The sequence below is a fragment of the Cryptomeria japonica genome, chromosome 2 (assembly GCF_030272615.1).
Source record: "Cryptomeria japonica chromosome 2, Sugi_1.0, whole genome shotgun sequence".
Taxonomy (NCBI): Eukaryota; Viridiplantae; Streptophyta; class Pinopsida; order Cupressales; family Cupressaceae; genus Cryptomeria; species Cryptomeria japonica.
Window position 1 is genome coordinate 637,653,837 of NC_081406.1, and position 60,948 is coordinate 637,714,784.

Genomic DNA, 60,948 nt, shown 5'->3' on the forward strand with positions numbered 1-60,948 from the left:
GCACTACTCTATGAAAACACAGAAGCGCTAATTCGGACAACAACGCCTAAGTAATTACAAAAGCGTAAAAATAACTAGCAAAATCGCTAAAATATGAACAAAAGCGCTAAACTATGAACAAAAGCACTGTTTAAAACAATTTCGACAGAATTCAAGGATTGACATAGCGTGAAAGCACTAGATTATTACAAAAGTGCTAATTAATAAACAAAAGTGCTACAACTATAGCAAAAGCACTAAAACTGCGGTGAAAACGCTAAAAAAGCAAGCAAAAGCACTAAAACTCTTCTATCGATAGCGCCAAACCACGAGACAAAAGCACTAAAGCACAACCTGTGTGTGAAAAGTATAAGAAAATCACAAAAAAGTTAGATTGGAAATCAATCAGAAGGTTGCGTGTTCGATTCATGTCGGGTTCACCAAATTATGCACGCTAAAAAGGAAGCATAAGACACAAGTTCAAACATTAATATTTTAGTGACAAAAATGAAATACAAATAAACCTATGATCCTAAACATGCATATCAAGAGAGATATAAAGCAGACAATAAGAAACATACAAAAAATGGAAAAGGGAAAGAAAACTCCCCAAGATGCTCCTCACAATGCTCATAGTTGCTCCTCCCTTGTTCCTCTCCTCTCTAAGTTCCACATGAGTGTAGCCCTCAGCTTTTTGCACTATTCATGGATGTCTTATGAAGATTAAATATTATGAAAATAAGAACAAAATGACTATGCAAGTGTAAACAAACTACTATGAGAAAGCACCTAATGATTCTATGTTAATTTTAGCAAAATAACAAAGCAAATGCTTCTAAATGTTCTCTCAAAATAACTATAAGTTTGATGCACAAAGACTTTTGGATTTTGAAAATGAAGGAATGGGCTCTATTTATAGGAAAAATAGAGCAATGGGTGGCCAAGATTGAGTAATCTTAGCAAGGGTCAGGATTGCCATTTAATCAATCCATATGAGGGCTTTCAACCCAATCCCATGATGACAAATGTCAACATGAGATGGGATGAGAGGAGAGGGAAGAAGCATTTAAATGCTTGATATGATATGAAGGTTACCTTGGGAGGGTTTGGTTAGGCTTGAGTTAGTAAATAAAGCTTTTGTCCAATGAATAATGCCTTTATCCAATGGGTAAACTCTTGTGCAAGAGTTAATGGGATAACCATGGTCAAAGCAATGAATTCTTGAAGAGACACGTGAGTTAAATGAGGGATGAGTTAGAGGGAAAGCCTCTAACCATGTGGGTGAGTTGAGTTTAACCATGTGGGTGAGTTGAGTTGAGTTATGTAAGAACCACAAATGGTTTGGAAGACTTTGGGGGTTAACTTGTTGGAGAATAAAAAGCTTTAAATGATTTTCAAAGACTTTGGAGGCTTTGGGTAGTGACTTCTCTTTGCTTCAGAATATGACAATAATTAGGGAGGGTGATTAAGCTAATTTGGAATGGATTAGAAGAATCTAGAAGAGGTTTAAGATGCAAGTGGGTTTGGTGGGTGAGAGAAAATAGGATTTTAATTAAAATAAAATTTATTTATTACAACTAAAATTGTGCAACTTGCATTTGTAGGAGAATGCAAGTGGGGGGGTTTAGAGTTTTAAATAAATATTTATTTAAATGAGGAAAGGGGTTTTAATTAAATAAATATGCTTTATTCATTTAATTAATTATTTAAAGTATGTTTTAATTAATTAATTTAAATAAATTGAATAATTTATTTAATTATTAGGAGAAGAGGTTCAATATGAATTAATTAAATATTGATTTAATTAAATGTTAACTGATGGTTTAAATAATCAAATACATACTAAATATTCATTTAATTAAGTGGACAGGTTTATGTGTCTACAATAGTAATGGTAGGTAGGTGGGAACACACCCTAAGTCATTATTTTGGCATCCAAATACATTTTTTTGAAAACATGCACTTTATTAGGTCAGGTCCTCATGGGTGTTTAGTTTTGAAAGAAACTTGAAAACTAGAACCAAACTTGGAAAATTTCACTTGAAGGTTGAAATATCTATCAAGATTGTTCAATAATTAACTTAGAACTTGGAACATGATACCAAATAGCAAGCACCAAGCTTGGATGAGAACTTGGAAACTCAAACTTGCAAGATACTAGTGGATGGTGGGGGTGAGGAAGGAATTGTAACTTGAATCAAGAGGATGCAAGAGTTTAGACTTTGGGGGAAATATAAACTTTGAACCTTAGGTTCCATGTTTAGAGTAGAGTCCAAGGTTCAGTGTGTATTATTAGGATTAGGGGTAGAGAGGAAGTTGGAACTAGAACTTAAGGTTTTGGGTTCCAACAATGGTCTAGGATCCAAGAGATAAAGTTGGGTTAATTGTTATACTTTGGGAGAAGCTAAGGAACTAGAATCAAGAGGTTCAAAGTTAATGTTAGGAATTAGGGTTCAGTGGGAAAAGGAAGGGGCTCGACACTTGTAGGGAATAGACCTCTAGAGGAAAAAGGGAATTAAAACCTATAGGTTTCAAGTTGCTATTAAGGTCTAAGTTCCAACTTCCTATAAAGGTCTAAGTTCCAATGGGTAATTGAAGGTTTGATCCACAATTAGGGATCAAACCTTGGGAAGAAATAAAGAATTAGAACATAAAGTTGCAAGTTCTTTTGGGGTTCATTGTTTGATGGGAAATTGAGAGAAGACTTTAATGGGGGGAAGCATGTCACAAGAGGTAGAAATCGTTGTTGGATAGGAACCAAAGATCCAATTCTATGTACTCATTGGGATTTGAAGTCTGGCATGTAACATAGAACATTGGTGGGAGGTAGACATTGAGAGGAATGTGGAGCACCTAAGATTCTAGATTCATATTGGGGCCCAAGATACAAGAAGAATAAGAATGCTTATAAATATTAAAGGTTAGGATGTGAGGTGATAACTTCCACACAAAAAATTGAAATTTTTTAAGCAAAATCATGTTGCTCATTTATGTTGGTTGTCATGGTTCATAGTTAATTTTATACAATTCAAAGTTGCATAAAAATTACTTATGATTTTCTAGCACAATGATTTTGTATTTTCTTTCATGTATGTGTTAAGGTCTAGACTTGATAAAATTAAGCTCTATTTATTAGTTTTCATTGTTCACATCATATGCTATTAGCATTTTGTCTCTTTGTATTTGAGGATGGAAGAAATTGTCTCTTAAGAACTTGAAATTCTTTTGATCTTAGATGAGAACAAATTGTGACTATAGAATATGAAGGATTTTATTTGGTAAATATTTAAGAGCTAATTATTTGGAAGATACTATATTGTATACAAATATAACCAAATTATGCATGAAACTTGTAAAGGGTGGAAAACATAAGGTTAGAGTTAAATTAAGATAATAAAACCACTAAATAACCTAATTCATCATTACATTGGGAACGAGAGGGAATCTAATAGATTTAGCCTAAAAAAACTAGGATTCTAATTAGATTCTATGCTCCTTTGGTAGGGGATTTCTCTATTGGCCATTTGGAGGAATTGATTATGTGTCGAACTGATGTTTTGTCATTGATGCCAACACTAGTTGTTTGGATGCTTTATCGGCACCCTTCTGGTCCCGGTAGGTTGAGCAGCTTCTGGTTGGTTTGGATCCGGCATGATCCGATAGGCTCCGGTATGATTTGGTTATAGAATTGGCTTATTCATGATACTCATGATCATATTTAGTCATTTGGTTTTGGTCTGGTGATCAGATACTATCCTATTTTCTTGGAAGATTGGCTTTTGGTTTCGGCGAGGGTTTCACCAGCAGAACTTTTGATGAAGATCTTTGATGAATTACATAAGTGGTGTTGGTGTAGCTTTTGGTGGAGATTCAAGATGTTGTTGGTAATCATGTTAAAGACTTGGCAGATGGAGATCATTTATTTAGTGTGTGGACCTATGTTCAGTCCCGGTTGATCTAGGTTATGAATCGACTTCATGTAACGTGTGGATTGGACGTCTCAATGTGTTTCCAGTATGTCTTATGTGTTGGATATTATTTGTTTGTTCTACGGCCGACATGTTTTGTAATTATGTAATTGGTTTATTGTCTGGTGGTCGACTTGATTTTTTATGGTTGAGGATTTGTATATATGATGTAAGATCTCATTGTAAATCATTATGGTAAGGGATATGGATATGTAATGTGTGGATAATGTAATATCATTTAGGCAGAAGATTTGGTTGATCATTGGAGATTAAATTGGGTTTATTAAGAGGATTTAGTCCTCCAGTATTGAGCTTAACCGGAACTATACTCAGGCATAGGATATGTTATCTTTGCAGTTCAAACACTTCTCCGGATTGTAGTCTGGATTTCTATGTAGCCAGTGAGACTCCTTTTGTGATGAGCAGTGCACTCTAGGTTGTTGGCCTTCCTGTAGGTACAAACCCCTCAATTGTAATTCACATACTTACTGCAAAAGTATTATCTGACTATGGGTAGACTTCCCATCATGTTTTTTCCCTTTACCGGGTTTTCCATGTATAAATATTGGTGTCATGTGGATGGTGTTTATTCAGTGATTATTGCTTATGCTTAATTGGTTTAACTGCTATTCTGATATTTGATTTAAGCATTCTGGTATAATGTTTTGGGTTCCGGTATTAAAGTTTTAATTGCTAAATATTCTGGTAATCTGTGACAACTAATTCACCCCCCTCTCAGTTGTCTTCCAGTTATTTGAATTGTCTAACAATTGGTATTAGAGCTTTGGTCTTCTCTGTAGAAAGCTTAACCGCTTGAGGAAGATCCTATGGCATCTAACAATTCAAGTTCATCCAGTTCATCTGGAGCTATCTTTCAGAGAGATATTCCTAGGCTTGATGGAACAAATTACACAGTATGGAAGATTCAGATGGAGACTCATATGAGATGTATTGGCAAGGAGATTTGGGAGATCACACAGAATGGTGTCACACCTCATAATCTAGCATCTGGGAATCCTCTTCTGGCAAAATTGGATAAGGAGCTTGAGAATGATTGTAGAGCGAGAGAAGCCCTCTTGTGTGCACTTTCTGATCAGCAAATAATGGGATTGACTGATAAATCATCTAGAAAGGCTATATGGGATAAGTTGGAGACTCTTAATGAAGGTGACCCTATAGTGAAGATTGCAAAACTTGATAATTACCGAGTGAGATATGAAAACCTAAAGATGGAAGAAGATGAAAGGATTACTGCATTCATGGAAAGGGTAAATGAGATTGTTATGGGAATTCAATGTTGTAGTGGAACTCTTAGTGAAGATGAAATTGTTTCTAAAATTTTGAGAGCCCTACCACCGACTTATAAGATGAAGGATACTGCTATTAATGAGCTGATAACAATGGATAATACATTTGTTAACAAAGATATTTTGGTTGGGAAACTATCTACTTTTGAGCTTGAAGAATTTGGACCTTCTGGAGCTGTGAAGACTGAACCTGCTTTTCGTGCATCTACATCTGCAATTGGTAAGCAAGATTGGAAAGCTTTATATGCAAAGGAATTGGAAGAGATGAAAAGAGAAGATGATGAGTTCGAGCAACTTGAAGCACTATTTGCTAGAAGAGTACCTAAAGGACCGGTAGGAAGTAATTACGAAGAAAAAACACCTTTTAAATGTTTTGCATCTAAGAAGATTGGTCATTTTGCATCTAGATGTCCTGAAAGGAATTCAAGATTTGAAGAAAGAGTTAGAAGATCTTTTAAGCCTAACCCTAGATATTAGAACAAGTATAAGTATAGGAAAAATAGAGACAAGTCATGCTACATAGCGGATAAGGAAGGCATTACTGATTCTAATGATGAATTGGTAGAAGACTCTGTTAGTGGTTCCAACAATGGGAAGGAATGGGTGTTCCTGGCTATCAAGGAAGATGTTCCGACACTGGAAGAGATTGTACCTGAAGAGAAGGCACTTGCTGCTAAAATTGATGACAAGGATGGATGGGTAATTGACAATGGTTGTTCAAATCATATGACTGGAGATAAAGGGAATTTTTTATCTTTGCAAGAATTTGATGGCAGTCTAGTTAGATTTGGAGATGACAAAGCATGTATGATCAAAGGAAAAGGAACTATATCATTGGATGGTAAGAATAATACTAACAATGTTTATTATGTTGAAGGTTTAAGGCATAATCTTTTGAGTGTAGGAAAATTGGTGGACAAGGGATTTCAATTACAGTTCAAGGATGGAAAATGCATTAATAGATTTGGTTTGGAGATTGCAACCGGTACACAGACAAAAGGTGATATATTTCATTTGAACTCCAGTGAGAAGACATGTTTGATTACATATATTGATGAGAGTTGGCTATGACATAAAAGGTTGTGTCATGTGAATTTTGATTGCATTGTGAAGATCAGCTCAACTAAGGTAGTTAGAGATATACCTAAGATTGTGAAGCCCTATAATTTGGTATGTAAAGAATGTCAAATGGGTAAACAAGTCAGAACCTCTTTTAGGAGTATACAAGATAAATCTAATGATGTTCTTGATCTTATTTCTATTGATTTGTGTGGCCCTGCTAGAGTTAAAAACTTTCAAGGTGATAGATATTTCATGCTAATCATTGATGATTATTCTAGAATGATGTGGGTTACTTTTCTAAAAGAAAAATTTGAAGCATTTGAAAAGTTTAAAATCTTGAAGGCTAAAGTAGAAACTGAGACAGGATTGAAGATTAAATGTTTAAGATCTGATCATGGTGGAGAATTCACATCCGGTGAGTTTAATAACTTTTGTGAGAAGAATGGTATAAGAAGACAATTTTCTGCTGCCCGAACACCTCACCAGAATGGAGTTATGGAAAGGAAGAACATAACTATCTTGGATGTTGCTACAATAATGATGATGGAAGCTAGTCTACCTCATATCTACTAGAGAGAAACAATGAGCACAATGGTTTATACATTCAATAGAGTACATATCAAAGGAGAAACCAGTAAGACGCCTTATGAATTATGGTTTGGCAATACACCTACAATTAAGTATTTTAGAATATTTGGTAGTAAATGTTATATCACGAGAGATGATATCATTGGCAAATTTGATCCTAGATGTGATGAAGGTATATTTCTTGGTTATTCTAATGAAAGCAAGGCATATAGATGTTATAACAAAAGATTACAGAGAATTGTGGAGAGTGCTAATGTCAAAGTGGATGAGCTGAATACAGGTCAAATCAGAGTTTATGAGAAGAAACTAGCAATGGAAATGATTATATATGAACTGGTAGTACCTTTACCGGAAAAGAGTGTTGAACCAGTTACTCCGGTAGTATCAGAAAGTTCTACAGTAATTGAAGAGTAGGGAAGAGGAATAGAGAGTTAGAGGACTCCTAGGTATATGAGATTGAATCACTGAGAAGATCAAATCATTGGAGACAAAAGCAATGGAGTGATGACAAGAAGAAGACTGACAACTAATGAGGTATGTTTAATTTCACAAGTTGAACTGGTATCAGTAATTGAGGATTGTAAAAATGAATATTGGTTGAAAGCTATGGAAAAAGAATTAGATCAAATTGAGAAAAATAACACATGAACTTTGGATCCCCGACCTAAAAATAAGAATGTTATTGGAACTAGAAGGTTTTTTATGAATAAATTGAATGAAGATGGTCAAGTTACAAGGAATAAGGCTAGATTGGTTTGTAAAGGATATTCTCATAAGGGAAGGAATTGATTATGGAGAGACTTTTACACCTGTAACTAGGATTGAAGCTGTAAGAGTATTTCTTTCCTATGTTGATCATAAAAACTACAAGGTTTATCAAATGGATGTTAAGTTTGCATTTTTGAATGGGGATCTTGATGAGGAAGTTTATATTGAGAAACCTGATGGTTTTTCACTATTAGATGATACAAACATGGTTTGTAGGTCTTGGTATGCAAATTTGGATAAATATCTTTTGAAGCTTGGTTTCACTAAGGGTAATGCTGACAATAATTTATATTATAAGATCACTGATGATGATATACTGATTATTGAAGTATTTGTTGATGACATTATTTTTGGAGGTGAAGATAAGTTATGTAAGGAATTTGCTAACAATATGAAGAATGAATTTGAAATGTCTATTATTGGGGAAATGAAATTTTTCTTAGGTTTGCAGATTACTCAGACTAACAAAGGTATTTTCATTTGTCAAACTAAGTATGCTAAGGAATTGTTGAAGAAATTTGGTATGGGATATTCTAAACTGGTATGTACTCCTATGGTTACAAGTGAGAAATTGACAAGAAAAGATGTTTCTGCACCAGTAAATCCTACTAGATACAAATCTATGATTGGAGGTCTGCTTTATTTAACTCAGACTAGGCCTGACATAATGAATGTTGTTTGTATTGTATCAAGATTTCGGAGTGATCCTAGAGAAAATCATGAGAGTGTGGTGAAAAGAATTTTTAGATACTTACAAGGTACATCAGAATATGGTTTGTGGTACCCTAAGGATGATGACTTTACTTTATGTGCATATACAAATGCTGATTGGGCTAGAGATGTTGATGACCAGAAAAGTACTTCTAGTGGAGCTTTATTTCTTGGAAAGAAGTTGGTTTCATGGATCAATAAGAAATAATGATGTACTTCTTTATCTACTGCTGAAGTTGAGTATGTTGTTGCTTCTACTAACTGTACACAAGTTTTAGGGATGAAGCAAATATTGAAGGATATAAAGGTGGATTGTGATGCACTGGTAGTTATTCACTGTGATAACTATGTTGCTATTGATATATCAAAGAATCCAGTATTTCAGTCCAAGACAAAGCACATATCTATCAAGTATAACTTTTTGAAGGAAAAGGTGGAAGCAAATAAAGTCAGATTGGTTTATGTGAACACTAAAGAGAAGATTGCAGATATTATCACTAAACCTTTGCCTAAAGAATCATTTGAGTACCTATGAGACAAATTAGGGGTTTTTACCCCTCTGGTATAGACTTGATTGATGTCATTTGGCACCAGTCCGCTATGCATTATCAGAGATATTTTTCATTTCGGCACTAATGTGGGGATGCTACTACTCAGGGGGAGTAGTTAGCTTTGTGATTCAGTGGTTTATGTTTTTTTTGCTTTGATATTTCTATCAGATTTTTGGCATTGATGTCAAAGGGGGAGAGATATTTATGTGAAAAAGAAACTTAAGGAGTTGGTTGTATACATCAAGGAGAGATATATGTATATTTCAGAGCTTTACAGATATATCATTCATAGGGGGAGTTTGGTCTTTGTTTCAGAACTTTAATGATATATCTTTAAGTGGGAGATTGTTGGTTGTCTTCCATTAGGGGAGATTTGTTTGAAATTTCTTGGTACTTAGATGTTTTTCACATCTAGTATTGCCATCAATGTCAAAGGGGGAAATTGTTGACCATTTGGAGGAATTGATTATGTGTTGCATTGATGTTTTGTCATTGATGCCAACACTAGATGTTTGGATACTTTACCGGCACCCTTCTGGTCCTAGTAGGTTGAGCAGTTTCTGGTTGGTTTGGATCTGGTAGGCTCCGATATGATTTGGTTATGGAATTGGCTTATGAATGATACTCATGATTTCTTGCTCACTTGAATTTGCTAAAGTGTAATTGAGATATTGAATGAGGTTAGGTTTAAAATGAGAGGGACATACCTCCTTTTATACATGTCTACCCAAATATCAAATTAATTTTCTGGAGTAGGCTGACATAATATTTAAGTCCTTCACCAAATTAGGTGACTATTATGAGGCTCCAAATTGGGCCCTTTTTTATAATACCATAACGCTAGGAACCATGGTCCTGATTTAGGGTCAAGGTGCCCAATGCCATAGTCATTGAAATTAGGGCTCAAAGTTTGGGGGAGAATGTAAAGGTAGTGAAAAATCAAGTTTGATAGGTGGTGTGAGCAAAATCGACACTTCAATAGGCCTCAAAAGCCAAAGCGCCAAAGTGATGTCCAAGTGAGGACAAAATTGTAGGTGAGTACAATTTAGGACCCTACATTTATTCCCCACTTTAGCTGGAGTATGAGACTTAGCATTCTCACGATAAAGTACAAAGGTTTGCATTGAAAACTTTCATCAAGATATCAAAGAGACAAGAAACGCTAAGCCCCCAAGAACTTTAGGATCTTACTACTCTAATATTAAGATAAAAGGGACACCATAAGAAAGAGGAAAGAGAGAGAGAGAGAGAGAGAGAGAGAGAGAGAGAGAGAGAGAGAGAGCATAACTACTAGCCTAGCAAGATTCACTTACTATGAGTCATGAAAAAAGAAAAGTACAAAATTACAAAGCAAAATGTTCAGTTTGCAAAGTAACTTGAGTATAGAAACATGTCATGGTGTGTGCATAAAGTGTAACATCAAGCGGAGTGTATGTCCCCACGTTAAAGTGATTGGATACGCCTTACCAAGAATAATTGGTTTAAAGTAGCATGTATAAAAAAGATAAGCATGTTACCACAATGAAATGCCCCTAGCTAAGGACAAATCAAAGGATAATGGTCACAAAACATAAATGCACATAAGGGATCCAATATCTTTGGGGTCAATTTATTCTTATGATAAATAATGTATATCATGAATAATTTTATTGGAATTGATCTCATCCACCAAAGGTAGTGGAACTACAAGCACAATGGAAGAAGGGAACATGTGTCTTTTTGAGTCAACATAGAAGAGACCAAAAGAGATCTCAACACTTTGCATCATCCCCAAGTAGACAAAAAAGGGACGACATATAGAGGAAATGAAGCACATTATGAACAAGCAAGAACACAAGAGAGGATCTATAACACAAATGAAGCTAATCAAGCAAATAATTTTCCTCCCAATCTTGTGGAACATTATTTTGGGAAGGTGGACAAAATGAAAGAGGAGCTACTTCAAGCACAGTAGACAGAGCTACCACAAGTTCCAAAAAAGTACCATGCTCTAATGATGAGTCATTTTGTTTGTCACTAGGAGCTAGGGTTAATGCTTTTGAAAAGTGTGAAGATAGATCATGATTAACACCAACAAGCTCATACATATCATCAGAATCATTAGAATTAACATTTTTAGCATAAACAACATTATCATCCATTTCATCATCTAGATTAATAAAAATATGATCTCTAATATATAAAGAGCATGAACCATCATTTTTCTTAAGCATTTTTAATCTTGGTGATTTAGGTTGAACTTCCTCCCTAGGGTTAGGTGAAGGTTGGACAAATGGGATGAAGTCAACATTTGGTGTCTTTGGGGACGAAATGGTTTGGGAAGAAAGTTCATGAGCCTTAGCATGTCATCTTCATCAATGTTCTCTCACATGACAATTCCTTTTAGTTTTAGTAGATGGATGTGAAGGTTAAGGATCAATAGACATAGGCTTCTTTTATTCCTTTAAAGGAGAAGGAATGAAAGAAGCTCTACTAGGTTGAGAAATAGGAGATGCCAAGCGCTTTCCTTTGTAAGATGTAGGAGGTGAAACTGTGGCATATATGGGAGGAATAGAAGGTGTAGGGAGGATACCAAATCCATCATAAGGAGGAGAAATAGGTCTAGGGTCTCTAGGCCTACTCAAAGATATGATCATATCATTCTTCCACTTTTGATAAGATAGAAAAAGGGAATCACTTCAAGGCTTAAGAGGCTCAAGTTTCTTAGGCTAAAAGTAATCAAGGGTGAAATTTACATGCTTCGTTGTGGGTTGTTAAAGGCTATATTTAATTGTTATGATTGTAGACACCTAAAATTGTCTTGTCTAACTAAATAAATATTTTTATTTATTTTATTATTTTATCCTAAGTCTTCTATTAATTAAATAAATCTTTATTTATTTAATTAATTCATTAATCCTCTTCTAATCCTTTCCTCATTTAAATAAATACTTTTATTTATTTAAATTATCCTTTTCCTAAATTAAATAAATATTTTATTTATTTAATTGATCCCACTTCCTCTATTAATTAAATAAATATTTATTTATTTAATTAATTCATTAACCTTTTCTACCCATGACACATGTCATTCATCTCTTAATTATTCGCTTACCTACCCCCTTTATCAATTAATTATTTCCTCTACCTACCCTTTAATCCTAGCTGACCATTTATCTTTACACCTCTTAATCGCATCCCTCCATTTCTTACAGTGTTCTCTATATAAGAGGATTCCCTCTTCCTTTACAACCGTAATAAATGCGTCTAAACACTCATATGCAATCAAGCCTTTTTGCGATCAAGCTATCAACCACAATCCATTCTTTATTGAGCTCTTGTGCACACATAAAATCTGAGAGCAAATACATTAAACAAGACAATGGAGATTGAAACTCTACTTGACATGTGAATGGTAATATTGCTTAATTTTGTGAATTTGCATGATCTTAGGTATCTATATTGGTGTATGATGGATGTTTTATAGTAGGACTTAGATTGTTTGTGGTTGGATCTTATGGTTTTATAATAGGCTTTCATCATCATAGTTTTACTGTATACATTTTGGCACGCCTGGTGGGACCCTTATCCCTTTTATTTTCACATCTTGTTTGCAAATTTCTTGTTTTGAAAAGTTGCAGGTTGGACTTTGTGACGATTCTACTTTATTTCGCATTTGTGACTGGCCTTACCATGTTTCTACTCAATTTTCGTGTCTACGACGATTATAGTTGCATTTTTTTGGTTTGTTTTGTAGATCTTGGATCTAGAAATCGCGTTTGTGATTTTTATTGACACGTCTTTGACCTATAATCGCATTTGGGTTTCATATTATCGCATTTTTGTTCTCTAGGTTTTGCAGGGGTAGGTTTTGTGAGAGTTGAGAAATACAACACCACATGAGCCTAAAGATCTCTGCAAGCTGAATAACCTGTTACAAGGAGAAGCAAGGAAGGAAATAACAAAAAGGCAATACACAGAAAATATGCTCAAAAAGATGAGAGCTCAATATTGACAAAATGTGTAATGTGATAATGATACAAGGAAAAGAAAATTAACCTCTAATAGGTCAAGAAACCCTAAAAGGGAAAACCTAGGCTTGCACATAATAATTAATAAAAGAATTAATTATTATGCACCTAATGTTAGCTTAAGTGTAAAAAGAGATAATAGGGAACTTAAAGAATTAAATAAATGTTTTTAATTAATCAAGTAAAGACCCGATTACTCTAACACCCCCCCTTAAGCTAGACTTAGGGAGAAGCTAAAACCTATAATAGCTACTGAAAGCAGGAAAGATGGGTCCCAGCAACAAGGCTTGATCAGGTACCCAAATACAACCAAATCTCTATGAGCCGAAGAAATAGAGAAAACCACGTGGGAAAAAAACTACTCCAAACAAAGATGGAAAAGGCAAGAAGAAGGACTGAAAAAGCCTCCAAACAAGAATGTTCCAAAAAGATAAGAACAAGAGAAGATCAGAAGAATCACTGAAGCATGAAGAACCTGCAAACACTGTCGAAGAATAACTGTTGATCTGAAGAACCTCCACTGAAAGAGAACATGACCAGGTAGAGAAGACTATAATATGTATGAGTGCCCTCAAATGACACTACTCGAATCAAAAGGCAAACAAAGGCAAACAACTGAACTCAAAGATATAGATGGCATGAGAAACCAAATCCTGAAGAGTTGATCAATCGAACCACGAAATCATTAGAACCAGCAGGACAAACCTCCCCATAATGTTGAAAAGGGAGAGGGACAGGTACACTGAAAAGAAAGGCCAACAATAACTGCACGACGAAGAACCAAGAACATCGAAGGCGCAAAGATAGTATATAGTGTCGTGGAAGGAACACTCACTTGACACATAGCATGAGGCGAATGTCGTGGAAGGAACACTCACTGGACAAAGGTAGGTGGCAAACAAGGCAAACATGAACCCCCTCATGGCACTTTATAAGTAGTGCATGTTCAATAAGGCACAAGATGTGCAAGATCCCAAGTAAACAATGCATGATGGCACTTTATCTTAGTGTGTTTACATAAAATAAGCTACAATGATAATAAGACTGGAAATAGAAAGGAGAACCAAAATCGAGACAACTTACTCAGAGAAGAGATCCCAGGACCTAAAACAACCAATATATCCAAGAAAATATTCCTAGAGTAGAATCTAGAAAGAAAACTCATATGGCTGGAAAGTACATAGGACAAGCTTTCCAACGATATAAAGTTTTTGAAAAATGGAGTTCGAATGCTCATTCTATGGCTCCCAGAGTGCAAAAAAGAGACCCCACTTTGACTGGAAAAAAACATAGTCAAACAACAAACATAGAAAAAAATTCCAACACCACAAGGTCCAGCTCGGAACCAGCTTTCCTACGCCTATTCGTTTCCGAAAAAATGACTCCGTTTGCCCAAGTTATGGCAAAAAAACCAAATCCCCCCCTAAAAGAGGCAAGAGGGAGGTGCAATGGGGGCAGGGTTAGGCGAAGGTGGCTCATGGGCGGCGCTCCGGTGGCGGGCGAGTGCCGTTGTGGTGGTCAGACGGTGGCCAGGGTTGCAGGGATGTTTCTGGCGGTGCGGGCAGTTTTCGGCGGCGGCGAGGGGTCGGCGAGCGGCGCAGGGAGGCCGCGAGAGGCGACGCAACGAGGAGGCGCAACGCAGCGAGGGGGCCGGTGAGCGCAGGGAGGCCATAGCGCTGGCGGCGCTGGAGAGGGCCATAGGTGGGGGCCGGGTAGGTAGACACTAACAGGGCCGGGGGCCAGGAAGGTAGACGTCGGCGGGGCCGGGGGCCAACAGTGTCAGAACCGTTGGCGATGCTAGACTTGCAGCAGGCCAGGGGACCCCACGGTACCCTGCGTACCGTGGGGAAACCCCCCAAAACAAAAGATTTTTTATTTTTTTAAAGAAAACCTTCGCCTATGTGATTTTTTTATTTTTTTAATCAAAAAATCATTCAGCCTGCATGTCGTAAAAAGGCTTTTTTTTTAAAAAAAAATTCTCGAACCGCATGTCAAGGTCATACGACCTGGTACTGGAGAAAAAAAAACTCCTAGAGGCTCAAGAGCAAAAAATGGTCAAGTTTTATATGACTATAGGGGGTTTTGGGGCCTTCTGAGCACGATGGTGATGTCCGTTTAGGCCCAAAGCGCTCAGAAAAAAGGCCTATCCCTAAGTACATAAAAAAACTTCTTGAAACCCCATATTTGCTTCTAATGCAAAAATTCTCAAAACAAGAATAGATAGCTGCAGATCTGAAGCTCTGATACCATGTGAGAGTTAAGAAATACAACACCACAGGAGCCTAAAGATCTTTGCAAGCTGAATAACCTGTTACAAGGAGAAGCAAGGAAGCAAATAATAAAAAGGTAATACACATAAAATATGCTAAAAAAGATGAGAGCTCAATATTCACAAAATGTGTAATGTGATAATGATACAAGGAAAATAAAATTAACCTCTAATATGTAAAGAAACCCTAGAAGGGAAAACCTAGGCTTGCACATAATAATTAATAAAAGAATTAATTATTATGCACCTAATGTTAGCTTAAGTGTAAAAAGAGATAATAGAGAACTTAAAGAATTAAACAAATGTTGTTTAATTAATCAAATAAAGACTCGATTACTCCAACAAGTTTGTCTTTTGAAAATCCTAGATTCCATAAATCATGTTTGTGTCTTATGTTTTAGTGTCTGTATTCGCTTTTCGTGTTTGTGTTCAGTATAGTTGTGTTTATCTTTTTCAATTTTCATTTCGCTTTCATTTTTAAGGTTTTTAGATATTGATGTTGACCTAACCCCTTGCTTGGGCTAACGAAGTGGTGTAGTTGTTAAAAAGAAGAAATAACGTTTGTCAAAGGCCCCCCTTTCACATTTGGATTTGGATTTTTAAAATTTACCTAACTAGTGTGCTTGCAGTTGGGAGTAATCTATCAAAACTACTAATCATTTGTTGCAGGGGTAATCTAGGTGTGTGTCTTTGGATTTTTAGTCTAATTAGGGTCACATCTCTTTTTCATTTGGGGTTAAAAGAACGTTCTTGAAGTGTTTGATGCTCTTTGCACATTTTATGTTTATAACCCTAGGACTTGATAACAAAAGTATCCTGTCCCCTCGTCTTTCATTGGATCTTGGGTGTAAGAGAAATTGTTATCATTTTCTATTTAGGTAGGAGGGTCGACCTCCCAAGTAGACCATAAGGCCAAGTGAGAGGGAATAACCCAAGTGGTAACAAGCTAAAGCCAAGCTCTTCCGAACCACTATAAATAAAAAGTGTTTGTGACGAAAGTTGCAAGAAACGAGTGTTACATGCTTCCATAACAACATTATGACTCCCTTAGTGTCTATGTGACACATAAAACCTTGTGGAGCATAATCTCTACAAGACTATGAGGCCTTCCTTGATGGAGAGTAACACACTACTGATTATGGCCACTCGAACGGATGTCATTACTAAAAATCCCTTGTGTTAGAAGCCAAAAACCTTCTAGTTGTTGGTACAAGAGGTCAGACCTCTGATGTCATCTCACATTCTTACGGTTCTTAGTAGAGATACAAAGTTCACCATGGGGAGTTTTCATGGGGATTGGTGCTTGGCTGCCACAGAGAAGTGAGTGTCGTGGAGTGGAGCCAATGGGGTCAAGCATCTAAGTATCAGCTTTGAATAAGTGTAGTTGGGAAACCAAGTGAGATCCAACAACTATTGTCCTAGGCAGCCTTATGATTTGTGCTTGCATGTTTTTATTTCAAATCAAACAAACACCTTCAGACATTGCGTGTTCATTGTTTGCTGTGTTTTCTTGTCACTAAAAATCAAAACATTGAGATTTAGTCACAATCAACAACTTAACAATTGGACAAAATTTCAAAACATTTTCAAAACCGCATTTGTGTCAAGTTAAATTGTGTCTGTGTTAAAAATATGCGTCTACGCAGGGTAGAAATGCGTCTGGGTATCAAAGAACTATATTGTCACATTTTATCAAAAAATTGTCAACATTTTGAGAAACTGTACCTGATTTATCATAACCTGCATCCGGTATGAAGTTTTGGCTAACTGGATGTCTTAGATAAAGCACTTCTGGATTAAGGAATGTCAGTGTAGTTCAGAATACAATTTTGTTATCATTCTCATTTCTGGTGAAGCAAGTTCTGGTTTTAGTGATCAATGATTATTTGGTTGAGTATATGAAGAAGATTATCATGATAATCCACCCTCTGATGTTAATTCCTATGCTTGTTTAAAGATCTGGTATCCGGTAGAGCAGTAAAGCAAAGTATTCTTCATGTTTGGTGGTGTATCGTGTGTCTGGATTCTTTAAGTTTATTTCAATGATTAGAAATGTGTTTGGGGCGATATGTGAGACCTATACAAAGCATGTGATCTTGTATTTTGGGTTCAGATTATGGTTCGGTAATAGATCTAAGCCGACTTGCAGCTACACATTTCACATTTTGATAGTTGGTGAAGTCGACTTGTGAAAGACTAATTTTTTGTATGTGCAGATATATAAGACCGATTTGGGTGATGCATTTGTTGTGATATATGGTGTGGTAGACTATTTTGAAGAGATTGAGCACAGTTTCACGTGTGCATCTTGATCTTGATTGATCTGGTAAGCAGTTGTAGATCAAAACAAAATAGATAAGCAGATCAGTTGCAACAGATCATTTTGCACTTAACTAGAGCTTATTTTTGGCATAATCAGATGCTATTTTCTAGTTCACTACTTATTGTAATCAATTTGTAATCTCTTGTAAGACAGTGAGCCTTCCTCCGGGGTTGTAGCCCTATTTTTGTAACTTGAGCAGTGAGCTCTAGGCAGTGTGCCTGAATGCAAGTGCATTCCCCTTATGTAATATTATTTTGCTACTGGCCATAGTGGAATAATATTGTGGGTTCAAATCCCACCGTGTTTTTTCTCTTTTGGGTTTCCACATAAAAATATTGGTGTTATGGTTGCATGGTTATTTGTTTTGTGTTGTTGCACTTTACTTTCTTTCTTATGGATTCGGTGGTTAAAATATCATAATTACAAGTTTAAAATGTGTAGAACATTGATTCACCGCCCTCTTAGTGTTCATTGATTCCAACAGTATGTGGGTGGAGTTAGAGAATAAGGAGGTGGAACATTATGATACATGGGTACATAAAATGATTGGGATACAAATGGAAGACTCACGAAAAGAGGGATATAATAATATTGCTTAATAGGATTGCCCCCATGAATAACATGTGTAGGATTAACATTTTGTGTGGAAGTAGTCATGATGGAAGATGTAAATTAGACATGCTATACAATGATAGAGGCATAAGAATGGAATGATTAGCTTGACTAGTGGGTCAAGAGTAACCAAGGACTTTGGCACAACTTTTGATTGGCATGATATTACTGTCAATAATATGAGCAAGGCCACACAATAAATCAACACCAAATTTATCACTTTGCACCATTCTTTTTAATCCTTCAATCAATGGGATTTCCTCACTTTCTGGATACTTTTGACTCATTTATTGTTGAAGATTTTCAAATTAATTGTCAAACTTCTCCAGTTGGTCAACAATAACCCTAGTTAGTGATTCATCCACAACATGAGAATTATGAGGAGAATGAGGATAAATGATATGATTTGTTGGGTTGGAGGAAGCACCAACATTATCATGAAATAAGTTATCCAAATTAGGGTCCATATCCTTAGTAGTTAAACCTTGGGAAGCCTTAATTCTACAACTTCTTTTCACGGAAATATTGTATGTAGGCCTAATGGTAACAAAACTAATGCAAAAGGAGAAAAATTTGAATGTAAATTTGGATATTATGATTAAGAAATGCAATTTGTTGTAACAATGATTAATCAACCAATTAATTAAGTACTTTGAATTGTGAATTGGAATGATAAATGCCTCTAAACCATAGCATAACATATAATAAACCTCTAATTTATGGAGTTAAATTGGAAATAAGATCTATGAGTGTTAATTTGAATTGGAAAATGCATAGACAATAAATCAAAATTATGCAACCTACAAGTTTAATTTTAGAATTATAAATTAGGATTTTTGTGAATTTAACCTTTAAATTTATGTAATTCAATTGAAAATAAAACTTATAAGTACAAGATTGATTTTCAAAATGCATGCAAATTAGATCTAAGATCACAAATAAAAAATTAGGGTGCAAGAAGTTGGGTTCACCAAAATGTAAAGGGTGGAAAAAACATGGTTAGGGTTAAATCAAGAGAATAAAACCACTAAATAACATAATTCACCATTACATTAGGAAGGACATGGAATCCAATAGATCTAGCATCATAAGACTAAGATTCTAATTAGATTCCAAGCTCCTTTTCTAGGGGCTTTCTCCTTCCGAGATTGAATTGATTTGATTTGTTGATGATTAGGGCAAAATAGGTGACAATTGAAGTATTTTTACATAAATAGTAAGCTACAGATGTGCCATGGAGACATTGACCTAGATCTAGGAAAAATAAGCTATTTGGAATCTACTATCAAAATTTTGGACTAATTTTTCGAGACCAAGTAGTATCAATTCGCCATGGTCCTCTGAATTTTTTACCATCAAAAGTTGAATTTGTTCGTCACTATGAACTCTGTCGATCCTCCCAAGTACAACTTTGTACCTATTCCTGCACAGAGAGAGAAATGGAAATTTTTTGGGAATAGGGGTTTGCCTTAGGTCAAACCTGGGTTTCAAAATTAACCGTGAAATTAAATTGATAAATGCAATGGAAGCTTGCAGTAAAATACTTTCCTTTTGAGGGAAAGGCTAAAAATGATTGAAACACTAATAATATACCTCAATGAAGTTTTGTTTGACCTTACAAAGGAATTAGGTTTTCATGTATGTTGTCTTTCATAAAACATGGATCATGGATGTCATCTTCAATGTCTGAAACTTGACTTCACTTCTGTTCCAATGCTCGATAAAGAACTAATTGCTTTCTCACTTGAATTTGCTAGAATGTAATTGAGATCTTCAATTAGGTTAGGTTTAAAATGAGAGGGGGTAGACCTTATTTTATACATGTCTACCCAAAAATCAAAATAATTTTCTAGAGTAGGCAGACACGAGATCTAGGTCCTTGCCCAAATTGTGATCGATATGAGGGTCCAAATTGGGTCCTTTTTGAAAGGACCATGGCGCTGAGTGCCTTGGTCCTAGAAATCAGGGCTCCAGGTTTGGGGAGAGACTGTAGAGGTAGTGAAAAAATAGGTTTGGTAGGTGTTGTCAACATAATGAACACTTCAATAGGCCTCAAAAGCCAAAGCACCAAAGTGAGGTCCAAGTGAGGACAAAATTGTAGGCTAGTACAATTTAGGATGCTAGAAAACCAAGACTAAATCAAACCAATTTATGCAAACATTAGAATGATCAATGTGATGTGTTGTTGGATCAAATGTGGTTGCTCATCAAACTAGTACCATGATTGTATGATTGAAATGATAGATTAATAAATTGATGATATAAGGCTATGATGATAAAAAAAAATCCATTCAAAATGGACAACATAAGGATATGATAATGAAATAATGCTCAAATAGGATTGAAGGTCTCTTATTGATATGATGTTCAGGAGGAAAATTGAGGCGTAGGTGCATTGGTTAAAGGATGGCTAGTATTGATTGAAGTTTAGGGTTTGCATTGAGGTTGAAGTCATGTGACGAGTGTCCAAAAAGGTGTAAAAGCTAGGTTTGAAGAATGGAGGGCTCACAATTGATGAGAACTCCCAAAAAGGGGGATAAGAATTTTTTTGAAAGGAGATTAATTAGAAAATGTTTGTTAGGAGATCAATGATGGAGATCACACATAGGAGAATGTAGATGGATAATATTTGGTGAGATATTTGAAAAAGGTATCTTGGGAGGCAATATTTAATCTCAAAAGTCAAAATTTTCTTTCTAACAGAGGCAAGGTTTATCTTTCTGCACACTCTAGAGGAGGTGGTTGAATTCAAAATTAGGATTTGTTTGAAAAGAGAATCTTGTCACGTGTACGAGATTAGGGATTACTTTGCCTAGATTGATTAATTAGTTAATTTAGTTTAAGTATTATAGGGATAATATTGACTTGATTATAAATTAATTAAGTTTAAAGATAAATGTAAAGATAAATTAAATAAATAAATAGTCTCATTTATTTATTTAATGGTCTATAAAAAGGTGGGATTGGGTGTAAGCTAATTTAGGAGTCTACATTTTGCCCCTCTTTGATATGATAACACGACTATAACGAGTAAAATTGTATCAAATAAGAATAAAATATAGTGGATGGAAACAAATAAGGACTAGTATCCCAATCACTGGGTGGATGAGGAAGGATGATGAGGGTGTTTGGTATGCTCCCTTGAGAGGACATGCAGGTCAAAAGAAAACAAGTGTGCTCTTGAAATGATGGGAGGGTTAGAGGAAAAAGGAGAAAAGGACATGGGACATAATGGATGGAAGGATATGGAATATGGAAGATCATCATGTTGCGATGATATAAGCAACCTTGATTTGATATTGTACTTGACGTTATACTCCAAGGTATAAGGAACAAAAAAGAAAATGTGCCATGTGTGTGATCAAAAGATAAAATGCAAGCATATTCCTTATGACACAATGATATGGAAGACTATGATGCCTCTATTGTAATATGGTGTAATAATCATGATAGATGAAAACAATGATAACACAAACACAAGAAAACAAGCAAACATCCACAACAAATAAAAATAAACCAAGATTATACTATAAGTCAAAGTAAAAAGTGATTGATTGATTGATTTTGATGAGGATACCAAAATCAATTATATGAATAATGTGTACCCCAATGATTGTGTTGTTAATAATAAGAACAACTATGTAGGATTGAGAAGGATACGTCCTTGTGATGATAATTAGATTCAACTGGACAAATGGATTAATAGTTAAATTAGATTTAATTGAGTGGATACTTTAGGATTATGTGCTAAATTATAAGATTAAATTATATGGATTAGGATTGACTATGTTGAATGGAATAGATTAGGTTTCTTATTAGATGGATGGATGGAGGATAAAAGAATTGGATAATTTGGGAATTCATGGATGATATGATGGTTAGGATATAGTAATGAATATGAACCAATAAAAATGGAGAACCGAGGGTTGGTGGAAGATGGAAGGATTAATCAAATAGGAGATTGAGGGATTGGTTGTATGGATGTTGATGGGGGATAAGAGTATATTAGATAAACAGTAGGAAGACAGGTCTCCAAGGACAATGTTTCAAATGAATAAGATTACGCATATGAAAGGAAAATAAAATGCCCTATATGAAGGGGAGAATAAGATGGCCCACATGAAAGGGAGTAACATTGTAGATTGATGATGGGGAAAGATGCATGAGATGGAAGGATGGGGAACAAGGGATTTGGATGGTAGATTAAGGTTTTTGTTACCCAAAGCATACATGTATATTTAATCCCTAGTCTTGATCAAGATAAAGGTGAAAAGGGAGAATGTAGGATAGGATGGGGGGAGGGGATAGAATGAGGGATATGGACTGGGGGATACCAGAGGATGTGGGTAAGATAGGGTAGGAAAGATATCATAAATATTTTTTCCTAGGCTTTTTGTCAAGATCAAAGGTAGGAAGGGAGGATGTACTAAGATGGGATGGTATGAGGGAAATAGGATGAGTAATGTGGGGTGAAGTATATTGGAGGATGTGGATAGGATATGGTTGGTAAGATAACATGGATGAAGATTATCCCCAGGTGTAGAGTGCAAGAGGATGGGGAATCACACATGATGATTGTTTTGCAGGTTTTCTTCATGTTACTTGTTTATGGTGTGATGAGAAGTGGTTTTCACCTTGAACAATTTATTTCTCTTTACTTTATTTATTTATTTTCAACTTTTTGTTTCTTAAATTTTCAAAATAGTATGAATAAAAATGGATGAGGATAATGATGTGGATTGATATATTTAGAAGATAGTGGATAGGTGATAGTGAGATGGAGGAAGGAGTCAAGTGTGCTAACAACAAATAATGGTGATTAGAGGTGTGCTCGTGGACATTGGTAAACTAATAGTAAAGGAGGATGAAATGATTAGGAACATGGAGAATGATAAGGGTCTATGTGTAATGACCACCCCTTTTAGTACCAATTTATTTTTCTTAATTCCTTCGATTGTGCTACTTAGGAATTATGACAAATAGTTGGCATGTGTTTGAAGTTCTAGTTGTCATAAACATCAGGAATGATAACAAATAGTTTGCAGACATGCTTTGGTACCACTGTAGTAACCACCCCTATTTGTACCAATTTTTTCACTTCACTTCTTCAATATTGCTTAAGAATTAAGTCAAATAGTTTCCATACATTCATCATTGTGATATGCAATTTCTTGGTTCTAATTTCTATATATATCAACTTGTCTGGAGTAGTTTGTTGAAATGTTTCAAATTTAAATAACAATGCATTTAACAAGTTACAACCTTAACTATTAATTGAAATGGTATTATTAACAACACCACTTTCTCTGAGTACACAAATAGTTCCAATAGTCAAATGATTCTTTCTTAAATAGATAATTACATTGCATTCAATTTTGACATACCCCTTTCAATGTTGAGTGTAAGACCCTTATCACTATCCAAGTTGAAAATGTTCAGCCACCGACTCATCTTGTGTGCTAGCAAAGATTGGAGTGATGCCTAGCTAGTATGTTGATGTGGTTTTGTACAGCTAACAATACAACGTACAACCCAGAACGTAGGTACAACTCCACAATACAAATATTAGTAGAGAGTATGGCCCATAATGAAGGCACAACTCCAACAATATGACCATCGGGGGTTTAGAATGCCAACCCAACAATAATGCCAATAACAGAAGTAAACTCGACCTCCAAATACAACTATGCCCTTGGTAGTATGACCCAATCACAGACCACCAATTTTAAGTACAAACAGTAGGTGTACTAACAAGAAGAAGGAATCAAGATGGAATGACCAGTACTATGGATTATTCAACAAATATAACCTTGGTTGTCAGTCTCAACAATATTCTCTACTCAATCAATGCTTAGAAAGCTAACATTAAAAACCTCCTTGAATGCAACCAATGCCTGGAAATCAAGCCCAATGTGCTTCCTATAGTTGAAACACCTTTAATCCTCTTGACTGTGTCTTGCAACAACGAGAAGAATGTCATTCATGAGGGATTTCATCCTCACAAACCCTTGAAGATGAACTCTCCAATATTTCTCAAAACATCAAATCAACCAAGCCTGTTGAAAGTGAGTGGTTCAATCTCTTTTATAACGTTCTCACAAGAGCTCTTTCACTCGCTTAACCAATGTAGGATAAAATATTTCTTCATAAATAAGCCCCACAAAAGATATAAAGGCCTCCCTTTTAAAACAACATCATGTGACTAAGCCAATGGGTAGAATTTACTTAAGTCATAAAGTGATAATTGACTTAAGTAACTAAAATGAAAATATATTTCTTTTGAATATGCCCCATCTTCTTTAATTAAATAAAGAACACTTTAAACTTGCACTTTATTTATTTCATTTGGCTTTTTAATAGTCCTCTTATTAATAAATTAAAGTAACAATAAAGTTAAATATTTAATTTAACTTTATAAGTTAATAACTTATTGTTACTTAATCAAATATTCTCGGACTGTACCAACAATTGAAATAATCATCAAAAACAATTTCACTAATAATACTATAAATAGTAACTTGGCCAGCTGATTCTGGCGATACCCAACATAGACTTGCTAAAAATAGTAAGGATTTGAAAACCATACCAAAACATCTTGAAATCGCTTGAAACAGAAATTGTCTAGGCCAAATATTCTCAAGATCCCTCTAATGTCCTGGTTAGCCTACAAGACCATGGAAAAATAGGCTAATGACAACATAAACAACATGTGCTAGAAAAGGGGACATTACACTATGCCAAGGCTTGAATCAAAGAAGAGTGATAAGGAATGAATATTGGATAGTGGATAGGGTGTTGGGAGACTTGTGAGTGATTGGGTAGAGATGTTAAGACCAACATCAACACACAACTTGAAGGGAGGTGGACTTGTGGAAGAGAAGTGGATTTTGAAATTTGAGATTTAGATGAGGGAGTGTATATGGATTTGTGAAATAGAGGCCCAAAATGGATGGAGGAGATGATGGAATCAAGATAGTGTGTTTTGGGACATAGGTTCCCAAAATGGATTTAGAGGATGGAGTCATTTTAGATGGAGGATTAGAGGATTTAGGAGTGTAGTAAGGTTCTAGAGGAGTAGATTTGGATGCCAATTTGGATTGTGATTTGAGATGTATTCTTTCTTTTAATTTCATGGGCCTTTGTGGCCTCTTGGATTTAGCTTGCTTTTCGATTGGATATCCTGGTCTTTTGCATATATTTTGTATAAGACATGTTTATCCTTGTTTTTTATCATATTTGCCTTTATGCATCTTATATTTGGCATCCAATTTTCTTCTAATGAGAGTGTTATGGGTTCATGAAGATGGGTCACTTGGAAAATTTATGAATGGGGTGGTGGAGGAGGATGTTTAAAGGAATTCAAGGATGTGTACCTTTGTTGATATTGATTTTGGATTTGAGGTGATAGATGTATAGGATGAAGGGATTTTGAGATATGAGTGATTAGTGGTGGAATTTAATGACCCAATATGGATGGAAGGGATGGAGGACTTGGTTTTAAGAAATAAGGGCCTAAAATAGAGGTGGAAGATCCTAGATGGTGAGGAATTGTATATTTAGATGGATGGATTTTGAATTTTGGAAGAATACTAATGTCTTGAGTATGTGAAATATATCATAGGCCATAATAATTTTGATTTTATTTGATATGAATCGGTTTATACCTTGTTCACGGAGGCCTAACCCTTTTCCTTAATAATGCATGCTTTAAAAATCTTTTTACCAATTTGATACTTGTTGTTTTGGAAGCAAGATATAATTCCATGTGGAGGATGATATGATGCACAAGGAATAGTAGGTTTTTGAAAGAAATTAGATTGGATGAAAGTGATGGATCCTATGTGATAATTGTCGAGTTCATAGATAGCTTGCATAGGGGTGATGGGATCATGAGAAGGATTGAAATTGTGAGGAGGATTAGGATGGATGTTAGGATCTTGAGATTGGAGGGGATCATGAGATGGAGGGGAGGGGATGGTTTGGTCTTGATATGGAAGGAGATCATGAGATGGAATTGAAGGGGTACTTTGATATTGTTTTGGAAGGTGATCATAAGGGGGATTAAAATGGATGTTTGGATTATGAGGTGAAAGAAGGTCATGAGATAGGATGGATGAGATGTTTTGAGCTTTATTTAGAAGGTAGTCATGAGATGAAATAAAAGGGATGCTTGAATTTTGAGATAGAAAGGAGTCACGAGGGGGAGTAGAAGGGATGATTTGATCTTGAGATGGAAGGGGATCGTGATATAGGATTGAGGGGATGATTGTATCTTGATATGGAGGGGGATAATTGAATTGAATGGAAGGAGTGGTTTGAGCTTGAGATGGAAGTGGACCATGGGATTGGGTGGAAGGGATGATTTGGTCTTGAGATGGAGGGGTAACATGTGATGGAATGGAATGGGTACCTTGAACTTGATTGTTAGGGGATTATATGCCACCATGATTTGGATTAAGGAGTCCACATATATCATTTCGTATGGATGGTGTGGTGGGGAGGAGTGTTGGATAAAATTTTCAAATCGGGTGAAGGATGTGGTACATTATTCATGTTGTTCATAGTATTGGGGTTTATCTTGATCTAGAGGGGGTAGATGCATGACATGGGAAGATTTCTCAAATTTATTTGTGTTGGAGAGATTGATCTTCCTTTTTAATAGTTCTTGGATAAATCTTGTAGTGAAAATTGTAAATGATTAGGATTAGATGGAGGATTGGGATTAGGTGGAGAATCATGATTATGGATTAGAGGATTAGGGTTAGATAGAAAATGAGGATTAGATGGAGGATTAGGATTATATCTTGGATGATTGTAGATAAGGGAGTTAGATTATGACTGGATATGATGGGGGTGGTATATAAATATGGAGATTAAGATATGAACAATGAAGGAAAATAAGTATGGATATTGGGTGAGAAGCATGAAAGGGAGATATGGGTGAGGGATATGATGGATCTCCCTTGTCAAAGTTGGGATAAGCATGACCTTTAATTATGTGTGGGGGTGTAATGGAATAACTTACGTTAGCCATTTATTGTACAAAAAGGTATTTCACCGTTGATGCAGGAGCATCCAAGAGACCACATGAGACCAAGAAGATTAAAAGCATGAATGAAGACCCCAAAGAATCCTTGAAAGTGAATTGGAATGTTTTGAAGCCAATAATGGCCATTTGTAATGACCAATATGATTTTAAAGTAAAAAATCCTAAAGGTCCTGATAAAGGCCTTAGGACCAAAAATGCTATGTAAATGGGCAAATGATGCCTAGGAGTCTAGATAGATTGAATAGGGTTCTAATATGCTTTAATGGTCATATCATGTCAAAATAATTTGATTAGGATAGGTTTTAGTTGATGAAATGCTTTAGAAATAAAGTTAGAAATTCAAATTTTGAATTTTAATGGCTAGTTACAGTTTTGGAGGGAAAGTGGTTTATGAGTTGTTTTGTCACTCTAATCACTCAAACTAATTGGATTTCGGTTTGGGAAGTTAGAGGAAGGATTTATAAAGCTTTGTAATGCCATTTTGGCTAGGTTGGATGTACTGTACGGACATAGTACGGACAGAACAGTAAAATCAATAAAAACTAGTCTTTTCTTGCTTTTCCTTTGATTTTATTGATGGTTTATTGATTGGGAAGTGTTGTATGTTCATGGTGGAGGCTAAAGGAATTTAGGAATCAGTATTAAACATTGTTTTGAATGATTTTATAGAAGGTTTTGATCAGATATTATCATTTTGTGTTGGCTGTCCTAAATTTTCTGAGTGTTTCATTGGCATTGAAGGCCCAAAATGCAATTTGGAGCCCTTCTATGGATGTAAGAATCTGATTCTCATAGGAGAGGCTCTGACTAACATGTATAATACATTTCTAACCCTTATAACATGCTGGAGATGTGAAGTTGCAGGTGTACACCATGGGTTTTGACTGGGAAAATACATGGTTTTGATGCCATAGTTGTAGCAGCAGAAGATCTACCTTAAGGAGGTAGTATTTTTATGTGAAACAGCGTTAGGGGATGGTAAATGCATGGTGAATATTGAAGGAGAAGTTCTGGAAGTGAGTTTTGGGGTTTGAACAAGAAGGCCCTCGTTTTTAAGCCATTTTAAGGAGGGTTTTGGTGTTTGGGTATTTAGGAGTGCAACCAAGACTTAAAACCTTGAAAATCCTTGGATTGGGAGCCCAAATAAAGACTGTACAAAAGGGTTTAATCTGGTTGTGAGTTTGGAGGGTACTTCCTTCACAAAGTGGACCTAATTAGCCCTCTTGGGGAATGAGGACAGCGGTTTTTTGAAGGCTTTGTTCCAAAACAACCATAGGCAATATTTTGGGAGTTGATAGAGGTTTATATTGTGCATATAAATCAGTCATAACATTGGTCCATGTTTTGGGAAATGTGTGTGAAAAGAGCCAAAAACAGCCCAGCAGGCTACTAGGAAACTAGGCCTAGTGAAGGGCTAGATTTGGGTTTTGATATCAATTGAAGGTTTGATGGTTTGAAAACCTTTGGAACATGTTAAGTGAAGTTTTTTGAAGTGTGTGGAGGCATGGGAAACACCTGATTAAGGTGAAGACAAGTTTTGAGCCTATTGAGGCATATTGAGCATTTGAAACACCATAGGAGTGTTGGGGTTTGGGTCCATATTCCACTTTAGTTTACAAGATTTCAACTATATCCTCTAGCCTCTGCATCAACTGTGGATGGGTAAGTGTTAGAAGTCTGGAGAGTTTTTTCTAGTAGTGGTGACATTAATATCCACATGATTCAAGACTAAGCTCATCATCATTATAGGGGATTTATGGTGCTTGGTTTGCCCTTTATTACAGTTGTGGCCTTGTTGGGGTAGGGTATGGATTCGTGATGTTTGGTGGAATTAGAATGGATTAATGTGGATTATAAGAGAATGAAGTAGGGTGAATTTGATTGGATCGTTGGAAAACATTATGGGATGATGTGAGTATGAGGATGACAACTTGGGATATAGAGAAGATGATGAATATAGTGAATATAAAGGCTAATTTAAACTAAATATAATGGATGTATGTGATCAAAAAGGATGTTATGCTATAGAGTAGATGCTAGGGTAGATAGGAAGATGGATGTAGCTGATGATCTAACCTATTTTATGTTGGATACAATTGTTTAATTGTGTATTGTCTTTGATGTTACACAAATGTCATATCAGTCTACCGAGTTCAGAATGTTCGGCAAAGCAGTCAGACAGAGTCTACCGAGTTCAGACGGTAAGAGAAGCAAGTTAAGTCGGTCTTCGAAGAATATGTGAAGGAAAGTCAGTCTATACCGAGTTCACAGTCTTTACCGAGTTAAGTCGGTCTTCGAAGAATATGTGAAGGAAAGTCAGTCTTTACCGAGCTCGCAGTACTTACCGAGTTCAGTCGGTTACCGAAGAATCAGCAGTGTTCACCGAGCATCAGTGAAATGTTTATGCAGCCGACCGAAGCAATATTTATTTATTGAAACTTGTATATGTAGCCGACCTATGTAATATTTATTGTAACTTATAATTGAGCCGACTTGGTAACCTGAATGGTATATATGAGAGATCAAGTTGCGATTTTGAAGAGTGGGAAAAAGAGTGAAAAGTATGGAAATGTGAAGGAGCAGAAATGTGCGAATTCTGATGAAGGATCAGTGATATCCTTGAGGTGCAGAAAAGATATATGTGATCAGTAAGGATCTATTGGCGCAGAACAGAGATCTGTATCAGCAAGATAAGTTGTGTTTAATTCAGGTCACTTCATTGTTGCTTTCCAACCATTGTAGCAGTGATACCGAAATCTCTTAACAGAGTTGGTCTAACAACCATTTTGTAAATCCTCTGACAAGGTGACAATTCGGTTGAATTGTTCTTAAGACCTTTCACAAGGCCACTCCTAGCAGGGTGATCAAATCCTCTAACAGGGTCACACCTAACAGTGTGTTTTGTAACCTTTAACAGGGTTGGCTCCTAACAGGGCTCACTTCAGAAGAGTGAAAATCAGTAACTAGTTACATTGGTGGTTTTCCCAAAATTGGGTTTCCACGTTATATTTGGTGTTACTTGTGTTCATGTTATTTGTTTCATGCATATTAATGTTTGATGAACAATGATAAGCTAATTTACCGAGTTACAGCAGTTTATATTTAAGACATCTAAGGGACTTGTGGATTTATTTTTGTGGTAACTGATTCACCCCTCCCCTCTCAGTTATTCCATCCATATTTCCAACAATTTTATGGATGTTTATGAATATGTTATAAAATTATGGCATGGGAAAGAGATGCACACTATGTATAGTGATCAAACCTAGGATATAGATGTATGTGAGGATGTGGACTTAGGACACGAATGTGAATGAGGAGGTTAAACATAATATTGGATAAGATGATGTTATGATGTGGATGGATCATAATATTTAGACAAAGTGATGGTATGTTATGGATATAAGTGATAGTCTAAAATTATGATATGGATGGATATGAGGATGCAAACCTAGGATTTGGAAAAGACAATGTTATGATGAGGATGTCTACGAGGATGTAAACTTAGGATAAATATAATGTAACGATATAATATGGATATGAATGAGGGTATTGGATTGTAATGATAGATTGTTAGATGAATCCTAGGTTAGGATGGGTGTGACCCAAGGTTAAGTCAAGAGGGAAGGAATGTATAGGAGATTAGTTTGACTATGAGATATCGATGTTAGGGATGATGATGTAGGATGAGATTCTTAGATGGAAATATTGACTTGGAGATGATGACCTTCTAGACCTAGACAAAGAAATAATTTTTCTTTTTTGGATTTCTCAATTTTCTAGTTTTTGGATTTCTTATTAAGATTAGAAGACACAAAGAAATGATGTGAAATATAGGTTCTATGGCTTAAAGTGAACAAGTGTCCCCTTTTTGGTTTCAAGCAGGAAAGTGATATTAACATTAATAGATACACAATACATGTGAAAAAGCCTAAAACATTTAGATTTATCAATCTTTGTAGGTCCAATACACCACAAGAAAAGATGGTCAAAAAATCTCAAATTGGGCTTCGCAAGACCAACTAGTGAGACATGATCCTTATACCACAAGGATATGCAAAGTCTAATTCAATGAAAATAGAAGAAAAATCAGTCAAAAAACTAGGAGGAGAGGTTAACCCAAGTCTCCGAATTCACTCATCTAAGATATAAATTTCTTGGAGACTTAGCATAGAATGACAATTTTTCACTTGCAAGAAGCATGATTTTTGAGTCACCCTTCACTATTTATACTTCACCAGGACATGATAATTGAGGTCATCCCTAGGGTGACCAAATCCATAGAAAGGCTCTGTAAAAAAATTAAACATGATATCACTTAATTTCTATTATAAAGATCACTCTAAAGTGTGAGAGGAGAGTGTATGTAAGTGAATCTTGGGGATAAAAGATATTTTGTTATTTTAAAACCCAAGTCAAAATGTGATTGGAATTTTTTTACATCTAATTTCAAATGAGATCAAACATGCCAAACATGATATTCTACAACATAAATAAACAACACCATTGGATTCCATATGATTTTTATTTTTTTTAAATGCTAAAAAATGAGTTCATATGCAAAAGTTTAAGCATTTCAAGTTTTTTAAAATAGTGCAACTTTGAATGAGTGTACCCAATTATTGGAGCAAGATCTAGAAAAAGGCTTAATCTACAATGTAGAGCTTCAAACTAGCTTTCAAACACCTTTGAAATTTTGATTAGTGAGTAAAATGTTATGCAAGATTTTGTAAAACATGCCTTTTAAAGGGTACACATAGAAGCAAATGTTAGGTCTAACCCCTAACCATGTGACCAAGCGCCAATATAAGAGTGTTAGGGTGTAGGGCCCTATAAATAAGCTCTATATGATTGTAGGTTGCAAAATAATGTGATTGTGGGCTAAACTAAGCATTCCCCTTGGTTACTCAAATGAATATAAGGGCTGCACAAACTAAAAAAATATTAAAATGAAACTTTATTAAAAATAAAACTTTCATATATATAATTTTTTTTTTTTAAATGTATATATTTTATTTTAAAAATATTGCACCATTATGTATATGCAGATCATGGTATATACAACATGTTCTCTATATTGCATGTGTATACACAACACTACATATATGATGCTTGTGTATATACATAGTGCTATAAAATTTGAAATTAGACCATGGATATACTTGTGACAATAGATATTTTAAGAATGTTATATCATGTGTATATATCTATGAAGAATACAAATACCTTTGTGGTGTGTGTACATATGTCGATCTATGTGTATACATCCAAGCTCAATCCTCTACAATTTGTGTGTATACTTCTTGCAAAAAAGAATAATGTAAAACCAACGAAAAGGGTAGTATGATTGTACAAAATTCTATATAGGGGTTCTTAAGGGCCCTTAATTTTTTTTGTTTGTAAAAATTGACAATAACAAAGTATATGTTAAAAGTCATCTCTAGGTCCTCCTAGACATAACTGTGAGGTTATTTTCACAATTTAGGGTTCTTGTAAAAAGTTAACCTCAAAGATCCCCTTAGAAAATTATTCACCTATAAGATCAAACTCACTAAAAACTCACAAGGACAAGCATTAGATGTATTAATTCATGTCGGGTTCACCAAAAATGTATTTCATACAAATGATATAACTGAAATGTGCATCAAACAAGCTTAAAAAAAACCAAATATATGCAAACTTCATACTGATCTATGTAATGTGTTGGTAGATTGAATGTGGTTGCTTATCATTCTAGTAGCATGGTGGTATGATTGAGATAATAGATTGATAAATGATATCACAAGGCTACGAAAATGATAGATTCAATAGAAAGTTGGACACATAAGAATATGCTAATGAAAGATTGCTCAATGGGATTAGAGGCCTCTCATTTATAGATTTTTCAAGAGGAAAAAAACAAGGGTCTAGACACATTGATTAATAGACAACTAGGATTGATAAAGGATTAGGCTTTGAATTATGGTTGTACTCACGTGACAAGTGCCCCATGATGTGTAAGAGCTAGGTTTGAGGGATGGAGGTCTCACAATTGATTAATTAGAAAAGAGGGCTAGGAGATCAATGATGGAGATTGGATATAGAAAAATGGGATGTATAAGATTTGGTGGGATATTTTGCAAAAGGTATGTTAGGAGGAAAGATTTGATCTTAAAAGTTGAGATTTGCTTTATAAAAGAGACAATACTTGTCTTTTTGCACACTTCGAAGGAGGCATGGGAGTTTAAAATTAGAATATTTGAAAATGGAATCTTTTCACTTGCACACAAGATTAGAGATTAATCAATTAATTTGTACTAATTAATTGATTTAGTTGGATGATTTCGAGGATAAGATTGACTTAATTAAAGGTTGATGATAAATGTAAGGATACATTAATTACATAAATGATCACTATTTATTTAATTAATGGTTTAAAACAAGGTGGGATAAAGCGTGTTCGGGTGTAGACTAATTTAGACGTCTATAAATACATAAAAAGATGTCATATTGTTTCTTTCAAATTTAATTTAGAGAAGATATTGATATATAATTATGTTGAAATACATGACAATGGTGAAGAGATATTGATTTTGTCACATCATTACCAATTTAAGACCCTTGCTCCTTCCATGACATTAATTAGCACACAATGCTCTTTTATTAATGAAGAAATATTAGATATCATTTGTGAAATGAAATTATTGTTCTTTTGTTTTAGATAAAATGTTTGTTTCTTTTATTTAAGATAAGATTATTATTTTAGAAACTATATTCATTTTCTCTTGTTTAAATACCGAGATTTAATGATTATAATTATAGATATTTTATTATTTTGATATAAATTAATTTGTCAGATTTATAAATTAATTTTATGATGATTTTATTATATAAATAAAATATATCAAGCTTTTGGTATTTTTTTTATATTTAATATTTTTTAAATTAAATTAAATATAATTTGACCTTACCTTAATTTGAAACGAAGACGATATTATGAGAATGAATGGTCCACTTAACACTCATTGCATCTAGATGATGCTCCCAAGAGTGAAGTATTGAGACTTTCCGGGAGGTCACCCATCTCAGTACTACTTCAACTCAAGCACGCTTAACCACGAAGTTCCCTCCAAGATTGAACCACTACTCATGAAACAAAAAATGGGTTAATGAGTTTGACTAAAAAACTACATAGTCGAACCCTGATAGACTTGCTGTGGAAAATAACTCCTACTTATCAAAGACGACATTGTTTGAGGAACAACAGGGTTTACCTATTGTTCATGTAAGCCAAACGCCTCAAGCTCATTTTACAGGTAAGTTTGCACGTTCCATAAGCCACATTTTTTGTTTTCGAAAGTATGATCGATTGTTGATTTTTTCTTGTTTTAGGGCATTATGCTAAACAGTTAAATTGCCCTCTTTATGGTTCTACATTTTGCATACATGTCTGCCACGGTAGTTGCATCCATATCATTTAACAGATTCCCCATTCCATTACTCTTTGATAGATGCCCGTAGGCAGGGAGAAAGCAGGGAAAGGTTTCCAAGTCTTGCTTTATACCTGCCAATTGCATTTGCTCGAAAACTTTTAGATACTTTTCAACAAATCTAATTTGTGAATATTTTGCAATCGTTGTTGGCCATGAGATCACGTGTTTGAGGCATTTTGTCAAATGATTTGTGTACCCTTTCTACGCTTCCACATTTTTCTAACATATCTACAAGGGCGATTTTAACTACAACATCTAACACAATTTCTCTACCCTTTGTCCATACCCTTTTCAGAAGCTTTCATTTTGCGACTAGCATGGAGGATGTTTCAGAAGGATTGATGGTTGATCCTTGTTAGGGATGGCGAAGAGGCCATTCTAAAAATTTGCCTACTCATTAACCAAAGCTAAGAAGGTAAGTTGATCATGCCAGCAATTGCTTGAAATTTTGTCTCTTTGTTGCATTTCCATGCAACGATGGTGAAATATTACTTGCTCAAGTCTTTCACACAATTTACGCACCTATAATAGGTCACTATTTAATTTCAAACTGTTAATAGCTCCTTTGACTAAACCAACAATAATCACTTTAGAATCTCCTACAACCAGCTTTTGAATGCTGCAGAAACCATGAGCTTCAATACCTTCATGGAGGATTTATCATTTAAACCTAAGTTACCGGTTCGGGTTCGGGCACGGGTTCGGGTTCGAAGAATCCAGTATGTCGGTACGGCAAAATTTTGAAAAGGGGTTTGGGTTCGTTAGTAAAAAAACATGTAAATTTTTTATATATATTTATATATATTGATATTTGTGAAGCCTATAAGCATGAATTAAAATTTGCATGTCAAATAGCATCATATAAACAACAAAATCAGTCTTCAACTCCTCCTCTTTGATCTTGGAAGCCAAATTTTGTTCACCCTTTCTTCAACCTGCTCTCATAAAACTTTTGTTTGCAACACAAATGAGGTGAAATGAGTCAATAAAATGTTTTAGAAGTCAATTTTAGGTTATAAATTTCACATTTTACAAGGCGGAATTGAAAAAAAAATTAAATTTGCATTGTTTTTTGACTTTACGGGCCGCCCAGCCGCCCGGGTTCGACTGGGTCCGCTCTTTGGGTTTTTCGAACCCTAGTCGAACTGGACCCGTACCATGGACCCGGTTGAACCCGGACCCGTACCAGGGGGCCCAGAGGCGAACCCGGTAACCTAGATTTAAATCCATGTTCTATTAGGTTCATTCATATGGTTCTATAATCTATTACCTCCAAAAATTATATTACAGTGAAGTTATGATGTTTTGTTGTTTGGTGTTGTTTGTTGTATTGGTCTCTAGTCGATTCAATTGATTTATTGTATTTGGATCATACTCTTTTGGTTCGGATATGCATTGGTGGTTGAGTTAAGGTGTTTTTATGGGTCTTACGATGGCATGTGAAGATCCGTATTAAGTTATTTACATTGGATGATGCTTTTGGGCTGATTGGTTAATATGCTTTATTGTTTATCTACACTTTACATTTGATGTTGACTTTGGAGGATGTGTTGGTGTGTGTGGTTTATTGGAATCAACTTAAGAAGACATGTAGTGATGCATATGGGTTCCCTTTATCTCCTAGAGTGTAATGTCCCCACTTTGAAATATAATTTAATAATAAATAATAATGGTCTGATTGTGAAAGGTTGCGTCCCTTTCAAAGGGCAGAAATAATGAAGAGTTGCACTCTTTCAAAGGGTGTGCCTCGTGCCAAAGGGCATACATGATGAAGAGGTGTAACCTCTCCCTCATATTGAGAGATATAAAGGAAAGGAATCTAAAGCATCCAGTGACACCACCATCCATCAGATCAGACCAGAATTGTTATTTATAGACAGTAACATCCTTGTTCTTGGTGGTATGCATGGGGATGTGCTTAATATGTATGTTTAATATATGAAGCCTGATAATGTTCTTATGCAGAATTTAATAGTAATATTAATATAGACTGCACTATGTATGACAGTCATAATATACATCAATAGTACAAAGTGATATTGCCATAACTTCTCCTAAGTCATAAATCTATTCTAATCCTTCTATTCCCCAAGGGAGATGGGTGCTGCTAGGGAAGGGCAGAGTAAAACCACTTCAATAGAAAGCCCCAAGGGTGAAAGGACTCCTCCTGAAATCTGGGCTGCAGGCCCCAAAGATGAATGGATTGAGTTCTAGTAATCTGGGCTACATTAAGAAGGTGGTGTCAAGCGCCCTAGGCAGCCAAGCCCTCTTCTGGGAATGGGGTCAGATTGGTTTGGGTTTAGGCATGGTTTTAATGGCATCATAAGTTATATTACAAAGAATTAGTTAGTTATGTTCAATAAATAGCAATAGAAGGTAGTAACATAGATGTTGCCCTTGGTAATTGATAGTGTATATAAATAGGGGACATTACATAGAGTGTACTACATTTAGTGCAGTTGCGCATGGTGGCTGACTTTGTGTAATTTATGTTTATTCTATCTGTGTCCGATGTAGTTTAGTGTTGAGGGAGCTCTCATGTTATATGGTGAAAATCCATTGTGTATGACATTGCAATGTATGTATGCAAATCGGAACATACTTGGGAGTGTATTGCAGGTATAGTTAGTTGGAGCTCTATGATTTGTGTTTAGCTTGTTGATGCCATGTTGGCATTCTTATTATCTGTAGCAACATTTTTCTACAGCAGAATGAAGAGTTGTTGCTCTCTAGGCAGGAGTTTTTAACCCTAAAGTGGGTTTTCTCCAGGGTGTGTTTGTTTATATTGTTTTCTGCAGGAGTTCTGTCTAATTGATTTGCATGTCAGAGATTGTCAGCATTCAAATGAGGTAGTAGCGGTGCTTGCTAAGGGCTTGCAAGAGTTCCTTTCTTCGAATATCTATTTCCTAATGGTAGCATGTGGTACGACCACTTTGTTTACGGATCACAATATAAGTTTGACTTATTCCTCCTCTATCAAATTGTGTACAAAAGAGGGACTCCGCACACAAAGTCATTGTTTATATAGATACAACATGATCTGAAAAATTGGGTCTTAATTGTGCAAAACATTGGGGTCTCAGTGTTCCTAGTTCCTTGGAGTATTGCCGAGAAGTTTAAAGGAGGAATTTATCTTAATACCGTGCAACAGCAATTTTAAAATGACTGACATGGATCCGGGATGGAATGGGACAACTCTAACAAGTCTCTGTTCAAAGTTGCAGACCCTGTAATGACCTGGAAAGCCAAGTTTGATGAGTTTGGTAGTTTATATAGGGGACGAACTCTTTTTTTTTTCTCAAAACTCACCAAAAGCTGTGGTGAATAGCCGTTCACCCTGTTGAATTTGTTATAAGTGTCAAACTTTTTCTCTGAGCAACAGGCATATTTATTATCATACAGATTACAGATTACAATTGTGAGCAGGAATTTGGATCTTCACTTTGATGCTTCGTTTTTTCATCCTCTCATGTTTGGGGAGCTGAGGAAAGGTGCCTAGTTGTTTCTGCACGTTTAGGAGAGGGTTAGCTCTCATGCCTACGTATGCAAGTGTGAGCATACTTGGGAGTGTATTGCTGGTGTAGTTGGAGCTCTATAATTTGTGATGAGCTTGTTGATCTGATGCCATGTTGGCATTCTTTTAATGTGGGGAAACGTGTTTCTATAATGGAATGGAGAGTTGTTGCTCTCGAGCCTGGATCTAGCCTCGAATTTTTGGGCAATATGAGTTTGTTTCAGTATGTGTTTGTTTATATTGTTGTTTTCTGCAATTCTGAGTGAAGAACTCTGTCTAACTGATTTGTACATGTGATATGTTGTGTCAGCATCCAAATAGGTAGTATTGGTGCTTGTTAAGGGTTTGCAAGGGTTCTTACTTTGAATAGCCATTTCCCAATAGCAGTGTGTGGTATGACCACCTCGTTTACGGATCACAAGTTCAACTTGTATGAAGTATTAGAACAATTGAATTTTTTAATTTGGGTTGAAATCACTGTTTTAAATTTGAATTACCTTCGGATCTTAGACAAAGGTCTGATGTGTAATTTTCTGTTGGTATTTTGGTAGGATGGGTGATTTGGAGATAGACAAGCATGCACGATACATCAATTCTCTTGAAAAGGTATTCAAATAATTTGATTTTTCCCCAAACATGAATTTTGTTTCAATTTTTGGTTTATTTCATTGTTTTTAATTAATATTAATGTGTATCAGAAAAAAGATTTCAGTTCAATGGTAATGGAACACTTGAGAATGGGTGGTGCATATTGGGGTCTAACGTCATTAGATCTCATGGGGAAGATTGAAGATGTGGATCAAGAAGCTGTTGTTTCTTGGGTGCTGCAGTGCCAGCATGATTGTGGTTTGTTCTTCATGTCAATATTGTCTTTTTTGTTTATTGTTTGCTTTCTACAATGTTTCTTGCTTGGAACACTAATAGATTTTTGGTGTTACATGTATATCAAACATGGCAGGACTCTTCTAGAAAATATGGTAAACACAACCAGTAGCTGCAGTTGAAAGCATTTGACTTGGGAAAGTAAATTATGTATTGGGGACTTGAATTTGTTTCCATTGTCCACGATTTTAATGTTATCTTTGTTTGTTGTAGTTCTAACTAGCAGTTTTAAGTAACTATTATATTTTATAATATTATTGCTTGAAGTTGATCCAGAGCAATGATCTGCTGCATTTACCATGCCGTTTCTGAGTTTTTCAAATAGTGGTTTTGAATTTCAGTTTGACACATTTTTTTCCAGTCTCATTTTGATTCGTTAATGTGATATAATAGAGAGTATAGGTAGACTAGAAGTTTTGAGTTTAATGTTTCAGTTAGGACATTTTAATGTTTTTTTTAATAGACTTGTTTTAGGAGTTAAGTTTCAAACCTTGATAAAAGATTTTAAATAATCTATGCCTCGAGAAGGATTTAGATAACAACACAATGCTTTCGCTAACATAGAAGGCCATGCTCCACCATGGCACAGTCTACTATTTTAGGGCTGTTCTTTTGTTTTTTATGTAAACCATCTTATAGTAGAATAATTTATTTAAACTTTGCAAGGTTTTTGTCATTAACATATTTGATTTATAATGTTTATGTTTATATCTACTTGCTATTCCTGGTGTGAGATAACAAAACCGGTTTCTTGTAGTTTTGCAAATATTATATTTTTTAAAAGTGTGGAGGGTTTTAGTAAAAAACCCAAGGATGTCTTTAAGATAGTACCCTGGTCCACAATGGCACCATCTATTTATAGGGCCAACCATTTTTTTTACTCAACAATGTATTTGTGATTGCCATTTTGTGTGCATTTTTGTTGATGTTTACATTTGCTTACTATACTTGATGTGAAATAGCAAAGTCAGTTTTTTTAGTGTTCCATGGGTTCTCCAAGATAAGAGGATGAGGTTTAGGGTGGCATTTTTTTTCCAAAAATTTAGGGACAGTAGTGGATGATTTTTTTAATAAATATGAGTGGTATCAATTCGGGCCCTCACCCGTGGAATAATAATACTAACAACAACCTAGTACAACTCAACAAGGCAAACACACATCGGCACAAAAGAGCAAAGATTCAAACCACAACAAATAAGGGTCAGACAAACACCCACAAAAGAATTGGTCAAACATGAAATGATAAATTGATTGTTATTGTTAACAAAGGAGAGGAATACTCCTTATATAAGCAATTACAGAAGATCTTTCCATAACAGAAACGATAGAATGATTTTCTCAAGTTCAAAAACCATGATTTTTATTTTTAAAAAATCGCCCCAAAATACTTCATACTAATCCATGGAAACCTTCAAAAATTGAAGCAAAAGCCTATTATTTTATACAAAAAAAGGGTAAAAATTTGCTAGTAAAAACCCTTGATCTCTAGAACCCATGATTTTGTTTTTAAAAAAATCAGGAAAAAAACTTATCAAAATTTCCTTGAAATTTCTAGGTAAAGACAACAAATTTTTTATCAAAAATATTCACTAAAAAAGAACCAAATGATAGTTGATTATTATTGTTAACAAAGGAGAGGAATCCTCCTTATATAAGCAATTACAGAAGATCTTTCTATAACAGAAACGATAGAATGATTTTCTCTAGTTCAAAAACCATGATTTTTATTTTTAAAAAATCGCCCCAAAATACTTCATACTAATCCATGGAAACCTTCAAAAATTGAAGCAAAAGCCTATTATTTTATGCAAAAAAAGGGTCAAAAATTTGCTAGTAAAAACCCTTGATCTCCAGAACCCATGATTTTGTTTTTAAAAAAATCAGGAAAAAAACTTATCAAAATTTCCTTGAAATTTCTAGGTAAAGACAACAAATTTTTTATCAAAAATATTCACTAAAAAAGAACCAAATGATAGTTGATTATTATTGTTAACAAAGGAGAGGAATCCTCCTTATATAAGCAATTACAAAAGATCTTTCCATAACGGAAATGATAGAGAACTAAAGACAGAATAGAAAGATTCTATATACTAACTTACATGATAGAAAGTTACTAAAAACTAACTAAACAACTTAAAAGATCATTATAAACTAAATATTACAATATTACTTTAATAAAACAAGCACACCTAATCCTAAAAGCAATATAAGGCTGCACATAAGAATTAATAAGGCTGCTATAAAACTACTTTTCCAACAACCCACGAGCAAGGACCTAAAGCCACTCCCTTCCTATGTGATTTGGGAACCATAAGATTGAATATAATCCTAGCAATAGAGAATAATCATGCTCAACCAGAGAAATAGGTAAAAAAGAAAGAAAGACTTTACTAGAAACCTTCTTCAAAATGTCCATTTCAAGGTGCAAACAAACATAGGATGGATGAGAGCCCAAGGGTATACTTAGAGAAATTAAAATAAGCTTCCCCAAGGAATTATTGATAGCTGTCAAGTTGGAGATTCAACTTTGGATACCAAGGTTTCAAATAGACAGGATCCTTGCTTCAAATCAAGGGACCCGCCTTGAGAAGAAATTCTTGATATGCCTCCCATCCACAAACAACAATAACGAAACTGTGTGTGGCAATAAATGATTAAATCAAAAGAAAGCAAAGGATTCCAAAACAAAGAGATCTATGTAACATACATGGTTACACCCTTGTTTTTTTTCCTTTGGTGTTTTGTTTTCTGTTTGATGTGTTTGATAGAAGATTAAAGTGCAGAAGTATATTGCAAGATATATAGATTTATTGCAGCAAATAAACAAAGGAAATAACTTGCAAATACAATATTTCAAATGCTCACAATCAGCTGTAATATGAAAGTACAAAACAATAGCAAAACTAGAGACACCCATAAGTCTAAAACTCATTACAAACAATTATTTAACATACCCATTTGCTGATTACATGAAATATTGACAATAGACAGCAATGACCAGCAATATGAAGCCCAGAAACCCTAGATGCCAAACCAAAACCAACACCGGAAGGGACGGCTGGATAAAGAAAGTGGCAGCTAAGAGGAATATGCTTCAAAACTGCAAATAAATACTCTGAACCCCAAATCAATTTCTCCTTAAACCCAAACGGCACTTCCAGCAGGTGTACGACTGGCCTAGAGATGGTACAACTAGCTTGAAATGGTACAGCCAGCCCAAAAGTGCCCCACAAACCTGCAATAAGCTCAAAAACACCCCTTAACCAGTCTCTGTGAATAATCTCTGTCAATCAGAAGCTTTGAAATCTGAAGAAGAAGACTGAATCATAACACCATTGAAGCACCAATGTGATTCCTTAATGAATCCACCAAATGATCTCTTCCAAATTGGGTCTTTCACCAACATAGAAGATGTTCCTTGCAAGGAATTCCGTTGTCACAAAGCCATAGAATGAACAAGTTCAACCAGCAAACAAGGTTTTCAAAATATCAAATCAAGCATGTGAAACGAGCTCTCAAAACTTGCTTTTATATCTCTCCCAAAAAGCTATTACCCTTTTTGCTTTCTCTTTTTAATTTAATTTTTAAATCACTATGTTTCTCAAAGTGGCAGCCTATTCCAGTTAGACCCTTTTTAATAAATATTTGCACCATTATTTTAATAACTGGGTAGTCCCTTATGCCGCAAATTGATCTTGATGAAGAGGAGAACTTGACAGTTGGGGCAACAAATTTGTTCTTTGGAATAACGACATTGGTCATTCTTAGCCTCTACATAGCTTTTCTCTTCTGAATGCCATCCAACTAATGATGAAAATTGGGGAGATGACAACCACATGGTTACCAATCTTAAAAATTCTTAAGAAATGCATGTATTTGATCAGCCAGATAATGGATTTAATGCAGAAGTTTGAAATTTGGCGAGTTGAAAATGTGTGTAACAATACCAAATGGTGGTTTAAGGGAAGGAGTTTGACCAATTTGAGTTCTCGTGGGAACAACTCCTGGAGATCAACACTTGAAAAAAGGGGAGTGACCAGTATCAATTTAGGCTAAGTTGCTAGATTCTTCTGGAAAATCGTTGGGTCCTTGTTTGGTTCTGTCCGAAGTTTAGTCCGTTATAAATTCGCTCCAAATTCATCCAGGGTCCCGAATTTGCTTTGTGGGTTTGCTGAGAAGGACCCAAGGCAAATTTTGGGGAATTTCCAGCGAATTTCAAATTCAGCGGCAGAACCCAGGCTGAATTTTGGCAATTAAACACTTTTTTAAAAGATATTTTTATTGCCTATTTTGGTCAACTTGACCACTCTAAAATAGACAACTAAAAAGGCCAAAAAGGTAGAACATATCTCATTTGCATTTGTGAATGAAAAGAAAAACTTCTTGACTACATTGCTAAACTTTCATGTTTGCTTGTCATTGCTGAGGGATTGTTGAAGGGTGATTGTTGCATGCTCTAAGCTGGTTTGTGAGCTATTCCTACATGGTTGCAAGTGTTGAGAACTCCTCAAAGACATTGAAGAGGAAGATCTCAACAAAAGAGGTAGGTTTTTGTTGATTTTGTTTGTTTTTAAATTTTTCTTTGCATTTGTTTTACAAAATGAAATGATTCTCTAGTTTTATTTTATTTTTTCATTTTGGTTTGTGGCTTTGTATGTTGTTTATAGATTCATAGAATGGCAAGTGCTTCTACCACTGGGAACTCCCGGTTCAAAACAGATCCGGGCTCTCCACTATGGAAATATGTGGAAATGGTTCAGCAACTGCTAGGTGGAGGAGGTTTCCTTTGGATTTGTAGCCATTGCAAAGAGGAATACAAAAGCTCTTATAGTAGAGTGAAAGCACATTTGTGCTTTATGCCTCAGAAAGGCATCAAGTTTTGTCTAGGCAATCCAAGAGTTCCAGGGCAGCCTCCAATTGAAACCCTTCTTGCAAACTCTATTGCACTAAAATATATTGAAGAGCAAAGATAAGTAGATGAAGCAACTAGGAATGCAAATGTTCATCCTTTGGAAAGGTCTAGAAGTAAAAAAGAAGTGAAGGCCTCTATGGCTTCAACTTCCAATGAAGAACCCGTAGAGGGCCATCCATTTTGCATCTTCCTCAAGAATAGGTGACAAATAAGAGAGCAAAGGAGCCCTTGGAAATGTCATTTAACAATGAGGCTAGACACATTGTCAAGCAAGACATAGCTAGATGCATCTTTGCAAATGGATTCGCATCAATGTTGTTCGCTCATCGTATTGGCAAAAAATGGTGAGATCAATTAATGAGGCTCCAAGGGGTTCAAGGGCCCGGGTTATGAGAAGGTGCATACCACTTTATTGGAAAAAGAGGTGAAACATGTAGAGGATTCCTTGACGCCCATCAAGGATTCATGGATCGAAACAGGTGTGTCCATAGTATCAAATGGATGGAAAGATGCAAGAAATCGCCCTTTGGTCAATGTTATTGCATTGTCCACGAGAGGTGCTATGTTTCTGAGAGCAGTGGATTGTGAAGGGCAAGTGAAAGACGGTCTATTTGTTGCAAACATTCTTTTCCAAGCCATTGAGCAAGTTGGCCCTCAAAATGTTGTTCAGGTGATAATAGACAATGCCAAAAATTGTAGGGCTGCCGAGTTATTGGTTGAGGAGCACTACAAACACATTTTTTGGACACCTTGTGCTGTCCACTCACTCAATCTAATACTGCAAAAAATTGGCAATAAAGTTGAGTGGATCAAATAAATGTATGGTGTGCCCAGGAGATCCAAATGTTCATCACGAACCACCATATGTCGCAAGCCATATTTAGACAATTCTCGAGATTGGAGCTCTTGAAGGTAAGTTATTTAAAATTTAAATATGTTTTAGACTTTAGTTTAGTAAACTTTTTAATTTTTTAATTTTAATTTATTATTATTTTGATTTTGAAATAGATTGCTGAGACTCGTTTTGCCTCCAACACTATTGTTTTGAGATGTCTTGTGAAGGTTAAAGAGGCATTGTCTAGAATGGTAACCAGTGCTAATTGGAGCATATGGAGGCAATCTAGTAGTACAAAGGCAGCTGTCATTAAGGTAATGATACTAGATGACTCTTGGTGGGATCGTGTTGAGTACCTCCTAAAATTTACTGAGCCTATATTGAGCATGATCCGATACACTGCATGGATAGGCCTTGCTTGGGTGAGGTATATGATGGCATTGACTCCATGATTGAGGATATGAAAAAATTCATAAATGAGAAAGAGCAATATCTTGAAGAAACATTCTTCAAGGAACTACAGAAAATCATGGTGGAAAATGGAACAGAATGACTACTCCTTTGCATCTCCTTGCCTTTGCATTGAGCCTCAAGTACTATAGTCGGGCGGTCCTTAATAAGAGTAGCAGTAGAGTTGCTCCATATAGAGATCATGAAGTTGCTATTGGGTACAAGGCAGCCCTTCATAGACTCTGTTTCCAAATTCCATGCAGCCTGTGGTGAGATCTGAATTTATGAGTTTCGCAAGCATCGATGATTGTGGTATTGAGGCTCTTGAAGACAAGGAAAGTGTCGATTCTCATAAATGGTGGTACTTCCATGGAGAAATATACCAGCACCTACAACCCCTTGCCATCAAAGTTTTGTCACAAGTAAGTTCTTAAGTCTTAAGATTCTAATTTCTAAATCCTTCATTCTTGTTGATGAATATTGAATTTATATTTAAAATTTGTATTCATAACTCTTAACTCTCAAATTTCAAATTTGAAAATCTTGATTGGTTGCTAGTTCATCATCATTCAAGAGGAATTGGAGCACATACTCCATCCACTCAATAAAATGTAATAGACTACATTCCAAGAAGGCAGAAGACTTGGTCTATGTGCATTCAAACTTGAGGCTTCTAACACACAAGACAATACCTACAAAAAGGGGAGGCAAAGCATTGGGATGTTGAACCAGAGCATGTAGAGTTGGATGATTCAATTGCCCGCCTTGATGCACTTGGAGTTGATGATGATGATCATGAGCTACCTAGTGATCATGAGGCTGCTCTTGAAGCTGAGATTGCTAGTACCACTGCCAGTGGCATTGCTTGTGCTTCTAATAGTAATTTGCCACAAGAGGATGATGATGATATGTTTGATGATTTTTGATGATATTTGATAGTGATGGCTGATTGTTAATGTTGACATTATTATTTTTGAACTTAAACATTGATATGGTGGTGTATTTTGGCATTTTACTAGGTTATTCGTACTAAAACATTAATATATATGGTGGTGTATTTTGCTATGTTCCTTTACTATTAGCATAGTTGATAGTAGTGTATTATGATCTTATTTGCTGCATATGTATATATTTTTATTTTTTATTTTCATGTGTATTTGTACGGACGAACCAAAGCGAACCCGAACCCATCCCAAAAAAATTTTGAACGAATTTGCGAACCGGAATCTCAAACCAAAATCCAAATCCGAACTGGGACTGGCAACTTAGAATTTGGGTATAGATCTCTTATATTTTTTCTAATATTTGATTTTATGAATAGATTACCTAGATTATTGGGAAAGGTGTGGACACAAGAAATTTTAGTGGCAGCTCAGATCAGTGATCATGCTGAACATTTCAAAGAAATGGCATCCTACATTGAGGTTTATTGGGTCTCTTACAGAATTTTCAAACCTGGATGCAAGGAAGATATAGAATTGTCATATAACTTAGTAAGAAGATAGGCCAACGATATTTTTACGGTAGATAAAGACCACATTTTCATTCAGGCAGTAGAGCCACAAATATCTTGGGTATTGCAACTACCCTATGACGTTGATGATGCATTGGTACATGCTAATGCAAGGGCACTCTTGCCCCTCCCAAAGGACCCTCATGTAGAAGGATTTGACACTTGCAAGGAATTTATGGACAAACAAAGCAAATAGATGTTGGTGGAATATATGGAGAGCTTACAAGTTATCATTATCAGATTTTCCCTGGTAGAGGGAATTCTTAGGCATGTTACATTATGGGCCATTCTCTTACATCACAAGTACAACAATGAAATGGCCGAAATCCTTATCTGTAGGGGAGAGCATGATGCCTAATTGAAAGATGTTATTTGAAAATGGCTGTCAAAATTTGGTTTTGGTTGGTCTGAATATCTATCTCGTTATCTGTTCACTGAAGCAACATTGTGAAACTTTTGTGGGGTAGGTAATGCCAACCACTTGCATGAAGTTCATGCGTGTTTATTTTTGACTTTTGGATGATACAAATGAAATATATTTGACTGTATTATACTGCAGAGGATAATAGGTGTCATGGATAAATATAGCTCTTGCAATGATTTGATATTTTGATCTAGATTTTTTTTTTTGACTCAGGCTATACATTGTGTCCTCAAACATAAAGTAATTGTTGCTTTAAGTGCTACCTCTTTTCTTGTTATTATGAGATGGGATTTAAGATTAAGATTATTTTGTCTAAACAACTTTTGATAGTATTGTTTTGTTTCCCGTGCAGGTGGATTTAGTGGAAATATTGGGCATGACCCTCATATTTTGCATACCTTGAGTGCTGTTCAAATATTGGCCCTACTTGACAAGTTAGATGTTATTGATGCAGACAAGACAGCAACTTGTATCCTTTTATTTACTTAGGAGCTTAGCATCAATTCATGATGTAATACTTTTGAGATACATTAGGAACACCAAGCAGAAATACCAAAAAATGCTGAGTTCTTTAAAAAAATTCATGAACTGTCTTCTAGTCTGTTTGGTAACCATGTTTGCAAATTTAATTCCGTTTTAAATTGTTAGTTTTATCCATTTAAGTTTTGAGCTTATAGAAACTTGTGGATCACAAGGATTTGGCCAAAATCAGGGTTTTTTTTTGGAAAGGGAAGAATGAAAAAGTCACTAACAAATGCCATATTTGGTCATGAGATAAACACAATAGGAATATAGTTTAAGTATTGTGGAGTCTGAAAGCATTAATTTGCCAAATTTGGTAGCAGTAGCTTAGATACAGGTCAAATATTTTTTTGTAAAATAAAATGCATCACTTTTCAAAGAAGGTTAATATATGCTGACTTAAAGTGAAAATTTTGACATTTGTGCCTTTGCAAAATCTGTCTCTGTCTGTCTGCCTGTCTGTTTATAAAATTCTTTTGTTCACAGATATAAATTGTGACTTGTTCTTGTTGGAAACCTCCCCAACTCTATTTTCTATCACATTACCTTTTTTTTTCATGTCCTACTACCCCATTTAGAAACATTGGTAAGGAATTTGTTTACCGCAAATCTTACTGTCAGATATCATGGGATTGCAACAGGAGGATGGATCCTTTGCAGGTGATGAATGGGGAGAAATTGACACACGGTGATTTTTTACATTGCCTTATCTCAAGTTAAATAAAATGCATCTGTGAAAGAGGTTAACTGATTATATTGTTGCTAAGTCCTTTTCACTGACATGTTTGTTGCTTCTAGGTTTTCTTACTGTGCAGTTTGTTGCTTGTCAATTTTACATCGACTAGATAAGATTGATGTTGGAAAGGCCAACCAATATGTTGCGAGTTGTAAAAATTTTGATGGTGCATTTGGGTGTACTCCTGGTGCAGAATCGCATGCAGGTCAAAGTAAGAAAATTCTCCTCGCACTAGATAATTTGTTAAGACCATTTCTTGTTTGATTTTATGGCTATGAGAAGAAATTAGTAATATGGAATCAAACCCATCTTTCCTCTCTATAATATTTATAGTTGAAAATCATGCATCTTGTAGTAAACCATCGACGTTTTTTTCATGCCACTTCTCCACAACAGATAATTTATTTCAACCACAATATTTCACAAGCTCAAAGTTTGTCTTGATTCTAAGAATATGTACATGATAAAATGGTGGCAGCCCTTTAATTACTGCTATTCCCCCTTGTGCTGCAGTTTTCTGCTGTGTTGGTGCCCTTGCAATAACAGGTGCCCTAAGTCATGTGGATAGGGATCTTCTTGGATGGTGGCTCTGTGAACGGGAATTAAAAACTGGAGGTCTTAATGGGCGACCTGAGAAACTTGCAGATGTAAGGTTTCAGATGTTCAGTTTTTACTATCTGAGATCTATTTCAAGAATGTTGGAAAACTGATTACCAAATTTGTTCTTATAAAATAGAGTCTGAATTGTAATAGCATATGCTGATGTTCACATGTTATGTTTACACCATACAGGTGTGTTATTCTTGGTGGGTTTTATCAAGCTTGATCATGATTGATCGAGTACATTGGATAGACAAGGACAAACTCAAGAACTTCATCCTAGATTGTCAGGTTGATTTACATCATGTTCACATTAGAGTACGTGGGTATTGTTGTTTCTGAATTTACAATCTTATTTACAACCATGCGACTGAAGTGCAGGATAAGGAGAATGGGGGTATCTCAGATAGGCCAGATGATGCTGTGGATGTATTCCATACATTCTTTGGCATTGCAGGTACAAAGCCTTATATGACATTTCTGAGTAAATTTATGGACTACTTGTATAACATTTCTGAGTAAATCTTATGCATATGTAATATTTTGGAGCAAATCTTACCAATTGATGGTATCGGAAGCCCATGGGAAAAGGGACTTCCGATGTTTATAGTTTTAAATTTAATAATTTATGGTGGCTTTTCGTCAACTCATACAGGTCTGTCATTGTTGGAATATCCTGGACTAAAGCCAATAGATCCAGCATATGCTCTGCCTATTCATGTTGTCGACAGAATATTCTTTGGCAGGCCACGTAAATAATGAATATTTTACAGAGAAGATATTCCTCGTCATGGTGGTCAACAACCTTTTGGCTTTTCTCCAAAGTCTTTATTTGTAAAGCTTATCTACTTCCTCGGTAAACAGAGGATGGAACTCCTTCCCTAGTGACAGGCTGTTGAAAAGTCTTACCTATGCTAAAGAATATTTTGTGTGGACTATCATTGATTTCATTTGCAAGGAAGATATGCCCAATTGAAATTACAATCATGATGGATTATTTTGTTTGCTATGTCCAATACTCCTTATAACATTTGAGTGTATCCTTTTGTTTTCTAATTTGTGAATGTAGTCATAGACTAGACCCAGCTGGTGGGCCCACAGCTAGGGGACCTCATCCCCAACAGCTACATAACGTTAATAGGTGGTTTTGTTTGTCATTGGACTTTATGGAATTACCACAACAGTTATGCAAGTTTAGCTGGTCGTCTTAATGGGTTGTTTGTCATTGGACTTTATGGAATTACCACAACAGTTATGCAAGTTTAGCTGGTCGTCTTGCTATCCCCATTAAAGAAATATGAAAGGAAGAAGAGACAACACAATAGAAAAACAGCTGACAATGACTAGAATAATTGGAATTGGCCAAAACAAGCTCACAATGGATGACTAAGCCCATTCAAGTATGGGTGCTAGAGAGAAAGTACCTAAATTGTGTTGGATGCAAGTGAAGAAGGAACATGTAAAGTATAATGGAGGTCATTATCTAATCTTATATGCAGTTAAACTAGAGCTTCTATTAGAATAATATCTTTCTCTTTGTGTTATTAATGGTCATTTAAGTTGTTTCTAATTTCACCTCTAGTTAACGATTGTTTCTTTTAGAAACATCGTCTTTGTAACTCTATTTAAAGGAGCTTTGTCTCTTTGATTAATTGAACAACATTGATTCTTTGAAATCCATATGCTTTTGCATCTGTATTATGGTATTAGAGCCTTGGTTATTTTCGAAATAATTTTTCAATTAAAAATTCGTCATGAATTTTTAACAGTTTTTTTGAAAAATTTATTTGTTTATTCGAAATTGCTACTAGGGTTTTCTCGCTATTTTCTGCCCTCTCCCGCGACCTGTCTCTCCTGCATTTTGCGCAACCATGTGACTTTCCCACCTGCAGATTTTTTTTCTGCCATTTTTGGACGGAAATTTGCATTTTCGGCTAGGGTTTTGACCCTCCAGATTCAGTCGATTTTTTTTTTTGAGTACAGATTCGTGGTGGGTTTTTCAAGATCTCAACGAGGTCGTCGTCAGAATTTTCTGGGTGCTTCGATTTTTGTGCCTCGATTTTCGAGCCAGCGGATCCAGATTTCGATAGCAGATTCTTTCTGGATTTTTTGCAAGGATTTCTGGGTTGTCTTCGGATTTTTCTAGGTCAGTCGGATTTTTTTCGAAATCCGTGCAATCCGTACTTCATTTTTTTGAAGTCTGTACTTGCATCTGCCTCTGTTTTTGCATTGGGATTCGAATTTTTTGAATTCCGTGGCAGCGCCTCTTCTCAATTTTTCGTTTTCCTGGGAAACATGCAAGATGGCGTCATTGACCAACTTGATGTTGGAAGGCAGTCAGGTTTTGTGCACTTAGCATCTTCTCAGTACCTCGTTTTTTCGTGCCTCGAAAAGCGTGAAGATGGCTTATATGGGCATCAATGTTTGTTTCGGTTTTTAATATTTTTTTACCTAAAAAAAATTCTGCTGGGTTTTAATATTTTTTTCCCTTGAAAAAATCTGTGGGTTTTTATAATTTTGTCCTAAAAAATTATCTGTGGGTTTTTAAATATTTTTTGTCCCTGTAAAAAAAAAAAATCATGAGGGTTTATGATTTTTTCCTCAAAAATTGTACTTTGCTGCAGTCTGTTTTTAGTTGCACCTGGAGTTGTTGTGCGAACATCTGCACTAGTCTCTTATTTGCAGTCTATTTTCGGGCATCTTGCTCATCTGCAATAGTTTGGAGGGTTTGCCGATTTTTTCCTCAAAATCGTGACAGCTATTCTTGGTGTGTCTCTGGTTACAGGGAGGGACAGTTCTCCAGCATCAGGTTGGACGGTTGGTGTTGTTTTGGGTATCTCCAGAAGTTTTGCAATTTCTGGGAGGGTTGGTGGCAGACTCATCTCAAGTGGCAGAGTTAGTGGCAGGCTCTTGTCTTCTGTTGTAGCATGTTTTAAGAAGGGGGCAACTTTCTCTGTTATTTCTCTTGGTAGTTAGAACGATGACCATTAAGGGAGGGTATTAGAATAATATCTTTCTCTTTGTGTTATTAATAGTCATTTAAGTTGTTTCTAATTTCGCCTCTAGTTAACGATTGTTTCTTTTAGAAACATCGTCTTTGTAACTCTATTTAAAGGAGCTTTGTCTCCTTGATTAATTGAACAACATCGATTCTTTGAAATCCATATGCTTTTGCATCTGTATTAGCTTCAACTTAGTAGCTTTATTCTCTCAGTATCAGTATTGTGGAATCTGTCAACACTAACTAAAACCACATTCTTTGGGCGTCAGTGTTGTTTTCATTTAATCGTTATGCATACATATGATCTGATGCTTATGAGTGAATAATTAGAAAAGAAAAAAAATAAATTGTACCCTATATTTACTTGTGCATTGCTTGATAACAAGTGCATATTGGAGTGTTATGATAATATGTTATCTCCGCCTTTCATGAAATAATATATACTCAACTTGAAATATTGCAATAACAAATGTATTATGTTTTCCTCTTAATGAACAATTGCACATAGAACTTATAAGCATACCTATAAGCATGACTACATCGCTATAAGAGCGTGAATATATGGGTACATATTTATGTGCACTCACATAAGCATATACCTATGATGGTATCTAGACACCCCTATATTTATTTACTCATGATGTCATGCCTCATAGCATGGAGGCTGATTATACCAATACTCGCATCCGTTAAAATATTGCAAAGCATTTACAATATCTTAATGGATGGAGCTATTTTAATTTATATTTTATTTCATAATGCTGCAATGTATTGCCAAAACGAATGGTATTCATAGTAATATATTGTAATGCTTCCATTCGCATGTTGTCCTTAATGCTTCAACGCATGAAATCTAGGAAAATGATACAATTTTAACATCGAATGCATATTTTTAGCCAAGTTAATAGTGGGCGAGCTGGCCACCAATTCAATCATTATGCTACTGAATCTTTTAAAGGAAAACAAGCCAAAAACCATATGTAATATAGACACAAAGAAGAGGCTCATACCAAGTGGCCACGAGAAGGAAGGAAACCTGTAGAAAACATTTAAGTTTTCTAATAGCTATGCCAATAAAAGAGGACTGATAGCTATTTTGGGAAGAATATCATTTTAATAAGAAAGCCATTATCGTAATAGCGGGGTTGTGAACTCATTACTCTGTGAGACTTCAAAACACATTTGCATGTAGAGTTTTTTGAGAATAGGTATTTGAATGTTTCATCTTTCATAGTGAAAATCAATATAGAAAACATAGAAGCATAATATATCGGTCTATTACTGCATAGTCAAGTTTGTACTTTCATTATTTGAATAGAAATAATGTGGAGTTGAAGAAGGGTGGAATGAACAAAAGAGGGGAGTCGACTGTCAAGGCGTCCAAGCTGAGACTAGTAGTCGCTTGTATTCAACCTATTCATTTGCAGTATTTCAAGTAGGTTCAATGATTCCTTTTTGTTAATATTTTGAATCTGGGTGGAACCATACCATCGTATGTAATTTGAAAGTGTGTATTTCACATTAAATAACTTATTACCATATTCTGATTTGATTATGCTAACAACAAATGGGTGCATAATCAGATGTATGAGAATCGATAGATCTGAATCGATACATCTGATTATGTAACGACTTGGGGTATCCAGAACCACAGGTGAACTTACAACCTATACAAACTACTCTAGCTATTCATTTCCATGATAGAGTGTGATTTAGCTTAGATTCTGAACATTTGAAATAGATAGTAAAATGATTAAATATGATTATTAAACCTGCAACCTTCATTGTAAGCTTCAAGAGCAACAACAATATGAACCATTAGCATCATGATTTGCACTAATCAGTTTAGAAAATTCATTAGAAACCACGAAAACATGGAGACTCGACAGTTTGAAGATAATTTTGTGATTACAGGTAAAAGATCAAAACATAGGGATGTTAGTAACCTTGCTTTATGTTCATTTGAAAATTAAATAGTTAAGAAACTAAAATAGGTAGGCAAACTTAAATATAATAGAGAATGTATATGCATATATAAAAATGTACATATATAGGTTATCACATATATGTATACTGACATGTATACATATATGCATATACCTTCTTTTAAATGTCTTATTTTAATTCCTCTTTCGGATTAATGACTGTTACATAAATCCACTTTTGTCTTCATTGCAAAACTGAAATGTAGAAAAGAAATATTCATAATCATGCTAAAATCTGAATTCTTAGTTATTATGTCTTCTTTAAGAATGTATGCTAAACATGTGTGTAACAATACAAGTATACATACATGTGTCATACTTTCTTCTTAAAATATGTCAGGCTTAAAACAATAATGTTATGTTGTAATGAGTGCGAAAGATGCATTGTAACAATCATATAGAATAATAGGAATGCATATGTAGTCATGAAAATAATCTCAATATGATATTAGAAATGCATATGAAAGTCATATAAAACGATCTCATTGATAGTGCATTGAAAAGAAATATAGATTGATGAATTAACAAATGCATGCATATGATAGTTGTTGCCTAAATTTCCTCCCCTTAATTAAATTTTTTATTTTACCCTCCACTTTTGAGTTGAGTATGTTATTCTTGCGTTTTGGTATCCATATGATCCTATAAGGGTTTCAACACTTAGTTGTTTTTAAAGCATGTAAGAGTTTTGTCTTAGTTAGAAACTTCTGTCGATATCTGACAACCTTCCTCATACCGGCCCTATGCCTTTTCTTTCCTTTTCTTTAAGTGCTCTTAAAGCTTGGTGGCCTTTAGTTTAAGTTCTAATAGTCACGTTGGACCCCTCTCATTGTTTTCAATACTTAGTGTACATGTCAAAATTGGTTCTAAATGACTTGTTAGAATTCGATACCTCAACTCACACTGTTTCTTTCTTATGTTTATGTCTTGTGATCACCAAGTTCTACTTTTGAAACAAGTGGTGGACTTTGACGCAATTTCCTAACCGCGTTGAAGCCCAATGATTCAAGTCATACTCAATGCAAAAGAGAAGAAAGCAGAAGTAATGAGAGAAACAAAAAACAAAGATGAATTACGAAGGAGTTTTAGAATCCGTGTCGAAATCCAACAATCAAAGTCGCACTCCAAGTACAAAGGCAACCAAGGTAAAACTTACACTTGGAAGGGCAAAAATAGATCCTGGAGATGTTAGAAAATCTTGGCAAGTCTTGACACTCCATCTTGAACTGAAAGAAATCAATATAAGTAAAGAGAAAGGAAAGTTGCACGAAGCGGGAGTTATAGGTGGTTTTAAAACCTTTGTTGGAGTCTGATGCTCATTTTAACTAAAAGAGGGGTAGTGATAAAGTGAAAAGGAGGACAAATTTCATTCGATGTAACCAATTGAAGTGATAAAACTCATGGCGGAGTCTGACAAGTCAACCTAATCAATTTGAAAGTTGAAGTGACACAACTCTCGATAGTACTAAACATTAATTACCAAGAGCCGAAGTAGGAGTGCATTGAATGCATTGCTAAGTAAAGACTATTAATCCCTTATTCTCTACTTTTAAATCTTCATTCGAAGGAGCGATTGGGCATTGAAGAGAGAGATAAGCATGGGCACATGAATAGCATATGACGTCAACACCATTGCCATTGTTGCAGAAGAGGTAGGTGCCTGGAACTACCATAGAGCTCATTTTCCCCATAAAGATAGGGTTTTTGAGGTTTGGAATTGAAGAATTGTCTTAATAAGGAGAAATTATGTCAATTTTTTCTAGAATTGCAAGCATGAGATTCAAATATTTGGGGTACAAGCATCTTAATGGGTTGGAGAGCTCAATAGGTGCCTAGAACTACCATAGAGCTCATTTTCCCCATAAAGATAGGGTTTTTGAGGTTTGGAATTGAAGAATTGTCTTAATAAGGAGAAATTATGTCAATTTTTTCTAGAATTGCAAGCATGAGATTCAAATATTTGGGGTACAAGCATCTTAATGGGTTGGAGAGCTCACTACATGAGGTTGGGGATAGCAAACTAGGGTATGTAAATTTAAATGAATTCTGGGTAAGTGTTGAAAACCTTAACAAGCACCCCATTGCTCAAAGATTGGTTGAAAGTGGGTTGCTTGAGAGGGCTACCTTCCTTGTAGCTACATAGTGCACAAACTTGGTGTTAGAGTGCATCGACAGATCTGAACTAGATACCGGGGAGATTAAAACCCCCAACGATATGGTTCTCATAATGCTAGACCACGCCACTATTTATAAGAATTATATTTTACTCTTGGCTAGAGAGGAGTACGCTCATTGGGATTTCACTCCATCACAATGTGAGTTCAATGTTGAAAAGGGGGTTTACATAAATGTTGTTGCCAAGGAGTGGTTTTCAACACCAAAGAGAGGGCAATTGCAACTACCCAAAACCATTCAAAAATCATACCTAAAAGGGGAGATTGCGGACATCAATATCTTGTTGCATAGATTAAGAGGAGATGAGGATGTTTCCAATTTGGATGAGTGGATGTTTTTCTTTGTACATGTTATATGTGTGGGACACTCATACATGAACTGGGCAAGTTTGATTAGTGATCAACTACACTCTATTATCACTAAGGTCCACTTCAATGGGTCATTTTATTTGTCGTCTTACTTGTTTTATGACTTGGCTTGCACCAGAATCTGCAATGGTCTCAACCATGTGAATGAGTATGATGATGATGTACAAATTTATGATTTACCTTGATTTGCAATTGCAAGAGTTATGTCAATTTTAGAAGGTTGAATTATACATTCACCATGAGGTTGGTAAGAGCACTACAAGGCCATTTGGAGTGGAGAATTTCACAAGAAGCTGCCCAATTAATCACTAAATTTGGGAGCCATTTCTTGCAGTTCTCAATATTTACCTACATCAGGGTAGGTGGTTATGTTGGTTTCCCCAACAAGTTGCCCAGGTATGTGGAAGACAAATTTGTCTTAATTGAATTATGTAGGCAAATTTGTGAGGTTAATAAAAGATGCTTTGAAAGAAACAAGGTTGGTATTCAATTCCCTAATAGCTTGGGAATGTACACTTGCAAAATGTGATTTGATGCACTAAATATTGGAAAGGATATGTCTAAATATACTGTGGAGACATATGATGGTCTTGGGATCCATTTCGATAGCAAAATTTTTGTCAAAGATCATTTGCATCATGGTCCTTTTTATCAAGACTATCAGGAAGATTATGTTGATGAATAGAAAGTCAGAAGGTGAGATTGGATGCAATTGAGCCTAAAGCAAATTGTGGACTACCAGTTAGGTTGGGATGTAGGAGGCATCATAGATGATAATTTTGATTTGATAGACCCAACCTATACTTCTACTATCCAAATGCAACCCTTGGATCCAATTAATTGGAATTAACCCGAGTTAGGAGATTTGGAGACAAAACAACTGAAGTTTTGAAAACAACTCAGATTTGGGTAGCAAAGAAGAAAGCTGAGACTTTAAAGCCCTCTTTGAATAAGTCCAAAGGGGCTATAGACCAAGGCAGTACAAGGAATGTACATCGTTTCTTTTGCCTCGGTCATTCATATAATTCCATTAGATGATCGAGGTGGTGAATGGGGTGATGAGGAGCCACCACATAATGATAAGTTGCTTGAAAAAACATGTGGAGATGGCTCCCTACCCAATGTCAAAAAAGGGGACACAAAGAAAGAGAAAGGAGATGATATAGAGGAACGAAACAAAGATACTAATAAAGGGAAGGAAATAGCTTCAAAAATAGAACAACAAAGTGCTACAGGTGAAGTTAACCCTATGGGAGACCCCACTGGAGGTAAGTCCAAAACATCCTTTCCTTTCAATTCGTAGAATGTAAATAGAGCTCCCTCGATAAAAAGAACCCTATTATTCACTTCTGATTCCATGAGGAGTTCCTTACAAACTTTGTCTTCTCCTACTTGGTTGGATGTATCTCTATCCAAAAAGACGAAAATTAAATTTGCCAAGTTGCTCCCTGAGGATACTGTTGCTTAGATATTGTGATTCCCCTCTATACCTAAGCGCAAAAAGATTAAGGTCACCTCCCGCATTGTAGAAGATGATAACTCTAACCATCTTTACTTAGAAATTGCTTAGTCCGTGACACAAAAAGATTCAACTTAAGCTACAATAGTTGACTTTAGCATAACTCGCATTGATATGCCCCCCTGAGCAAAGATGTTGAGCTGCACAATTTTCAAGTCTCTACCATCAAATTAATGACAAGGTTTGAAAGGGTCAAGCTCGATAGGGAATGTTTGAAAGCACTTGTAAATACATTATCTGATTGTCAAAGTCTTTATTGGGTCCCTCTTCTCAGGCATCCAGTTCTTCTGAGAATATTTTAGATTCAAAATTTGATACTAATAAAGAATTATTGGTGAAAGTGCAAGTCGACAGTCATTTTGGTCGAATGGCTCAGAAGTAGATTGAAGGAATTAAAGTTAAAAGGGATCTTATTCATTAATAACATGTGCAAAGCCTCCACGAACTTGTTTTAGCTAAAAACACAATTGCCATGGAGATAAGCAATGCAAGCATGACCTCATACGTGCAAACCATTGAGCAACTTCAAGAAATTATGGATATGGGTTTGGAGCTTACAGCTGCAGAGAAAATTATTCTTGACATTTAGAAAACTCTTCTAGTTGTATGGATTGAGAGTTATAAATGGAAGTACACCTTCTTGCAATGAAATATTTGGGAGCGGGGCATACTACTAAAAGAAGGTATTAAGATGATCGTATAGGTCATACAAGAATTCTCAAACATTGGATGCCAAATCAAGAAGAAGGATAATTCAAGAAGCGTTGCAGTCGAAGAGCTCAAAACAGAGTTCCAGAATAACAAAAAAGAACTCCAGAAGAATATCAAGGCTCTATCAAATCCAAAGACCTTCGACGAAGATAAATATGACAAATTAGCCATGATATATGCTTCCTTAATTTGGTGCATTAATCATGACAAAACATTCTTAACCAATAGTGAGCAAATTAGGAAAGAGAAGGCATTATGGGCATTGAGAATGAGCAATGTGTACATCCCCCATGAGAAGGATATTCCACCTGTCTTGAAAGCATTGTAGGAATATAAAGACCGTCAAGTTCAGTAGCCACTGATAGGAGATGCTAGCATAGAAGTTAAAGAGTTGCCACCTCAGTCTTAGAGCTATTTAGATAACTAGTTATACTGATCTTGTTTAATATTTTCAAGGACTCTTTTAGTTATATTGTAACAATTCTTTAAAAGAATCAATTTTCAAGAATTTTAGACAACTACCAACTTTAAACCTCAAATATACATGGAATGGACTATGCAAAGGTCCGCATCTTTTTAATTCCACTCATGCTTTAACACATGAGTGTGTATCAATCAAACATTCAAATGTAATTTGGTTAAAATAATGCGCTTATATGTATGTGTGCATTAAAGTTATAGGTTGTTTATGCTTGTTATAAATATTTGGGTTCATGCAATCTGAATGTAGTATTCTTTGAAGTGCCTATGTTTACTTGAATGATTATTTATACTTTTATGATTTTAGTTGGTGTTTTAAAATTAAATCAGTCCATCTATTTATGCATTAGTTACTGATCTTTGATTCGATGCTTGTGTTGGAACCTTTTTTTAATGATCATTTGTAAGCTATGAATGGTTTCAAGTCTCATTTCCGCATTTGTTTCATAATGATGAACAAGTGTTAGTCTCCTTTACTACTTTTTGATTAAAAGTACATCTATATTCATATACAAAAAAAACACAAATTTTGATCATACAAAGGGAATTGTACCTTTTCAAAATTTTGAGGACTACTAATTTAATAACAATTGCTCCCACTGTGAGTTATGAATTTGTCTTTTATTTTGGGCATAGGGAGCCATCGTCAGGGTTATTTTGGGAAGATAAAATTTGTTAACTAACAATAGCATCTCGATGAATTGAATAGCCATGTAGGATGGTAATTGTAGAATTGAATGTAAATTGAATATATGAGTTGCATTAACGATCATTCAAAATGTAAATTTGTCTAAGATGCATACGAAAATCCATGCAGGTGAAATGAGGAGTACCATCATCGGAGTACCATCATACGAAAATACATGATCATTGGATTATTATTGTTTGATGAATTGTGTGTGGGACAAGCTATGCTTCTGGGAAGTGGTGTCAAATGTGGAACAACAGAGAAGGATGATCCTCTTTTGAGAAAATCTACATTTAAAAAGTTATTTAGATAAAGCCTAGTTCATTGAAATAGATGAATTGTCTAGCAAATTTTACTTAATGTGTTTCTCTGCCACATCTAGATAATATGTCATTGCATACTCATATAACAGATGTGCATATAGATGTATGATGTTGCACCATCATTTCCATCTTGCCATTATTTTTAGGTAGCTAGGCTCTTCGTCCAGGGTTGATGGTTCTTCATGTCAGGAAAAACTTCGGGGAAGTATAATTGCTTTGTGGTTGGGCAAAAAAGCGCTTGGACCATGTTCCCATACTCAACTAGTAGATGACCTTGTAGTTGGTGGCGAGCAAGGATGATTGTATTTCTTATTATTTGTATCTTGTAAATTTGTGTTTTATTCTTTTGTTATCATCAAGGCAAGTGGCCAACAATATGTACTTTTGTTATTATATATATGCTTTCCTCGAATAAGCACTTGGACTACATTGAAAATTGTAATTATAATATTCATTATATCTATATATGGAGCATTTAAAAATATTTAATATTTTAATGTTGTGTTACATGAGTTAATTAATATTTTTATAATTTTTATTTTTGAGGACCTTACGAAAAGGCTCAATAAATAAGTGGTTGTGGAATGTGAAAAGCCATGAAATTTAATTTATTCTTAGCTAGATAATAGAAGAAAGTGCAT

The 60,948-nt window shown here is 35.3% G+C and overlaps 1 protein-coding gene across 5 annotated transcripts; it reads left to right on the forward strand.

The window, feature by feature from the left end:
- The first annotated feature begins 34,264 nt into the window (after positions 1-34,264).
- LOC131055418 (geranylgeranyl transferase type-2 subunit beta 1) lies at positions 34,265-60,622 on the forward strand. 5 transcript variants are annotated; one of them, XM_057989917.2, is made up of 11 exons: positions 34,266-34,492; positions 34,965-35,084; positions 38,735-38,789; positions 38,882-39,029; positions 47,552-47,668; positions 48,343-48,409; positions 48,520-48,668; positions 48,971-49,104; positions 49,250-49,348; positions 49,439-49,514; positions 49,713-50,087. In XM_057989917.2, exons 3-11 carry the CDS (start codon positions 38,736-38,738, stop codon positions 49,814-49,816), a joined length of 948 nt encoding a protein of 315 aa, XP_057845900.2. In that variant the 5' UTR covers positions 34,266-34,492; positions 34,965-35,084; position 38,735; the 3' UTR covers positions 49,817-50,087. The 5 variants fall into 5 exon arrangements, with proteins under 5 accessions (XP_057845892.2, XP_057845900.2, XP_057845906.2 ...); XM_057989909.2 differs by lacking the exon at positions 34,965-35,084 and having other exon boundaries at positions 34,265-34,492; XM_057989923.2 differs by lacking the exons at positions 34,266-34,492; positions 49,713-50,087 and adding an exon at positions 60,114-60,622 and having other exon boundaries at positions 34,533-35,084.
- Positions 60,623-60,948: the final 326 nt, after the last annotated feature.

Coding starts and splice junctions, on each gene's coding strand:
- LOC131055418 (XM_057989909.2), top strand. CDS start 38,736: ATGGGTGATTTGGAGATAGACAAGCATGCACGATACATCAATTCTCTT. Junction 47,669..48,342: donor TGCAGACAAGACAGCAACTT/GTATCCTTTTAT, acceptor TCTTACTGTCAG/ATATCATGGGATTGCAACAG. Junction 48,669..48,970: donor AGAATCGCATGCAGGTCAAA/GTAAGAAAATTC, acceptor CTTGTGCTGCAG/TTTTCTGCTGTGTTGGTGCC.